This window comes from Protopterus annectens, chromosome 5.part0, assembly GCF_019279795.1.
Source record: "Protopterus annectens isolate FY-2018-M chromosome 5.part0, PAN1.0, whole genome shotgun sequence".
NCBI lineage: Eukaryota > Metazoa > Chordata > Ceratodontiformes > Protopteridae > Protopterus > Protopterus annectens.
Window position 1 is genome coordinate 103,556,036 of NC_056735.1, and position 72,089 is coordinate 103,628,124.

The following is a 72,089-nucleotide window of genomic DNA, read 5'->3' on the forward strand; positions in this document are numbered from 1 at the left end:
AAAATATTGCTACCTCATTCAACACACACTTCACACAAACCATACTGGCACTAGCTAAACAACACAACCCCCCTCCCCTCTTACCCACACCTTCAACTAGTAATCTCCCCACTGCCTTCTCTTTTTCTCCCATTCCTACCTCCAACATAAAAAAACTCTTAACTAAACTTAAGCCCACCAAATTAGCAGCAGACAACCTCCCAAGTGAATACCTACAAATCGCAGCTGATGCTCTGGCCTACCCAGTATCCATCCAGATTAACCGATGTCTGTCAGAAAGTTACGTTCCCACACTGTGAAAAGTATCACATATAATTCCCCTCCACAAAGGCAGACCCTCTACAGAACTAACCAATTACCACCCCATTGCTATTCTCTCTCCACTCTCCAAAATACTAGAAAGATGCATACACTCTCAGGTCTCAGACTACCTCCTTACTAACAACCTCCTTTCCAATACTCAGCATGGTTTCTGACCAAACCATAGCACCACCATTGCCTTACCCTCCTTTACTAACACTATCCTTCAGCATAAAAACAATGGCTATCTCTCCTCTGCTACATTCCTAGACATATTTAAAGCATTTGACATGGTCCCACACAAACAACTCATCTCTGTCCTCAATAACTTATCCTTCTTTCAATCAGTCATCAACTGGTTTCAGAGTTACCTGTCTGACCGCCAGCCATCCATTGTATGGCAGAATGACATATTTCCCCAACTACCTGTCTCTATAGGGGTTCCCCAAGGATCCATCCTTTGACCCCTACTCTTCTCTGTTTACACCAATAATCTAGCCTCTGCCACCAAACATGGCACACTCATCCAATACGCAGATGACTCTACCATCATCTGCTCAGCCTAGTCCCTACCCAAACTGCAAAAAGTCACACAGGAAGCCTTTTCCTCTGTTGAAACTTGGTTATCCAATGCCCAATTAATACTCAACCCAAACAAAACTAAACTGCTCATCTTCCAACCGACCAAACATACTCAAAACAACTCTCACTTTAACAGCACAGCAAAAGACAGCACCACTATATACCCAACTGAACAAAATAGACAATAAACTAAAATTTGACATTCACATATCCATGACCATAACAAAAGTCAAAAAAAACCTAGGAACGTTATACAAAAATAAGCAACTTCTCACCAAAGCAGCAAAGATTTCAGTAGCAAATTCCCACCTTATCTCCACCCTACTTTATGCCTTTCCAATATATACCAACCTAAGGCAATGCAATCTAAACAATCTAGAGACCTGCTACAACAAAATCACCAATTCACCACAGGGGCATCCTACCTTAGTCACCAGTGTCTCTCACTTGCTGAACTGGGTTGGCTTGAACTTCCTCATCTCCTTTAATGGTATCAACTCACACTCGCCCACAAACTAGTAAACCATCCATTAATAGTCCCATCCCTCCAGAATCTACTCCAACCCTATCGCACCACCAGACCACTAAGATTCAGCAACAAGAATCACTTACAGATCACTAAATCCAATAACTCTGCTAGAGAAGCACTATTCTCTTCCGCCATAGCCAAATTATGGAACTCCGTCCCACCCACAATTACATCTGTACCAACATGCACCCACTTCAAAACTTTACTAAAAGTGCACCTAAAAACATGCTGGCTATGCCCTTGCAACTCTCCCTCTAATATCACCCACCCCATCCACCCACTACCTTTCTTTCCACCCCACTAACTACCTTGATTATAGCAAGCTCGGATGCTCATAAGCCTAACTACTTATTATACATCAGGAACGTCTTATTGTAACAGTCGTTAATGTCTGTTATGTACTTCACAGATGATAAAGATTCTAGTTGTCTACTGAGGTACTATGTTCTTTATCTGTAACTATGTAATTGTTAATTGCTATGTAAATCCAATGTAACTGCTGTCTGTTTATTTTAACTGTGGAGCTTTTCTCCCCGGGCCTTCGTTGAAAATGGACCTACATCCAGTCGGACACTCCCAGTCAACAAATGTAAATAAATAAATAAATAAAACTGTAAATGCTTGTGTTTCATGTTTTTCTTAGTTTAAGGGTTTATGAATTTTACTGGTACCTGCAACCTTGTGGGATATGCCTTATGATGGACAAAGTGTCAGAGGTAATTAGTATCATTTAAATAATTAAATATTGCTTTATTTTAATGGTACACAATAAGGTGAGTTCTTATCTTGACAATTTTGCCTAACAAGTAGCAGGACGCTGTAAACAAGGTGAGGGGAAAGCATCGGTGCTGAGGAGTTATCATTTTACTCCATTCTACAAATACTGTGCATGTACACAAAATAATCTTGGTCACATTTTAGTAATGTTGGTAAGATTGCATTTGAATAAACTGGACCCAGACTGAGATAACTAAACTCATATAGAACCAGTGAATATACCTCTGAACTGTAGCTTTACAGTATAAAGTTCATCTGAATGTGGCAGAGCTTGGGTATCACCCAAGGCAGCAGTGCACAGTTAGCCTTTAGGCCAATCACCCTTTGATTAATAATTGATACCAGTGTTGGAATTCAAACCCTATATGTCTGGTTCTGTCCCACATTAACTATTAATAGCACCAGTACAACAATTAATGCTGCAGACCCTTTCCATCACAGTAAGATTCAAACCTTGGGACACATCCTCAAAAATGGCTGTTGGGAAATGTTTCTTTTGACTTCTCTTAAGTCATCTACAAATGACTTGTGTAAGATCAATCCCTTGCTAGTCAGAGAAGGAGTCCCTATTGTATTTGTAAGGACTGATACTGCATTCATCTTTATGCTGAGACTAAATGTGGTGAGATATATATATTAAAACAAAAGTTACAGTATTTCAGAGTATTCCTCCTATCCTGAGGCATAGTTCCTTAGAGCTAGTATATGCAATCAGCAAGAGAGTGATAGGCACAACCCCACACTGGGGTTGTGGGTGTGAAATACTGTACAAAAAAGAGCACATGTTACAGCTAGTGTCATAATTTGCATTACACATGGATTTTCAGTTTATTTTTTGCTTAATTCGTGCTCACTATGTTGGGTCTCAAAGATGTGATAGGGAACCCAGGGGAGTGCCTGGAGGACAAAAAGGGCTGATAACTCATTGTACATGAAGTAAGCATCGACTGATTATGTGCTCTCTTGCCTTAGCCCTTTCACTTTGAATTATACCTCGTGTCAGATAACAGGCCATCCCTGTGATCCATGAATTGGCTTCTTTCCAAAGATGTTATACTGCAGCATGGCTAGGTAGGCTTCAGGCATTTTCTTCTCCTCCTCCTCCTCCTACTTCTCCTCCTCCTACTTCTTCTCCTTCTACTTCTTCTCCTCATCCTCCTACTTCTCCTCCTCCTACTTCTCACCCTCCTACATCTCCTCCTCCTATTTCTCCTCCTCCTCCTCCTACTTCTGCTACTCCTGCTACTTCTCCTACTCCTCCTACTTCTCTTCTCCTCCTACTTCTCCTACTCCTCCTACTTCTTCTCCTCCTCCTCCTACTTCTCCTACTCCTCCTACTTCTCTTCCTCCACCTCCTCCTACTTTTTCACCTCCTCTTACTTATCCTCCTCCTACTTCTTCTCCTCCTACTACTACTTCTCCTCCTCCTACTACTTCTCCTCCTCCTCCTACTTCTTCTCCTCCTCCTCCTACTTCTCCTCCTCATCCTACTTCTTCTCCTCCTCCTCCTACTTCTTCTCCTTTTGCTCCTCCTACTTCTCCTCTTCCTACTGCTCCTCCTACTTCTCCTACTTCTCCTTCTCCTACTACTACTTCTTCTCCTCCTCTTCCTACTTCTCCTCCTCCCACTTCTCCTCCTACTACTACTACTTCTCATCTTCCTACTTCTCCCTCCTAATAGTACTTCTCCTCCTCCTACTTCTACTTCTCCTCCTACTTCTCCTCCTCCTAATTCTTCTCCTCATCCTACTGCTCCTCCTCCTACTACTACTTCTCCTCCTACTACTACTTCTTCTCCTCCTCCTACTTCTCCTCATCCTATTTCTTCTCATCCTCTTCCTACTTCTCCTTCTCCTCCTCCTACTTCTCCTGCTCCTACTACTACTTCTTCTCCTCTCCCTCCTACTATGTCTCCTCCTACTACTACTTCTTCCCCTCCCACTACTACTTCTCCTCCTCCTACTTCTCTTCCTCCTCCTCCTACTTCTTCTGCTCCTCCTACTTCTCCTACTACTACTACTTCTCCTCATCCTCCTACTTCCCCTCCTACTTCTTCTCCTCCTACTACTTCTTTTCCTCCTCCTCCTACTTCTACTCCTCCCACTTCTCCTCCTCCTCTCTCCTCCTCCTACTTCTCTTCCTTCTCCTCCTACTTCTCCTCCCCTCCTTCTTCTTCTACTCCTCTTCCTACTTCTTCTCCTCCTACTACTACTTCTCCTACTACTTCTCCGCCTCCCACTTCTCCTCCTCCTACTTCTCCTCCTCCTACTTCTCCTCCTCCTCCTCCTCCTTGTTCTCCTCCTCCTCCTGCTTCTCCTCCTCCTCCTACTTCTTCTCCTCCTCTTCCTACTTCTCTTCCTACTACTACTACTTCTCCTCCTCCTATTTTTCCTCCTCCTCCTACTTCTTCTCTTCCTCCTCCTACTTCTTCTCCTTTTTCTTCCTCTGCTTTTCCTCATGCTGCTCTGCTCCCATGCTGTGCACACAGTATTGCTGACAATCCTATCTGTTCATCTCATCCACACAGGAACACAGTTTAAATTCATTAAACATGTAATTCAGAAATTTTCATCTGATGAAGATTTAAACTAAGATCCAAAGTGTACAAACAACAGAAAAAAACACAGAGTGTGGAGTCTGGCATGCCTTTCTAGATGCTCTGCATGATGTCACAGCATGCACCACTAGGGGCACAGAGTGTGGAGTCTGGCATGCCTTTCTAGACACTGTGCATGATGTCACTGCATGCACCACTGGGGCTCAGAGTGTGGAGTTTGACATGTCTTTCTAGACACACTGCATGATGTCACTGCATGCACCACTGGGGCACAGAGTGTGGAGTTTGGCATGCCTTACTAGACACACTGCATGATGTCACTGCATGCACCACTGGGGCTCAGAGTGTGGAGTTTGACATGTCTTTCTAGACACACAGCATTATGTCACTGCATGCACCACTGGGACACAGAGTGTGAAATTTGGCATGCCTTACTAGACACACTGCATGATGTCTGCATGCATGCATGCACCAACTGCATGATGTCACTGCATGCACCACTGGGGCACAGAGTGTGGAGTTTGGCATGTCTTTCTAGACACACTGCATGATGTCACTGCATGCACCACTGGGGCACAGAGTGTGGAGTTTGGCATGTCTTTCTAGACACACTGCATGATGTCACTGCATGCACCACTGGGGCACAGAGTGTGGAGTTTGGCATGCCTTACTAGACACACTGCATGATGTCACTGCATGCACCACTGGGGGCACAGAGTGTGGAGTTTGGCATGTCTTTCTAGACATACTGCATGATGTCACTGCATGCACCACTGGGGCACAGAGTGTGGAGTTTGGCATGTCTTTCTAGACAGACTGCATGATGTCACTGCATGCACCACTCGGAGCACAGAGTGTGGAGTTTGGAATGTCTTTCTAGATACACTGCATGATGTCACTGCATGCACCACTGGGGCACAAAGTGTGGAGTTTGGCATGGCTTTCCAGACACTGCATGATGTCACTGCATGCACCACTGGGGCACAGAGTGTGGAGTTTGGCATGTCTTTCTAGACACACTGCATGATGTCACTGCATGCACCACTGGGGCACAGAGTGTGGAGTTTGGCATGTCTTTCTAGACACACTGCATGATGTCACTGCATGCACCACTCGGGACACAGAGTGTGGAGTTTGGCATGTCATTCTAGACACACTGCATGATGTCACTGCATGCATCACTGGGGCACATAGTGTGGAGTTTGGCATGTCTTTCTAGACACTCTGTATGATGTCACTGCATGCACCACTGGGAAGCTGAATTCTTCCAAGCATGTGAGCTGCATAATGCAAAAATCCATGCCAAGACCTCATACTGTTGAAGTTTCATCTGTAAACTACCACTGGCAGATGTATGACTACACAAAGATTTGTGAGAGAGAATCTAGATCAACTAAACAGGTCCATTTTAACCTACATATTTTCTGTAGTTGGTACTCTATATGAAGTTCTTAATCATTACACCAATAATCCTCTCTGCTAAGTAAAACATTAAGATTGCAGTTAATGGAACTGATTAAGGATTACAAAACAATGACAATAAGATGCAGCCTGACTTTTCAAGCAGTTTTTACGTTACTTGTATTGTGCCCTTCTTACAGTTACGGTACATGTTGCACCAAGGTAGAGAAAATTGATTTAAATATGTGATGTATTTTTTCTTTCTTATTTCAGATTGTTGGCACATTTTTAAGCTATATTTTGCTCTGATTAACCTGCAATATGTTGGTGTCATGAAAATGCATATAACCGTGTGTCTTTCCTCTGTGAATGAAGAGGAGATGAAAGGAAAAAATGTATGAAATCTGTATTTGAAATGCAAAGTGCACTTTATATAATTTCTTGAGAATTACTTAATTGTTTGGATATAGTTAAGTCATGCAAAGGATTGAAGTCAGGAAGAAAAGTGACCATAAAATGCAATTGCAAGACTCATCAAAGGAAGCAATTGTTAGTATTTAGATGAGAAACTGGTCTATTATATGTTGGGGTCTGAAGGTGAAATAACTTTTTTTAAAAAAATTGGTGCCATCTGATGTAATCCCACTGTTTTTTATGGAAACAGAAAAGATGAGGTAAGATGCATATATTTGGAACTGAAAGTGAAGTCAGCCATTGTTTTCTGGGAGATTTTGGTGACACATCAGTTAAGGTTTGCTATTTGAATCCTGACTTGTACAATTTTATTAACTTAAAATAGCTTTAGTCGATATAGAGTATTTATGTAGCTCAAATTTCTTCTTTAAACATGCCTCTCTGTGCAACTGACTGTTATTTGTATATTCTTGATGGATTCCTTGTCATCTGCTCATTTAATTTGTATTAGCACAATCTTTATTCCTTAAGTAAAGTTTTTTTATTTATTTATTTCTGAGACCTTCTGGCTAGTATTATTTATTTATGTACTATTATTTCTATCTCTTTAGGGAGTGTTATTTAGCACTGTAGGCTGGCAAACCTGTGCTTTCCACCTTCAGATGTAAAAGGCTTGAACATATTGCCAGTGAGATATTAAATATTATAATTTATATTTGGGTAAATCAAGAGGCGGCCACAGTAGTGCAGTGGTTAGTGTTGCTGTCTCACAGCAAGAGGTTCTCTGGTTTGATCCTCGGCTGTGTGCCTTCTGTGCGGAGTCTGCATGTCCTCCCTGTGGTTGCGTGGGTTTCCGCCGGGTGCTCCGGTTTCCTCCCACATCCCAAAGACATGCCGTGGGTGGACTGGACACACTAAATTGGCCCTAGGCATGAGTGCATGTGTGTGCACCTTCTGTGGAAGGTTGGGCGCTGGGCTGGCAACTCACCACTGTAAAACTCCACTGCCAATCATGAGCAGACGATGATCCACTGTGGCAACCCCAACCGGGAAAAGCCGAAAGAAGAAGATATTTGGGTAAATCAAGAGTGATGCTAGTAACTGTGGGATGTCTAGCCCAATAAATCTAGAGTGGTAGCAGAACTACTACACCAAGAAGAAAGCTGAAGAATTTTACCAGCCTTCACTAGGAAGTGTGCGCATATGTGTGTGTGTGCATGTATGAGAGTATGTAAATAACGATTTGAAAGGCAGTTACCATGAACAAGGGTTAAAGAAAGACACTCTGCTTCATAGAAACAAGGGTGAAAAAGGGACCTGAGGTGCTAGGCTAAAGGCTTAGCTGTGTAAAGGATCAATGTGTGGTTCTAGCCTGGCTGTGGATGTTGGAAGCTCATGCACATAGCAGCAGTGCATCCTTTATGCTCTTGAAGCCAGGTTGCATTTTGGTGAATTGGTTATTGAACCAGATTTGAGTCAACTTTTTTTCCTTTCACCTGTTGTGTACCTATGGTGTGATTTCAGAGATCACCCTTCTGGTGGCCATCAGACCTGTTTTGGGCAGTGTAACAGCTTCAAGGTTCATAGACCCTATCCCTTACATACCTGGGTGGCATAGTTGTTGCCAGTGGTGTAATTCAAGCCTCCATCAATGCCAAACAAGCCATCATGGTGCGTAACAGGTAATGGACCATTTCTTTAATTTTCAAAGTACATTATACTACACAATAATTTTAAGTGATACAGCTGATATCACAGTTAGAGCAGATGGTCTTTTGTATATACCTAAGAAAATATGAGTTTTTACCTGGGCTTTAAAAGTAGAACAATACGCTTTATTCTAAGTCACCAAGGTAGAGTATTCTACAAGATTTGTGCCATATGATAGAATCAGTCAGTTTCATTGATGTAGGGTTAACTGTGGGAACCTTTTGCACACCCCATGTTAGATTGCAGTTCTCTGAATTTCTTTCCATTGTGAAGGGATCTGGTTGTGTAGGGCTTCACATGTTAAGGTTAGAACTTTACAGAGAACTCTGCTGAGTGGATAGCCAATATCACGCTCTCTGTAAGTAATCTCATCAATACACTACCTTCAGTATTCTACACCACAGCAGCTGAGCAGACAGCTTGAGGTACAGCACATTGCAGCAGCCTAGTGTGAATGATATTAAAGTGTGACATACAGCTTTCAGGCCCTCTCTTAGTTATAATTCTTTGTTCCTTAGTACGTTCCTTAAAAGGGAAAAATGTTTGAACCACATCACACACCTACAACCTTAAAGCCAAATTCTGATATAAAATAAAGCCAAAGGTGCACATCACACACACTGGATTTGGTTCAGTGTTACCCAAAGTGACTATTGGACACGTATGAGATGTAGAAGTCCATTGTACTGAAGCTCGCATGAACTCTATGTCTGCAGTAATTAACCTTAGCCATTCAAATACACTGAAGAATTTCCCCCAGATAGTGTTCCTCATTCTCTATGGGGTCCAGTTTAAGAAGAATCATAGGATATAAAGAAACGTTCATCTCTGGAGCTGTGATACTCTAGGCCATACCATGACAACCATACACAAAAATAAATAAATAATGGAGATAGATTGCTTTGCTTAATGTGGTTGGAGATCTCTAGTCAGTCTGTGTCTTAAGATTTAAAGTAATTTTTTTGTTGTTTTAAGTTTCTGGACTACATAAAGCATCTCATTAATAGCCTAAAGCATCAGTCCTATGTGCTAACTGACAAACTAAGATTGCAGTTCACTGAAGGGATTATGGAGTGCAAAACAATGAATATACAGTGTAACTTGACTTTCAAAGCAGTTTTGAACACATTTTTTTCAGAAGACATAAAGGAATTTACAACTGCAATATTGGCAAAGGTGAAATTGAAAGAGCTGATATATGTAACTGACAATGGTGCTGATTAAATGGAGCATTCGAGCCTTGCTAAGATTGCAGAAAGTATAAGTACCAAAGATGTGGAAGATAAATAAGAGGGATGGGGCAGTCAAGCTGGAAAGAAAAGGGTCTATGTGTATGTAATGGGAGGCTGGTGATGGCCATAAAAGAATTAGCTAAGCCATTCGGTTATTAGAGATCAATGCATTAATTCAAGATAGTGTTAGACATGAGCAGGATGGGGGATTAAGAACACATTTGTAACTAGTTGAATATTTATAAAGTAGGCTAGAGAAATATATGGAGGGTATGTTATAAAGCTAAAGGTTTCTTTGTAGATAGTTATTACTAGGGGAATGGAGAGGTGGTCTGATCTATAGGTCATTAAGATCATAAGCATGACAATAATAGATAAAGGTTGCTGTCACTATACAAGAGCAAATAATAGAATGGACAGTATTAACTTTACATAGTGATGGAATGCGACATTCATTTTTAATGAATAATTCAAAAAAATTTACATTGTAGCAAATAAACAATAAAAGTGTCTGGTTATTAAATGACTGTTTTTTTAATCAAACTGCTTGTAGGAGAAGGGGAATGAGGTGGGTTAGTAAGAAATACAAAAGTGCTTGTAAAAGACAGAAATTGTGAGCTGTTAATCTCATTAATCTGACTGAATATGTTTAGTAGATGTCTGATAAAACAGTGTCACCTGGGACAGAAGCATCAGGGACTATAGAAAACATTGGCTAAGATGAAACAGAATATTCCTAAAACTTCAATGAGATAACTGCTTATGTTTGACTGACTTCATAATACTAACATAATCCGTAACTGCAGATATGAAGATATATGAAAATATCATTTGAGTAAGTGCATAATGAACCTGGAAGTTCTGATGTATTTAGCTTGGATTGATGGAGCAGATGAGGTAGGAAATTCCAGCTTAAGTTGTTACTGGTAACAGAATAAGAACTGATAGCTGAAAGAAGATAAATAATAAAGTTAAACAAGCAGCAGTTTAAGTTTAAGTTTAAGTTTTAAGTTTAAGTTAGTATACTTAAGAGTAGTAGCTAGGTACATTGGTACCCCAGGTATTATCCCAAACTTTCACCTTCTCAAAAAAACATTACTATGCTTTGCTAACAGTAGCAATACCTATGATGCTTAGTTACTATAGTTACAGAGGAACAACCTGACTGGCATATACAGATTCATTCATTCAAGCAGATATGAAAACTATTAATCCCATCATGCCACTGCCGAATACATTTTGGCTTACAATTCCAGGACAGTTAATTTAATTGGTCATGTGACAAATTATTTTGTCTCATGACTAATTTAAAACCTCTTAGAAAACATATAGATCAACAACCCATAAAATATAAAAATCTTATAAAAATACATAAAGCATGATCTCACAAAAAATATATAACATCTACACAAATTATCCCTTTAATTTCAATATAGGTTTTATACTGTTTCTTGTGTTCAGCCCTGGAAATTTACTTGCCCTGAAATAATTAATCCAATTGTATTCTGCAATTTTTGTTTTTGTAACCAAGTCACCTCCCCTTATACCATTTTTTATTTTCTGTACTACTCTAAATTTAAAGCTATGGTTAACTCCACACATCCTAATGTGTTTACTTAGTGCATTGCTCTCCACTTTTCTTCTTATTTCAAACAGATGGGACCCTGTTTCTTTTAAATTCTGATCTGTTTTGCCAATGTAAAATGTATCACATATTACACAGTTAGCAATTTAATTTATATTTTCTGTTGTATAAGTAGCAATGGTATTAAAGAAAAAAATATTTTCTCAGTAATGGGGTTTATAAAGGAGGTTTCTGTATTAATATCATTACAGAATGAACAGTTAAGACATAGAACGACACCTTTTGTATTAACCTTTTCACCACTAGAATGTTTATATATTAAATTCTTATAGCACAACTTTTGTTTTAGATTTTTCTCTTTCTTATAGGTGAAGGATGGTTTCTCACCCATTATTTGTCTTATCTCAAAATTAGACACCAATACAGGCCAGTTTTTATTGATCACAGATTTAATCATAGAGGTGGGTCTATTCTACTTGGTAATATACCTAACAGAATTATTTTGTTCCCTTTGCCTAGCTTGCATATTACCAGAAAAATAAGGCTTCCATAAAGCTCCACATTCACTCATAATAATCTGTTTATTATGTTCCACTAATGTCTAAGGACTTTGAACTTCTAGATTCAAAGTCCTTAGCCATATTAATTAATTCAGATGTAAAACGTTTATAATTGGTATTAAGTGTACTAACTCTGATAACCTGATTTATAAGACTTTGAAAAGTGTATCTTGGATGCATACTACTATAATGCAAAAATCTAGATGTAGGTACAATTTTTTATGAATAATATTATCTATTTCTCTTCCATTTTTCAAAAGTGTAATATCAAGAAATCTCTCTTAGCATCAGAGTATTTTAAATAAAAAAATAGAAAATCATTAGTATGTTGTAAACTCTCAACAAAATCTTTCAATTATTTCTCATTGCCTAACCAAATGATAAAGGTATCATCAACAAACCACTTATAGTATGCTAGCCGTTGTTCTTTAAAAGTCCCCAAGGAATAATCATCATACATACATTGCTTTTCCCAATTTGCAAGGACCAGGTTTGCTACCAGAGTGCCCATAGCTACCCCTAATTGTTGATGATAAATTGACTATCAAATATAAATACATTATTCTCTAGAACCACATCTATCATTGAACAAACCAGTTCAACTTTTGTTCCAGAGTATGCACTATGTTCATTTAAAATTTCTCTTATATGTTGCCTTCTTATATCATTTGGTATAACAGTAAACAGACTTAATGTCTAGAGTTACAAACATGCACTTAGTGTCATTATATCTAGTAAACCAATCATAAAATGTCCCAAGGAAGTCATTAGAATTTTTTAAATAGCTCTGAATATATCATAATAAGCAATTCAACTGATTTTGCAAATATCTTGATATTACTGCCATAATCCAACAATTGCCCGAAACTATAGGTCTCATAGGTGACACTTCCTGATTTTTATGTATCTTAGGTAATCCATAAATAATAGGGGTTATGGGATTGCCTGTATATAGGTAATTATAGCTATCTGGGGTTATGGAACACACCATAAGTAAATAAATAAATATGCCCTCACCTTATAAATAATATTGTTACATTGTGCTCTACAGATACTCATAAAAGTACTCATATCAGAAAGTAGATCTTGTATCCACCTAAAATATTGCTCTCTATCCATGATGATTACCTTACCACACTTATCTGCCTGTTTAATAATAATGTTCTCATTAGCACTTAAACGTAATAGGGCTTCTCTTTTCTGATGGGTGACATTATAAAATGTATCATTCTCACCATTAAAATACCTTGTATACATTTCTTCTTTGCACATATCATAAAAAGCTTCCACTATAGGTGTATTGTTTGGAATAAATACACTAGTCCTTCCTAGTGGCTGATATGTACTGTTCACATTTTTATGCAATCATTTCAACTCAACATTATGGACAAATAAATAAATCAGTCAATATATCATTAATAGAACCCCGGGAAGAAGGTACAAATGTTAGCCCCTTATCCAACACCTTTAGCTCATCTATACAAAGATTGTATTCAGATAAATTAAGTACATTAGAGCCTAGCGCATTTACCTGTTCTTGATTTTGCTCCGTGTAATAGGCCCTACTTTCACAGATTGCTGGCATATTTGGGGTCCTATCTATGTTCATGTCATTGATAATGTCCTTTTTTCCTGATGAATCTTCTCTCTGGTCTTGCTTCTTCATCGCTGCCTCTTCTGTATTTGTATCAGAAGCTGTAGCTGGACTTTTGTAGGCAATAAAAAAGTCTCTTCATGCGCTCCACAAGTAGATGCTCCATTCCCATCAACAGCAGGTGATTTTGAAGCATTTAAGCTATTCCCAGATGAAAAATCATCAAAGTCACAAACAGCTTCACTACTCAGTATAGGTACATTGTTAGTATCCGGTAAAGATGCTGATTTAGCTGGTTGTGAACACGCCACAAAGGATGACATCATACGCTTTGTCTCCTTTGGTTAATTAATTATTTGTTGGTTCTTGAAGTCATATATATCACAAATTAATTTACGCTTTTTGTATCAATTGATTTATTTTCAAATAGTTTTATTCTCTCCAATATCTTATTGAATTCACTGGACACATTCTGAAATTCAGCTGACTGTATTAGTCTGTCTTAAAAAGCCTCAATCTCGGCTTCAGTTTTTGAAAAGTAGCCATTCACTAGGCACATATAATCAGTGCCTAGCTTTAAATTTAATTCATACCATTGCCTTAGTAATTCTGAATGGCTATTACCATAGGTAGGCATTTTCACAATTCACAGACCTCAAGGAACAATGCCCAATGATAACTAGTCATTGAAACTTAAACTTTATATTGGAGTTTTTTAAACTGTAAAACTTTTGACTCCAGGCTACATATCATCTGCAAAAGTTCTATATGTTCTTTATTAGAAGAAGGATTCTCTCTACAGTCTATACTGTTATCAGTACACATATTCGGCAATGGGTTATCATTGACCAAAAGAAAACTCTGTAGGGAAGCAGTCCCAAAGACGTTACTCCTATTCTTATTGGTGGAACAGCCGGGCTGTACATCCATAAGGCTGGCTAAACCAGACATGATGCCAGGAACAGAAAAGGAATCCAAACAAAAAGACTTTCCAGGCAGCAAACTGAGTTCCAGATGCTAAATAAAATTCACAAATAAAAAGAAAAGGCAGGAACTCAGCCATCTGTATGTTTTATTAAAGTAAAAAGTCACAATAAAAAGTGCAAAGCCTTCGAATCACACCAACTCTTTTGCAGTGCTATACCAGAATTTCCAGGGCTGAATACAATAAATAGAAAAAAAACCTATGCTAAAATGAAATAGAAAATTTGTGTAGATGTTATATATTTTTGTGAGATCATCTTTTATGCATTTTTAGAAGATTTTTATGTTTTGTGGGTTGTTGAGCTAATATTTTGTAAGAGGTTTTAAATTGGTCATGTGACTAACAAATTGCTTGCTGTTAGTACAAATGTTGAATGGTATGAATGTCTGGTATAGCATTGAAAAAGAGTTGGTGTGACTCAAAAGCTTTGCATTTTTTATTGTGACTTTTTTACTTCAGCAAAACATACAAACGGTTGAGTTCCTGCCTTTTCTTCTTATATGAATGATATAGTACATACCTATGTTGGCTATTATAGTACAGTCCTATGGTGGATCTTAATACCTATGCTGAATGATATAGTATATACATATCATGGATGAATATACATACTTTACTGAATTATAGAAGTACATACCTCTGCTGGATCATTTAAGTACATACTTATACTAGAGGATATAATACATATTTATGCTGGATGGTATAAATGTGTATTTATTCTGGATTATATAAATATATAGTTATGATAAATGATATAAGTAGACACCAATGCTGGAAGTTGTAAGTATATATGTTTGGTAGATGACATAAGTACATAGCTATGGTGAATCCTATAAGAACATACCCATGTTGAATGACATAAGTACATACTTTGCTGAATGATATAAGTGCATAACTATGGGGGATGTTATGAGTACATACTTACACTGGAGGGTATAATACGTATTTATGCTGGATGATATAGTACATAACTTTAATTGTAGGTGATAAATAGGTGTTCAGGTAAGGCAAGACAAAGGTGACATTTGTTGTAAGAATGTTTAATTAGGTAACAGAGGAGCGGAAGTTGAGGGAATAATAGGAGTGCAAGGACTATGTCCAGCTCAGTATGCAGTGTGAGTCCACTTATGAGTGAGTGGACTGAAGAGTGATACAGTTCAATGTTTTAATAGTTTAAAGTTTATGACTGACGTGAATAGATGAGTGTGGAGAGGCTCTTCTGTTAGACGGCATTACTAAGAAGCAGATTAGGTTGTAAGGGGTTCTTTCTACATAAGTCCCAGTAGCAAGATAAGGGTTCAAATATGACGACTGACTCAAAGTAATTGTTTATGAAGATATACACAGTTATTTCCTGACTTTATAATTATCTAGCTTAATTAATGGAAAATAGAAAACAATTAGGGTTATTGGTTTAAGAAACACAGATAATAACTACAAGCACTATCTTGAAATATTTAATCTTTACTATATATCTTTGAGCCTTGGTCAACAGAACCCTTAAATTATTCACCAGCACTAAAAAACAAGCAACTTATGTTGACAAAGTTATACCAAATAAAGTGCACTTAAGAAGCAATCAGTGAAAAAAAGACAATAAAAACTGACTCGTGATATTTCATAAGGAAAATAACAGATGTCTTATGTAATGTAATCTTGTTAGTCTGAATGATTAACTCAAAAGGAATAATAAATCAGTTTCTGCACCATACCTGTCAGATCACAAAGGCTATTTAGGCATTTGCTTAGTACAGAAAGGTGCAATGAAATAAAAGGTAAGACAACTTGATAAAGGCTAGGATGCTGTTAATTTTGATCATTTGGGCACGGGGTTTTGTACATGACCTTCAAGAAAGTTGTTCCCGTACAATGTCACTGTCAGTAGCCAGAGTGGGTCTGATCCATGATGCACTCAGTTAATAGGAGAGTTTCCATTTGAACTAATGAAACATTTTCAGTTAATCTCATAAAAAGGAAATATTACAGACTGCTCTGTAATGAAGTAAGCTCTTTTTAAAAATGTGCACTTACAGAAGCCTCACAAAAGGTATATGGAAAACCCCATCTGCAGAGATATTTATTTATGTATGTGTTTGTTAATCTATTTATTTATATTTGTTTACTGGAGTAATGCACTGATCGGTACTGACCAATTTCAGGCTCAGCCTAGGTGAACACAAAACATTTCACAAACAAAAATAAAAACAACAACAAAAATACAGAAATCTAAGCAGTAAGACAGTAGTTCAGACTAGTTACAAAGACAAACCTGGGGATTCAATAAACTCTGTGTAGGTTTACCATGAAGCCTGCATGGCGAGCAGCAGTGCTAATTACATACTCATACCACTCACCCTGTTTAAACATAAACACGTGATTGTGTGGATAGCAACAGTGTTGCTGGCCAGGAAACTGTGCAAAGCAACATGGACAGCAGAGACATGTAAACTTGTTTACCTACCGGCAAACTAGGTTAGCGTGTTTGCATGGAATGCCAGAATGGTTACCAGGGTTATTAATACAGCAATGTATATATTTCTATCACATTACCTGACAGTGTATGCAGTGCAGAGTATTGTGGACACCTGTTTCAGGCATACTGAACACAAGGTTGTGTAAGTAATCAGTAAGGGCACATAGACTGCACTATAAATAAACAGTCGGGGAAGTGTGTGTGTGTATTCAATAGGGACACACAGATAACTTGTAGGAATGAACACAGGGAAAGAGGACAGGTGAAATATGTACAGCAAATGAAGGCATGTCAATGAAGATGTCTGTAGCATGAACACTAATTATATATCAACATGATACAGTATGGACTGCACAGTGAATGTATATGTAGAACATACCAGCACTCAGGATGATGCTACAATATAAACAAGAAATGATTGACCTCAACAATCACTTAGCTTTTAGTGTCAATTCAGGGGGATCCAGTATCTCTCAGCCTGGAATGAGATGGTTGACTGGGTACACTGCTTTGACAGAGATTGTCTGCACCTGTGTCCTCTAAGCTGTCGGACATTGGCAGAGGCACTTGCCTCTCCCATAGTGCCTTTTTTAGGCAATGCCAAAGCAAAAGTAATTCCAATGTAAAAAAATACACCGGAGGCAAACTCAAGATTCTGTGGCTTCATGCTAGGAGTCTAAACATGAAGCTGCACTGGGGGAAACTGCCTACCTGCTAGCTGACAGATTTGGCAAAAACTTCACCCCCTCCCCCGGAACCATGGGCCATACCCCAAAGCATACCTGAAAACAGTCATCTGCCAGGTATCTCTAGAGATCCGGTTATATGTGTGCTCTTTAAGGCTAAAAACATGGTCACAGTGGCACCTGATAACATCCCAGGCTGCTTAATAAGCAATCTTTTCACAATGCCCCTCAAGCTCCAACTCAGTGTTGTGAGACCTGGGAACACAGGTAAGTAGCAATCTGAACTTCGACCAAGTTTCCACAGTGGTAAGGAAAGCCTTCTGTGTCGTGCACCTCATAAGTAAGGGCATCAGGGCATCACATCCAAGTCTGAGAATGTTATAATACCAAAGTGCCTGACCCTCAGCAAAACATTAATAGAGTACAATGTCCCCTTTTGCATGTACCTCACCAGACACCTTCAGCAGCTGGAGAGACCACAGGGGTTTCTCAATGAGAAAATACAGGGCTTCCAAACCATGCCATGATGTATGTGGATAGACCGAAAGCACTGTCATTGTAGTCTGTATCATATTGGCTTTTGAGAGCTGACTTGTGCCTGGGGTACATGGCAGGCTCTGAACCTGAACGGATGGAAATGCTGCACATCTGCAAATCTAATGGCAATCTAAACTTCCAATTACATGAAGCAGAGCTCCTCACTAACCCTATTCAAGCACAACCTACACAAATGGATGGGAGGCCACAAATTCACCCCAAGAGTGGCACCCATATCCATCATGGACTGGGGTAGTTAGTACTGACCATAGACTCTGCAAATTCTATCCACCTAATATGGACAATTGGTGCTACTTGTGATGAACATGTCTAGGCTTGTAAAGGCTGTAGAACCGCTATCCTAGTAAATTTGCCACCAGCTTGCCCCACAGAACCCATCACTGCCTTGCTCTAAAACAACTCAAATGGCTAGAACTTCCTAACTTCCTATCCTTAAACCAACTTACACTAACCCACTCTATAGTATACCTACCTGACAAATGTCCAGCCCTACATAACCTAGTACAAATTCACCTCAACAACAGGACCCTGAGATCTTCCAACAAACTACTATTAAAAGTTATAAAATCAAACAACAGCTTTGGAGACTCTCTTTATTCTAATAACATCTCTAAAGCATGGAACTCCATCCCCCAGAATACACTAAACACAACCAACCCAGCACAGTTCGAAAACCTACTGAAGATACATCTAAATGACAACTGGTTATGCACTCGCTTCTCACCAGGCTAAACTCACGTGACATTTTCCTACCATTACCCACCTTCTTGTCACTTTTTCCACTTACTTCACTGATGTATATTTAACATTTGACAAAATATTTATAGGTTATTAAATGTTATTGGACAAATATTAGTGAATAATAATTCCATTCTATAGTATGCTTTCTTTATGATCTGTATAAGTCTTCTCATCTGTAAAATTCTGTGCTGTTATATTGTGTGTTTATTTTTTATGTGGAGCTTTTCTCCCTGGGCCTCTGCTGAAAATACGCAACTAGCTCAGGTTGACTTGCCCAATAAACAAATGTTAAGTAAATAAACGCCTATGAAACTATGACCTTATGTTAACATGGGGCATATTAGTACATCTATTGTAGATGGAGCGTATAATGTAATGGCAGCAATAGCCATGAATACATTAGCTCACATCACAGATTAACCTCTTGTAGCCATAATGTACATCCACACCTCAACATAGTATATGTCAATGACAGCAACACTGACATGTCAAGTGATCATATAGGACACTATTAGTGTGATGGCCAATATCACATGAAATCCTACCCATTATTATAAAATGACAGTCAAAATGCCTTTATGTATATTTATTTATTTGCTTACCAGGAAAGTCCAACTTGGTACAAAGCCAATTTTCAGTAGAGGCCTGGGGAGAAACACTCCAGATGTATGTCTTTGAAACATAGGAGGAAACCAGAGCACCCAGAGGAAACCCACATGAATGCAGGGAGGACATGCAGGCTCCACACAGAAGGCACCCCAGCCAAGAAAAAAAAAACAAGGAACTTCTTGCTGTGAGGTGACAACGCTACTGCTGCAGCACTGCATCATCCTACACACACACACACACACACACACACACACACACACACACACACACACACACACACACACACACACACACACACACACACACACACACACACACACACACACACACACACACACACACACACACACACACACACACGGGTTCATGTCATTTGACTGACAATTAATTTCACTGACAGTTCATTTCACTGACAGTTCATTACATCGACAAGCATTTTAGGTGGGGGGCTTCACCCCCACACCCCCCAATGTGGGGGGCTGTGCCCCCCACACCCCCCTAACTATATATATATCAACTCCAGGGTCGCACAACATTGGGGAAGGGGCAAATGCTTGTTGATGTAATGAACTGTCAGTGAAATGAACTGTCAGTGAAATGAATTGTCAATCAAATGACATGAACCCATATTTGATGTGAGGGCATGCATCATTCCTCTTTAACCCAGCCACTGGGGACGCACAAGCTAGTGCATTTCCTCATGCTGGTCCCAAGCCCAGATAAATGGGGAGGGTTACATCAGAAGGGGCATCTAGTGTAAAACTTTTGCCAAATGACATATGAGGATGACAATACAGATTTCCATACTGTATCAGTCAAGGCCTGGGTTAACAATGACCGCCACTAGTACTGTTAGCCAACAGGGTGTTGGTGGAAATTGGGCTACTGTTGGCCAAAGGAGAAGGAGAAGAAGGGGGGAAGGCATGCCTGAAGGTAGGAAGAGAGGAGGAAGGTTAGGAGTGTGGTAGTGAGGGCAGGAACTTTGAATGTTGGCAGTATGACTGGTATAGGAAGAGAGCTAGCTGATATGATGGAGAGAAGGAAGGTTGATATATTGCGTGTGCAACAGACTAGATGGAAGGGGAGTAAGGACAGGTGTGTCAGAGCTGGGTTCAAATTGTTCTATCATGGTGTGGATGAGAGGAGAAATGGAGTATAGGTTATCCTGAAGCAACAGTATGCCAAGAGTGTTTTGGAGGTGAAAAGAGTGTCAGACAGAGTGATGTTTATGAAGCTGGAAATTGATTGTGTGATGATGAATGTTGTTAGTGCCTATGCTCCACAAGTTGGGTGTGCGATGGATGAGAAAGAAAAAATTTGGAGTGAGTTGGATGAAGTGGTGGTGAGTGCATCCAAATGTGAGAGAGTGGCGATTGGAGGAGATTTCAAAGAGCATGTTGGTGAAGGGAACAGAGGGGATGAGGAAGTGATGGGTAGGTATGGTGTTAAGGAGAGGAATGCAGAAGGTCAGATGGTGGTGGATTTTGTCAAAAGGATGGACATGGCTGTGGTGAATACATAGTTTAAGAAGAGGTAGGAGCATATGGTGACGTACAAGAGTGGAGGAAGATGCACACAGGTGGATTGTATCCTATGTAGGAGGGCCAGTCTGAAGGAGATTGGACACTGTAAAGTGGTGGCAGAGGAAAGTGTAGTTAGGCAACATAGAATGGTGCTCTGTAGGATGACGTTAGTGATCAAGAACAGGAAGAGGTATGTGAGGGGAGTCCCAAAGATCAAATGGTGGAAGTTGAAAAAGGGTGATTGTGAAGTGGAGTTCAGAGAAGAGTTAAGATAAGCACTGGGTGGCAGTGAAGATTTACTGACTAGCTGGGTAACTATAGCAGAGCTGGTAAGGGAGACAGCTAGAAAGGTGCTTGGTGTGACATCTGGATAGAGGATGGAGGACAAGGAGACCTGGTGGTGGAATGAGGAAGTACAGGAGAGTATACATGGAAAGGGGTTGGCAAAAAAGAAGTGGGATTGTCAGAGAGATGAAGAAAGTAGACAAGAGTATAAGGAGATGATATGGCAAACAGAGAGGTGGCAAAGGCTAAGGATAAGGCGTATGGAGAATTGTATGAAAGGTTGGACACTAAGGAAGGAGAAAAGGACCTGTACCGATTGGCTAGACACAGGGACCGAGCTAGGAAAGATGTGCAGCAGGTAAAGGTGATAAAGGATAATGAGGGAAACGCACTCACTAGTGAGGAGAGTGTGTTGAGCAGATGGAAAGAGTACTTTGAGGGGCTGATGAATGAAGAGAATGAGAGGAAGAGAAGGTTGGATGATGTGGGGATAGTGGAAACAGGAAGTGCAACAGATTAGCAAGAAGGAAGTAAGGACAGCTATGAAGAGGATGAAGAATGGAAAGGCTGTTGGTCCAGATGACATACCTGTGGAAGCATGGAGTGTTTAGGACAGATTGCAGTGGAGTTTTTAACCAGATTGTTTAATGAAATCTTGGAAAGTGAGAGGATGCCTGAGGAGTGGAGAAGAAGTGCTTTGGTACCGATTTCTAAGAAAAAGAGTGATGTGCAGAGCTGTAGTAACTGCAGAGGGACACAACTGATTAGTCACAGCATAAAGGTATGGGAAAGAGTAGTGGAAGCTAGGTTAAAAAGGGAGGTGATGATTACTGACAACAGTATGGTTTCATGCTGGGAAAGAGCACTACAGACATGATGTTTGCTCTGAGAGTGTTGCTGGAGAAGTATAGAGTAGGTCAAAAGGAGTTGTATTGTGTCTTTGTAGACTTAGAGAAAGCATATGACAGGGTGCCTAGAGTGGAGCTGTGGCATTGTATGAGGAAGTTGGGAGTAGCAGAGAAGTATTTAAGAGTGGTACAGGATATGTATGAGGGTAGTGTGACAGTGGTGAGATCTGCGGTAGGAGTGATGGATGCATTTAAGGTGGAAGTGGGATTACATCAAGGATCAGTTCTGAGTCCTTTCTTATTTGCACTGGTGATGGACAAGTTGACAAACGAGATCAGACAGGGGTCCCCATGGACTATGATGCTTGCGGATGACATTGTGATCTGTAGTGAGAGTTGGGAATAGGTTGAGGAGACCCAGGAGAGGTAGAGATATGCTCTAGAGAGGAGAGGAATGAAGGTCAGCAGGACTAAGGCAGAATATATGTGTGTGAATGTGAGGGAGGATAGAGGAATGGTGAAAATGCAGGGAGTAGAGCTGGCAAAGGTGGATGAGTTTACATATTTGGGATCAACAGTTCAGAGCAATGGTGAGTGTGGAAGAGAGGTGAAGAAGAGAGTGCAGGCAGGGTGGAGTGGTTGGAAAGAGCATCAGAAGTGATTTGTGACAGGCGGGTTCCAGTAAGAGTGAAAGAGAAGATCCACAAGAGGGTAGTGAGACCAGCTATGTTATATGGGTTGGAGGCACTGGAACTGGTGAAAAGACAGGAGTCAAATAGAGGTGACAGAGCTAAAGATGTTAAGATTTGCATTCAGTGTGATGAGGATGGACAGGATTAGGAATCAGTATATTAGAGGGTCAGCTCAGGTTGGATGGTTTGGAGAAAAAGTCAGAGAGGAGAGATTGTATTGGTTTGAACATGTGCTGAGGAGGGATGCTGGGTATGTTGGGAAAAGTATGCTAAGGCTGGAACTGCCAGGTAAGAGGAAAAGAGGAAGATCTAAGATAAGGTTTATGGATGTGGTGAGAGTGGACATGATGGTGGTTGGTGTAACAGAGCAAGATGCACAGGACAGAAAGAAATGGAATCAGATGACCCACTGTGGTGACCTCTAACAGTAACAGCTGAAAGAGGATGAAGATGAAGCTGATATATTTGTGAACTAGTACTGAGAGACCAAGATTGCAGTACATGGTGGGTAACAGATGGCTGCTGTGTAAATATGTGTTCTTTCGTAAGAAGTGCTTTCCACTTGCTTGTGTTTTAACATGTACTTTCATGGCAGGAAGGCTACATGGTTCATAGGTTCATAGGTAGGTACTAGGCTATCGGCCCTGGGGCCTATATAAGCCTAGCCAAAAAAGTTCCCTGGCTTTTGCCACACAAGAAAGTTATTTTCCTGAACCCCTGTCTAGCAGAGTCACAGAAGTGATCCCAGGGGTGAATTTCCTGGGTCTATACTATGTTCGAAGTTTGAAAACTTCGAACGTTAAATACTCGAATTTAAATGTTCGAAGTTTCAAACATCGAACATATAATAAAAAAAAACAAAAAACAAACTGAACTTACCTGACTAGTGTAGGCAGGGGGGCAAGCTCCCCCTGCACCCCCCTCTCTTTAAATATACCAACTCCGAAACCACACTAAAGTGCGGTAAAGGGAAGATTTCCCTTACTGCACTGCAGAGCAGTCTTGGAGTTGGTATATGTAAAGAGCAGGGAGTTTCCTTTACCGCACTATAGTACAGTCTCAGAGTTGGTATATTTAAAGAGTGGGGGGTGCAGGGGGTACAGGGGTGCTTGCCCCCTTCCCTACAGCCATTAGTTTTGGGTTTGGCCTTTTTTTTTTGTTTACATATGTTCGAAGTTTTATAACTTCGAACATTTAAATTTGATATGTTAATGTTTGAAGTTATAAAACTTCGAACATATGATATAGACCCTAATTTCCTATTTCCCATCCAATTGTCGAGATTTTTTTTAAAGATGGCTAATGAGGAGCTTTGCTTGACATGAATGGGTAGTCTGTTCCAGAGCATGGGAACTCTCTGTTACAGGAATCTATCCTCCAACATATTCTGATTATTGAAAACACACAGATGTGCCATTCCAAGTATCAATAAAGTTCTGTCCTTCTAGTTTAATTCCAATAACACAGCAGATCATACTGTATAAACTTCATTTATTGTTTAAAAACTGACAAACACAAAATAAAAAAATAGATTGAGCACTTTCATCTCCAGCCTGGAGACTTCACCAGAATCACATGTCCTGATAACATTAATTCATTTATATAGTGATTAAGGTAAAGCACCAGACATTGTATTGGTCTTCCAATTAATTCAAACCGGCCATATTAACCCTTCATTATCACATTGTGATAAAAATACTGACACCTACACCACTTGTTTTACATACACATTGACTGACTTTTTCCCCACTACATAAATTAAATACATATCTAATACCTTATGAATAAATTATTCTGAATGTTTTAAATATATAGATTTATAAAAAAATAACCGTAGTAGTATATATATTACACATTGTAAAGACAGTGTTGTTACAACCATCTGTTGACCCCTAAAACCTTTATTTTGCATACACTCTAACTTATAAATAATTTTAAATACATATTCTAAAACCTTGCAAATAAATAAACTTTTAAATATAAAAATGTAAAAAAAATGTATATAATTATTGCACATGTATATTTAAGAATGTATAATTAAGCTATGTATTAATATATTAATGACTTTGATACCAAGCATCAGTCTCAGTGAGGCCCCTTTGTAGAATGTCCACATCATTAATCGATTCTGTTATGACACCGAGTTCGCTGTTGTCTGCGAACTTCATTAGCCAAAGACCTGCTGTATTAGCCTGGACTTCTGAGAAGTAGATGCCAAACAGGAGAGGACCCAGGACTGAGCCCTGTGGTACTCCAGTTGCCACTGTTCTGAAGTTGGATTTGGAGTTGACTACTTTCACTATGTGGGTTCTGTCAGTGAGTCAGTTGGCCACCCATCTTGTGACATAGGGATTTATGCCCAGTCTACTGAGTTTATCTATAATTCCAGAGTGGGGGGTGGTGTCAAAAGCCTTGGCAAGGTCAAGATAGGCTGTGTGCACCACCTTACCCTCGTCTAAGTCTCTGGTGACTGCTTCAAAGAAGTCAATCAGGTTTAGGAGACATGACCTAACTTTTACAAGCCCAAACTGAGTGGAGTCAAGAGTTTGGAGGTTACTTATGTCCTTGGTTATAAGCTCCAAGATGATATGTTCCATGGTCTTGCAGACCAGGCTCGTCAGGCTAATGGGGCAGTAGTTCCCGAGGTCCGTGGTGGCGCCCCTTTGTGGAGTGGATTAACTGTCACTGTGTGCCATTCAGTAGGCACAAAGCCTGAAGTGAGGCGATGACTGAACATGGTACTTAGGTGGAGTGCCAGTTCATTCTGTAGTTCATGCAGAATGCAGCCTGGGATGTTGTCAGGTCCCATGGATGCTGAGTTCTTGGCTTTGGAGAGTTCAGTCTTGACTTGTGCAGCCATGATTACAGGGGCTTATAGGATTCTTCCAGTATAGTGATGGGCCCTTTGGGGGGGTGAGGAGGTGAAGTTTGCACTGAACCTTTCTGCCAGGATGTTGGCAATATCAGTTGGTTCTGTATATCTAGTGCCATTGTGTTGTAGCTCAGAGCAGAGCTGAGTGTCACCATTGAGATTCTTGACATAGCTGTAGAATGCTTTGTTGTTGTCTTTAGAATCAGTGGCAATTTTATTTTTGTAACTAGCTTTGGAGGATTTTATGAGGGATCTCAGCTTCTTACTGAGGCTGAACAAGGGGTTCCTGCAATCAGAGTATTTTACTCTTTTTTGCAACAGCTTCTTCCTTCTGTTGTAGAGTTTGTTTATAGCAGGGGACCACCAGATTGGCTTCCTTTTTTTTTGGAGGATAGCATCTTGGTTCTGTTGGGGAATGGCACGATCCATGCACCCGTGTATGTGCTTATAAAGTGCATTTGTATAGGATTCAGCAGTCATACCTCTATTTTCCATCTGTATGGGTGTTGTGAAGCTTGCCACTTCTGTGTTAAGAAGCATGAAGTTGGCTTTGGAAAAGTTTTTTTACAGTGGTTTGCTTAATGGGGGGTGGGAGAATGATATTTATGTCTAGGGTAATTAGCTTGTGGTCAAATCTGACCAGCAAGGAGTTGACCTCTGGTGTGGAACATCGGTTGCCCATACTGGTAATGACCAGGTCCAAGATATTGCTGCCTCTGGAGGGGTAATGACAAGCTGATCCAAAGTGTTGGAATTTATGAATTCCAGAAAGCATTGAGAAAATGAGTTAGTGCATGAGTAGTTTTCCCAGTTGATGGTGGGTAGTTGAAATCACTCATTATTAGGGTATTGGGCTGTACCTTAATATTATCCAGTATATCAAGAAACATGGAGTGGGCATACTGGGGCATGGCGGGGGGATCTGTAACAAGCTACAATCTGGATTTGCAGTCTTGCCCAATGTTAGTTGCACTTGGATAATTTTGGATGCATTATGTTCATAGGTTCATAGGTAGGTACTAGGCTATCAGCCCAAGGGTCTATGCAAGCCTAGCCAACAAGGTTCCCTGGCTTATGCCACCCCAGAAAGTTATTTTCCTGTACCACTGACAAGCAGAGACACAGAAGTGATCCCCGGGGTGTATTTCCTATTTCCTGGTACCGACATGCAGCTGACAGTAACATTCTCCTTGTTTAGCCTGGTGAGTGGGACATCATTCTCCTTGTTTAGCCTGGTGAGTGGGACATCAGTATGCCTGATATTGATCATGTTGAGCAACTAGCCTGGAGGTATGGATATCCTTAATGAATATGGACACACCTCCTTCTTTAGTGTTTTGGTCCAGGTTAGGTGGCCAACAGGTAACACAGGGGTTATAGCCTGGTAATGCAGGGGTGCTTTATGGAGCCTTGAACCAGATCTCTGTCACTGCACAGATGTTGATGTTCTCCATTCTAAGGAGTGCCTCGAGTGAGTGCATTTTGAGGTTTAGACTTCAAGGATTCAGTAGCATTACCCTCAGATTTTGCTTGCTTATACCTGCTATGGTGGTGAGTCTGTCATTTGAACCTTGCCTAAAAAAGGCACTATAGGGGGGTAATAGCCTTAGCCAGTATTCGTAATCCCAGGGGCAACAGATGCAGGCCATCTTTGGCAAAGCATTGTGGTCTGTTGATCATGTCGTCCCAGGCAGACAGACACTGGATCCCCAATGACACCAGAAGCTTAGCCAATTGTTGAAGTGAATCATTTTGTCCTTATGTTGTGGTATAATTCTGGGCAATGGCAGGATGTTACTCAAGGCTAGGGTCATACCTGCCTGTGCTACATGATCTGAGAGCACCTCTATGTCTCTTTTCCTGTAGTCCAGGGAGGTACAGCTTAGGTAATTCATACCATCATCGACAATGATAGAATCATGTTTGTACTTGGTGTGGAGTGACCTGAGTGCTTGCATTATGTGGTGGATCCTGGTACTGACAGGCAGCTGACAGTAACATTCTCCTTGTTTAGCCTGGTGAGTGGGACATCAGTATGCCTGACTATAGAGTCACCTATGACTAGTGTGTTGGGTACGTTGTGTGATGCTCATGGTCTGGCCCAGCAATCAAGGAGCCTCAATCCTTACCATTAACACCAGTGAGGGGCATCTCATATAGGAGGAAAGAAAAACCAATGCACACAGTAAAGTGCAATTTCCCTTAAGAGCACACAGAGATCACAGTCAGTCTGGGGCTGGTCGCTGTCTTGTTCTCCACATCCCCAATAAGACTCCCCACTGGCACAGCTATAGGGTCCAGAACTCAGCCAGCTGGGCAAGCTAAAATCTCCAGCACCCTCTCTGTCCAACCAGTGCTTCATGTCCCTGCCCAAGTAGCTGACACACACATACTTTGAGATGAGTTTATACAACCACACAGACACTCCTGGGGAAGGCTGGCACAGGTTCTCCAGCTGTGCACCTTTTACTCAGACTATATGGTAGTAATCACTGCCACCACCCAGCTAATATTTATCAGCTACCCAAAGGCCCTTAAAAAAAGTGTCCAATTATTACTGTGCAATATTATTATACAATTGATAAGTGTGACTAAACAGTCAAGGCTTATTAGAGGGACTTGGTATAGGATCATTATAAATATGCAATGTTCTCTTAGAGCTTAACTTATCTTTACATAAAACAGTCACAGTTGAAAGGTTTTAAAATATTTAATAATAAATAATAAAACACAAGACAATACTTCTTACTACACAGTGCTAGTCAAGAGTTCAGAGATCACAGAGAAATACTTAAAATAATTCAGTAGTACAGTTCTGACATCACAGAAAAACACTTAGTCTAATTGTTCTAGTTTGTAGCTATTTCTAAGAGAAAACACAAATCTAAGATAAACTTATAGAGCAAGACAGTGCTGATGAGTTGGATGGTAAAGACAAAAATGCTTTATCCTCTCTGGTTCTCTCTGTTTAAATTGAAATTGCAGTTCTGATTTTCATTACACCATCATTCTTCACACTTTCCAATGGCAGGATGTTACTCAAGGCTAGGGTCATACCTGCCTGTGCTACATGATCTGAGAGCACCTCTATGTCTCTTTTCCTGTAGTCCAGGGAGGTACAGCTTAGGTAATTCATACCATCATCGACAATGACAGAATCATGTTTGTACTTGGTGTGGAGTGACCTGAGTGCTTGCATTATGTGGTGGATCCTGGTACTGACAGGCAGCTGACAGTAACATTCTCCTTGTTTAGCCTGGTGAGTGGGACATCAGTATGCCTGACTATAGAGTCACCTATGACTAGTGTGTTGGGTACGTTGTGTGATGCTCATGGTCTGGCCCAGCAATCAAGGAGCCTCAATCCTTACCATTAACACCAGTGAGGGGCATCTCATATAGGAGGAAAGAAAAACCAATGCACACAGTAAAGTGCAATTTCCCTTAAGAGCCCACAGAGATCACAGTCAGTCTGGGGCTGGTCGCTGTCTTGTTCTCCAGGTCCCCAATAAGACTCCCCACTGGCACAGCTATATGGTCCAGAACTCAGCCAGCTGGGCAAGCTAAAATCTCCAGCACCCTCTCTGTCCAACCAGTGCTTCATGTCCCTGCCCAAGTAGCTGACACACACATACTTTGAGATGAGTTTATACAACCACACAAACACTCCTGGGGAAGGCTGGCACAGGTTCTCCAGCTGTGCACCTTTTACCCAGACTATATGGTAGTAATCACTGCCACCACCCAGCTAATATTTATCAGCTACCCAAAGGCCCTTAAAAAAAGTGTCCAATTATTACTGTGCAATATTATTATACAATTGATAAGTGTGACTAAACAGTCAAGGCTTATTAGAGGGACTTGGTATAGGATCGTTATAAATATGCAATGTTCTCTTAGAGCTTAACTTATCTTTACATAAAACAGTCACAGTTGAAAGGTTTTAAAATATTTAATAATAAATAATAAAACACAAGACAATACTTCTTACTACACAGTGCTAGTCAAGAGTTCAGAGATCACAGAGAAATACTTAAAATAATTCAGTAGTACAGTTCTGACATCACAGAAAAACACTTAGTCTAATTGTTCTAGTTTGTAGCTATTTCTAAGAGAAAACACAAATCTAAGATAAACTTATAGAGCAAGACAGTGCTGATGAGTTGGATGGTAAAGACAAAAATGCTTTATCCTCTCTGGTTCTCTCTGTTTAAATTGAAATTGCAGTTCTGATTTTCATTACACCATCATTCTTCACACTTTCCTGGGGTTCTCAGGCTACAAATTATGTCATTCTTCACACTTCCCTGGGTTTCCAGGCTAACAGAAACTACATTTACATTCTTAACATCTCCTTGTGTTATCTTGCAGCTGGTCAGGAAGCAGAGGAATAAAAATACATTTGCATGTTTAAATCTAGCAATTTAACTCTTGGTTAAAACAATAGAAAGAATGTCTTCATCTAGACCCTTCTGCACCACTGTCTACATCAAAGGGTCACTACATGCTTCTACTTTTAGTCAGTAGAGAGCAATTGTTGTTTCTATTTTTTTTCAGTTCCACATCTAACAGTAGTTTTTTTTCCACTTAAGACAACAAGCCTGTGTCTTACATTTATATTTCATAAATGATAGAATTATCTATAAATTCTATATGGCTAGGTTGGCAGCCTTCACATGCCAATTTCTCGAGAACTCCCAAGCTAAGGTTTTTCAGCACTCTTGAGAAATGCTTGAGAGGGGTGCTCTATGTGAGTGCACCTTACCCTCTATTCCCTGCCTTGAGAGCCCATCTGCATAGCATTTTGCTAACTCCCACTGTGGTTCTGCAGAATTGACATATCATATGCTTCCTGTAAACTCCCAGGACTCCCATCATAGCAATAAAGTAGTACCTTTGGCTGGCTGGCTCTGCATTTCCCTTCCATGCCATGCTGACGCTGTGCGGCCCACACTATGACTAGACATTCCTTTTCTATGCTGCATAGCATTCTTCCTGGGTTGGAGGCTGCCACCTGAGATAAACCACTGCGCTCTTTCTCCTTGAAGAAATTCAAGTACAGCCCCCACCCCATGGTTCAAAGATCTGCACACACCAAATTATTTGCTGTAATCTGACTGGATTCAACACAGGGTCCTCCTCTAAAGTTTTTAAGCTTCTGAATGTCTTCCTCAAGCTGGGGTCCACAGCCTCTCTGGCCTGTTCTTCCCTGTCAGGTCTGTGAGGAAGCAGCCATGGTACCTGCAACTGGGGGATGAACTTTCTGTAGTATCCTGCTGTCCCTAAAAAATGCCCTCACTCTGCTTTTTAGTAACAGGTGCAAGCTTCATGCCTTGAATTTGGCCTCCACTTTCTAAGTGTCTAGTCTTATCTTACCACTCCCCACCCTATGTCCTAGGTAGGGAGTCCTCTGCTATACTCCACCTGGACATTTGCTTGGCTTTAATGGTCAACCTGTCTCTGTAGGGTCTTTAGTTCTTGTGCACCTCCTCTGACATGCTGAAGGGGTGCCCGCCAGGAATGGCTGTAGATGGGCACACAGCCCTAGGTACAAGGGCAAACCCTCCAACTCCTCCTAGGATATATACTCAGCCTCTGAAAGCCTTAGGGCATTCTATCCGAAGGCATCTTTTTGTGGAGTCACACAAGCCAAAACAGAGTCACAGTACAATCTCTCTCTACAATTTCTGGTTATGGGCACCTCACAGTAACCCTTGGTAAGATCAATGGTTGCAATGATACTTAGCCCTGTCCCAGCCTGCCTAGGGCCTCATCTGTCCTAGGCATGGGGTAAGCATTCACCTCTGTGTGACGATTTTAATTTCTGTAGTCACCACAGTGTCTGGTGTGCTGCTATCCTTCTTGGCACCAGCACCAATTGTGAGACCCAGGGACTGCTGGACTTCTTGAATCACCCCTAGCTCCTAACATCTTTCTGTGGCCTCCTCCCTCAGAGTCTGCTCTTGACTCTCTCAGGCACCTCATAAGGGCCAGCCTGGGACAGGCCTTTGTGTCCTGTATCCACCTGGTGCTGCCTGATGGGTGCACACTGTTTTCCCAGTGAACATGTCCCCAAATTCCTGCAACACTGTCAGATTTCTAACCTGTAGGAGATATTTCTGCATGACATACCTCTTTCACTGAGATGTCAGCTCCCAGGGAGCCTCACTGGAGGATATAGTCCCGGATCTTAATCTAGACTTTCCTGTAATCCACTGCAAATGCTCTCAGCACAAGGCTCTCCTTTATCATGGCAGGTTTACCATGTTAACATGGTTAACAGCCCCATTTGCCTTTGCACTTCCACCATGTAATTACCATCACTTACCTTTTCTTACCACCTTAGGGTCCTTCTGCTGGCTGGCAGTTTGTTGTGTCTTGACAGGAAATGAGAACCGCTAATTGCTGCCCAACAGTATACTCTCTAGTCTCGAAAGCATTCCTGTCATACCCCACCTTTTTCTGTTGCTGGGCTTCTGCCATGTTCTCCTCCTGGGCCAAGCCCATGAGTTCCCTTGGAGCCTCTGCCCTGAGGTTTAGGATGTATGCTGTAACAGACTCTTGTGAGACTGCCAATCACCTTTCCTACTCATCTTGAATTAAATCTAGAGGTCCCTCACCCTATGCCTGTACAGCACCTTGGGGCAGTGAAAACCTTGATTCCTGGGGAACTCTCTCTAAGCAAACAACAGACAGCAATATTTGTCCCACTCCCTCTTAAACTGATCTGCAACTGCCCTCAGCCTGGACTTGATTGTAAAGTTTAATCCTCATAACAAGACCCATTGGCCTGGGGATGCAGAAGTAATTCTGCACAGCCTACAGGAATCTAGCCAAAACAAGAGCAGGTCTGATATGAAATTGGCACCTCTGTCAGGTCAGTATTTCTTTTAAGGGAAACCTATCCCTGTTGAAAATCTCTAACAAAGCATTTGGTTAAATCTTCTCTGCCTCAATGGGAGGACAAAAGTCACTGCCTCAGGGTATCGTAGCATAGTCCACTACCACTCAGGGGATACTTTTTCCTGTGGAACATGGGAGTACTCAGAGGACCCACAATATCCATAGCTACCTCTGAAATGGCTCCCTAATCACAGGCAAGACATCAAAGGAGCTCTCACCTTGTCTCCTGCCTTGTCACCTTTTGAACTGCTCTCACAGGTCCTGCAGTATCCTTGTTACATCTCTGGAAATTCCAGGCTAATAGACACGCATAATATGCCTCATTGTGGCTTCCTTGCTCTCATATGACCTGCAGTGGTATGGAACACAGCTATAGTAAGGGCTCAGATCAGGTCCTAGGGTGCACTCACTAACTGCTGTAATTTCTCTCACCTTCTAGAGCCTCCCCTAGTCCACTCTCTGTATAATAACCTTTGTCCCAGTATATGATTCCCTCCTTTTCCTTGAGAATCAGCCTCAGCTACCTGCCTCCCCAGGCCCTGCAATGCAGGGTCTGAGAACCCTGAGCCTGTCTCTAACTCTCTCCTTGTAATCCTTCTCAGCCCCTTCCACAGGTAGTGCCCAGACCCTGAGATGCTGAGGTGGTGCCTCACTGTCAGCCTGGAGTACTACTTACTCTCTCTCCATCTTTGTGGTGTCACCGGTCTAAGGGACCACTGTAGTACCCAAGGCAGTTGTGGTTTCACCTTTAGTCTCATTTGCAGCATAGCTCTACTTCCTGAAGTAACTTAACTCAATTAGTTTGGCTGCAAAGTAAGGCAGTCTGTCTGGGTCCTCTAGGTCACCAGACCCACAGGCTTGTTCTCTAGCCTAACTGTGTGTAACTGCATAAGCACATGGTACTCTGCCTCTATCCAACCTTCCCTCTCAGGACATCTGCAGAATGGTGAAGTTTAATAATCTCTGTTGTCTCAAGACAACCACTTTATTGCATTTTGTCTCTTCCCACCCTTACTGGCTTCCCACCTTTGTTCCCACCTTGCCCTCTGTGACTTGTATGCCATATGGCCCATTGGTTGCATTCAAAAGATGAACTCCTAGCTCCTAATGTGTACATGGAATAGTGGCTTCCTATATCACAGATGTCTCTATTAAGCAGTCTGTGCTGCCCACCATGGCTTCCTTTTAAAGTCTAAGGGGGATAGTACTAGCCCTTCATTTGTGTAGCTGCCCTGCTTGCCAAGTACATGTTTCCTTTCTTCCCATCTCATCTGAAGTAGAACATTGTCTATCACAACCAGATCCCCTTCATGTCCTCAGCAAAGTGCTATGCCTGTTCCTCACCTAAAAAGGTCTGCTAACCCTTCCAAAAGTGGTGACTCTGACATTCACCACCCAATTCCCATGGGAAATACAAGGCTCAGCCCTAGCACCACACTTTCATATATGCTCATGCTCTATGCTCACAAAACATTTTCCTATACTTTTCAGGTGCTAGTTTAAAAAACCTAATAAGCATTTCTTTTTATAGTAGAGACCAAAACATGTAAATGTCAGAGATCTTTAGACAACATAGCTTACAGCTTTACCATGTGTAGCAGAGTCAGGAATCATACTCAGAGCTTCCCCCGGTCATGCATAGGTAAACAGAAAACTGATCTCACTACCTAAAACAGCAAGTGACTAATTGTTCTAGTTTGTAGCTATTTCTAAGAGAAAACACAAATCTAAGATAAACTTATAGAGCAAGACAGTGCTGATGAGTTGGATGGTAAAGACAAAAATGCTTTATCCTCTCTGGTTCTCTCTGTTTAAATTGAAATTGCAGTTCTGATTTTCATTACACCATCATTCTTCACACTTTCCTGGGGTTCTCAGGCTACAAAATATGTCATTCTTCACACTTCCCTGGGTGTCCAGGCTAACAGAAACTACATTTACATTCTTAACATCTCCTTGTGTTATCTTGCAGCTGGTCAGGAAGCAGAGGAATAAAAATACATTTGCATGTTTAAATCTAGCAATTTAACTCTTGGTTAAAACAATAGAAAGAATGTCTTCATCTAGACCCTTCTGCACCACTGTCTACATCAAAGGGTCACCACATGCTTTACTTTAGTCAGTAGAGAGCACTGTTGTTTCATTTTTTCAGTTCCACATCTAACAGCAGTTTTTTTTCCACTTAAGACAACAAGCCTGTGTCTTACATTTATATTTACAAATGATAGAATTATCTATAAAATTCTATATGGCTAGGCTGGCAGCCTTCACATGCCACCCCCCCCCCCCCGGAGAACTCAAGCTAGTTTTTCAAGTGACCCTTGAGAAATGCTGCTTGAGAGGGGTAGCTCTATGTGAGTGTACCTTACCCCATTCCCTGTCTTGAGAGCCCATCTGCATTAGCATTGCTAACCCCACTGTGGTTCTGCACTGACATATCATATGTTTGCAACCCCAGGCTCCATCATAGCAATATGGCATTTTGCTGGCTGGCTCTGTATTTCCTTCCATACAGTTAAGGCTGACGTTTTTGCAGTGCCCACACTATGACTAGACATTCCTTTTCTACAGCTGCATAGCATTCCTTCCTGGGTTGGAGGCTACGACTGAGATAAACCACTGGGTGCTCTTCTCCCTCTGCAGAAATCTGGCTAAGTACAGCCCCCACCCCATGGTTCAAAGCATCCACCTGCACACCAAATTATTTGCTGTAATCTGGACTGACTAACACAGAGGGTCCTCCCAAAGCTTCTTTAAGCTTCTGGAATGTCTTCTCACATGCTGGGGTCCACAGCCTTCTCTGGCCTGTTCTTCCTTGTCAGGTCTGTGAGGGGAGCAGCTATGATACTATAACTGGGGATGAACTTTCTGCAGTATCCTGCTGTCCCTAAAAATGCCCTCACCTGCTTTTTAGTAACAGGTGCAAGCCATGCCTGAATGGCTTCCACTTTGGCAAGTTCTGGCCTTATCTTACCATTCCCCACCCTATGTCCTAGGTAGGAGTCCTCTGCCATACCCACCTGACATTTGCTTGGCTTAATGGTCAACCCTGCCCTCTGTAGTCTGCCCAGCACCTCCCTGACATGCTGAAGGTGCTCTGGCCAGGAATGGCTGTAGATGGCAATATCATCTAGGTAAGCAAGGGCAAACCCTCCAACTCCTCCTAGGATATGATATACCAGCCTCTGGAAAGTCGCTAGGGCATTCTTCATCCTAAAGGCATCTTTGTGAGCTCATACAAGCCAAACAGAGTCACAAAGGCTAACTTCTCTCTAGCACTGGGAGTTAAGGGCACCTGCCAGTAACCCTTGGTAAGATCAATGGTTGTACGATACTTAGCCCTGCCCAGCTGCTCTAGGGCCTCATCTGTCCTAGGCATGGGGTAAGCATCTGCCTCTGTGTGACTATTTAATTTCCTGTAGTCAACACAGTGCCTGGTGCTGCTATCCTTCTTTGGCACCAGCACCACTGTGGAGACCCAGGGACTGTTGGACTCTTGAATCACCCGTAGTTCTAACATCTCCTGTACCTCCTCCCTCAGAGTCTGTTTGACTCTCTCAGGCACTCTATAAGGGGCCAGCCTAATAGGCCTTTAGGGTCCTGTATCCACCTGGTGCTGCCCCAGATGGGTGCACACTGTTTTCCCAGTGAACATGTCCCCAAATTCCTGCAACACTGCTCAGATTTCTCGAACCTGGGTAGGAGATAGCTTCTGGGACATTGCTACCTCTTTCACTGAGGTGTCAGCCCGAGCCTCACTGAGTATATCAGTCCCCAGATCTAACTCAGACTCCTCCTGCAATCCACTGCAAATGCTCAGCACAAGGGCCTCCCTATCATGGTAAGGTTTCATCATGTTAACATGGTACAATTTGTGCCCCTGCCTTCTGCCTTGCACTTCCACCATGTAATTAACATCACTTACCTTTCTTACCACCTTGTAGGGTCCCTCTCAAGCTGCTTGCAGCTTGTTGTGTCTGACAGGAATGAGAACCGTTACCTGCTGCCCAACAGTATACTCTCTAGCTCGAGCATTCCTGTCATACCCCACCTTTTTCTGTTGCTGGGCTTCTGCCATGTTCTCCTGGGCCAAGCCCATGAGTTCCCTGAGCCTTGCCCTGAGGTTTAGGATGTATGCCAGAACAGACTCCTTGTGAGACTCACAATCACCTTCCCACTCATCTTGAATTAAATCTAGAGGTCCCCTCACCCTATGCCCATACAGCAACTCAAAGGGTGAAAAACCTGTGGATTCCTGGGGAACCTCTCTCTAAGCAAACAACAGTTGGGGCAAATATTTGTCCCACTCCCTCTTAAACTGATCTGCAACTGCCCTCAGCCTGGACTTGATTGTAAAGTTTAACCTCATAACAAGACCATTGGTCTGGGGATGGTAGGGGGTGGTCTTCATGTGCTTCAGCCCACAGGAATTCCACAAACAAGAGCAGGTCTGACATGAAATTGGCACCTCTGTCAGTCAGTATTTCTTTTGGGAAACCTACCCTGCTGAAAATATCTAACAAAGCATTTGCCACCTTCTCTGCCTCAATGGAGGACAAAGTCACTGCCTCAGGGTATCGTGTAGCATAGTCCACTACCACTAGGATATACTTTTTCCCTGTGGAACATGGGGTACTCAGAGGACCCACAATATCCATAGCTACCCTCTGAAATGGCTCCTCAATCACAGGCAAAGACATCAAAGGAGCTCTCACCTTGTCTCCTGCCTTGCCTACCTTTTGGAACTGCTCACAGGTCCTGCAGTATCCTGTTACATCTCTGGAAATTCCAGGCCAATAGACATTCTGCATAATATGCCTCATTGTATGTTTTATGCCCATATGACCTGCAAAGGGAATATCATGGGCTATAGCAAGAAGCACCAGACTGTAGGCTCTAGGCACTACCAACTGCTGTACTCTCTCACCTTCTAGCCCTCCCTCAGGGGTCCACTCTCTGTATAATAACCCTTTGTCCCAGTATATAGATTCCCCCTTTCCTTGAGAATCAGGTGCCTCCCTAGCTACCTGCCTCAGGCCTTGCAATGTAGGGTCTGAGAACTGAGCCTGTCTCAACTCTCTCCTTGTAATCCTTCTCAGCTCCCCTTCCACAGGAAGTCTGGCATCCTCTGACAGTGGTGCCTCACTGTCAGCCTGAGTACTACTACTCTCCTCCATCTTTGCAGTCACTCTGTCCAAGGGACCATCAGTACCCACAAGCAGCTGTGGCTCACCTTTAGTCTCACTTCTACAGCATAGCTCACTTCCTGAAGTAACCAACTCACCAGTTCTGGCTGCAAGTATACAGTCTGTCTGGGTCTCCCCCAGGCTACCAGACCCACAGGCTTGTCTCCTAGCCTGACTGTGTGTAACTGCATAAGCACATGGTACTGCCTCATCCAAATCCTTCCCTCTCAGGACATCTGCAGAATGGTAGTTCAATACTCCTGTTGTCTCAAGACGACCTACTATTGGCATTTTGTCTTTCCCACTTACTGGCTCCCTCACCTTTTGTTCCCCACCTTGCCTCTGTGGACACCTGTATGCCACATGGCCCCATTGGTTGCATTCAAAACATTTAACCCTAGCTCCTGGATGTGTACATGGAATAGTGGCTTCCCCTGCTACTGGCAGATTCTGTTGGGGCAGTCTGTGCTGCCCACCATGCGTTTCTTTAGACCCATGAGCAGTACTGGGGGCCCCTTCATTTGTAGGGCTGCCCTGCTTGCCAAGTACATGTCTCCCTTCTTCCCCATCTCATCTGAAGTAGAACATTGTCTATCAGCTAACCAGATCCTCATGTCCTCAGGCAAAGTGCTAAGGGCTTGTTCCCTCACCAAAAGGTCTGCCAACCCTTCAAAAGTGGTGACCTGACATCTACTCACCCACCTATGGAAATAAGTGCTCAGTTCAGCAACATATTCACACACACTTTCATATGCCTTGCGTCTATGCTCACAAAACATTTTCCTATACTTTTCAGGTGTTAGCTTAAAAAACTCTAATAAGCATTTTTTACAGCAGTATAATCAAAACATGCAATGTCAGACATTTTAGACAATACAGCTACAGCTTTACCATGAAGTAAGAGAGTCAGCAATCATACCCAGAGCCTTTGGTCAACACTATACTGTTTGCATACTCTCTCAAACATATGAATGAAACTATCAAAATTATCCTCCACTTTAAACTGTGAAAGAAATTTACTGACCTGTTGTGCTTTTGGAGACCAGTTACTCCCTTCCCCATTACCTCCATGAGTCTGGCGAAGACTCAACATCTCCTTCTCATGTTGCCTCTGTCTCTCCTTTTCCTCGGCTTCTATCTCTAAATGCCTGGCCTCCAACTCAAGTCTCTTTAGCTCCAGATGGATTTTTAAGTCCTCTGCAGAAAGGTTGAGCTGTCCATTCTCTGAGGGTATTATATTTCCACTGCCAGTATGATTGTCCTCCAAGTTGCTGTTTTCTGATGCAGCTGTAAGCAAGGCTGCAACCAGGTCTGTCTTAGTCAGGTTTCCATGCACCAGTCCCCTAGCCTGGCACATCTCCACCAACTGGCTCCTTGTCAGCTTTCCATACTCTTCTGCTGACATGCCGCCTGCTCACCCTGACTAACAAAGCTAGCAAAATAAATAAAACAATTGTGATCTGAACTCTGAGTATTCACTGTGTGGCTGATTTAGAGTACAAAACACCTTCAAAGCTCACTGTACACAAGCTACATGGATTCACTCTACCCACACCACTACAAGCCAATTAGTATTTGCCAACCAATTAATATGTGGTGTGGATATCCCACCACTGCCACCAATTAATATGTGATGCCCATAGTCTGGCCCAGCAATCAAGAAGCCTCAATCCTCACCACTAACATAAGTGAGGGGCATCTCATATAGGAAGAATGGATAACCAATACACACATAATAAATAATAAAAACACAAGACAATACTTCTTACCACACAGTGCTAGTCAAGACTTCAGAGATCACAGAGAAATACTTAAAATAATTCAGTAGTACAGTTCTGACATCACAGAAAAACACTTAGTCTAATCTTTCTAGTTTCTAGCTATTTCTAAGAGAAAACACAAATCTAAGATAAACTTACTTATAGAACAAGACAGTGCTGATGAGTTGGATGGTTAAGACAAATATGCTTAATCCTCTCTGGTTCTCTCGATTTAAAATTGAAATTGCAGTTCTGATTCACATTACATCATTCTTCACACTTCCCTGGGTTCCCAGGCTAACAGAAACTGCATTTACATTCTTAACATCTCCTTTTGTTATCTTGCAGCTGGTCAGGAAGCAGAGCAATAATTCTCTCTGGCTAGGCTGGCAGCCTTCACACATTGTTGTATGGGATGAGGTTTAGTAGCACACTGATTTTGTGTGCTATGTGTCATTTGGGTAGTGTTGGGGGGTGGTGGTTGCTTACTTTTCACCTTTGGAAGTCTCTGTTCTTTGGGCAGATTTTTATTGAGACCCTCCGTGAATGTAGATGTGTGTTTTGTGTTACTATGTTTGGATTCAGGTGGTGTAGGTTTTGATGGACTACGTGTTGAGTGTGGTGCGGTGCAGGTGTTTACCTTCTCCTCTTGACTGTCTAGTACAGTCTTGCCTGGAGAGACATTGGCTTGCAGTTTGGCTATATAAGTGCATCTCTCACAGGTTGTAGTGTTGGATGGTAGGAGGAGAGAGTTGTCAGTGTACATGAGGAAATTGCCACATTGCCCCAAGATACCCAGATTCATCAGGTGGGCAGGGGAAAATAACAGGAGCTGACCCTTAGACATGCCAGGATAGGTGCTTAAAAACTGTTTTCCTCCTAACAAGTGAGGAAAGTTGAGTGCTGCAGTAATTTGTAGATTATTTAGTGCTTGCAACGAGTTTTGAACAAGTGCTCAGCACAAGGAAACAGTTTTGAGTGCTAAAACTAGAAAACTGGCTAGTTCTAAGGCAAACTTAGAAGAGCACACTTTCTGGCACTGGGAATAGTTTAACCCAAGTTAAATGGCACTGTGTGATGCACAAAACTGTGCAAACACTGTTTTTTAAACAGAAAGATGAAAGGGATAGAAATAGCCCATAATGGCCAATAAAACTACAGATTCTGAGCTGAAACCATTCCTCCAGTGACTGATAGGTTGCTCAAAGCTCACCACTCTCACTGATGAACAGAGAAGTTTCCTTTTATCTTAGTAAGGTCTGGGCAAGACAGAAACTACAAAACAGCCCAGAATTCAGCGAAATCTGAAAACCAGACTCTACTGGTTGTAAAAAGGCAGGAAACAAGTAGAGCGATATATATTTTTTTAATTAAAACAGATACAGTAAAACAAACACTTTTAAAGCAGAAAAATGGCTATCGCACTTGAGTGTGTAGCCCTCAACAGTTCAACAGTTGAAAAATACTTAAAATGATCAGTTAAAGTGCAAACAGTATCAGAATAAATAAAAACAGTTGCAAAGTTAATAAAAACACTTGGAATAGTGTGGCTAGTGCAAATAAGCAACAAAAAGCAAAACAGAGGTACTTAACCCACTCAAAGTCTCCCTTTTCTCTCTCTCTGCTGCTATAGAACTCTGCAGGACTCCCAGGCAGGATCTTGCTGAGGTAATACAATTGCAAAGACTGTGTAAACATGTGTTTTTAAACAGAAAGATGAAAGGGGTAGAAATAGACCAAAATGGTGAATAAAACTACAGATTCTGAACTGAAACCACTCCTCCAGTGACAGATAGGCTGCTCAAAGCTCACCACTCTCACTGATGAACAGAGAAGCTTCCTTCTATCTTAGTAAGTTCTGGGCAACACAGAAACTACAAAACAGGCCAAAATTCAGCAAAATCTGAAAACTGGACTCTACTGATTATAGAAAGGTGGGAGACGAGTAGAGAGATAGGTTTTAATTATCTTTTTTTTCAAAAATTAAAACAGACACAGTAAAACAAACACTTTTAAAGCAGAAAAATGGGTATCACACTTGAGTGTGTAGACCTCAACAGTTCAACAGTTGAAAAACACTTAAAAATGATCAAAGTGCAAACAGTATCAGAATTAAAAAAAACAGTTCAAATAAGTTGCAAAGTTAATAAAAAAACACTCGGAATAGTGGGGCTAGTGAAAATAAGCAATAAAAAGCAAAACAGAGGTACTACTGCTGTAGAATTCTGCAGGACACTCAGACAGGATCTTGCTGAAGTAATACAAGTGCAAAAAATGTGCAAACATAGGTTTTTAAACAGAAAGATGAAAGAGACAGAAATAGCCAAAAATGGCCAATAAAACTACAGATTCTGAGCTGAAACCACTCCTCCGGCAACAAAAATGGGCTGATCAAAGCTCACCACTCTATCTGATAAACAGAGAAGTATCCTTCGATCTTAGTAAGGTCTGGGTAACACAGAAACTACAAAACAGCCCAGAATTCAGCAACATCTGAAAACCGGACACTACTGGTTATAGAAAGGAGTAGAGATATAGGAATTTTTGTTTGTTTGTTTGTTTTTTCAAAAATTAAAACAGATAACAGTAAAACAAACACCTTTAAAGTAGAAAAATGGGTGTCACACTTGAGTGTGTAGACCTCAACAGTTCAACAGCTGAAAAACATTTAAAAATTATCAAAGAGCAAACAGTATGAGAATTCAAAAAACAATTCAAATAAGTTGCAAAGTTAATATAAAATGCTCAGAATAGTGCGGCTACTGAAAATATGCAATAAAAAGCAAAACAGGAGTATTTAATCTACTCAAAGTCTCCCTTTTCTTTCTCTGCTGCTGTAGAACTCTGCAGGACACTCAGATAGGATCTTGCTGAGGTAATACAAGCACAAAAACTGAGCAAACATGGGTTTTTAAACAGAAAGATGAAAGGGATAGAAATAGACCAAAATGGCCAATAAAACTACAGATTCTGAGCTGAAACCACTCCTCCAGTGACAGATAGGTTGCTCAAAGCTCACCACTCTCATTGATGAACAGAGATGCTTCCTTCTATCTTAGTAAAGTGTGGGCAACACAGAAACTACAAAACAGCCCAAAATTCAGCAAAATCTGAAAACTGGACTCTTCTGGTTATAGAAAGGTGGGAAAGGAATAGAGAGATAGGATTTTTTTTGTTTATTTATTTATTTTTTTCAAAAATTAAAACAGATACAGTAAAACAAACACTTTTAAAGAGGAGAAATGGTAATCACATTTGAGTGTGTAGCCCTCAACAGTTCAACTGTTGAAAAACACTTAAAAACAATCAGTTAAAGTGCGAACAGTATCCAAATTCAGAAAACAGTTCAAATAAGTTGCAAAGTTAATAGAAACACTCTGAACAGTGTGGCTAGTGAAAATAAGCAATAAAAAGCAAAACAGAGGTACTTGATCCACTCAAAGTCTCCCTTTTCTCTCTCTGCTAATGTAGAACTCTGTAGGACTCCCAGACAGGATCTTGCTGAGGGAATACAAGTGCAAAAAATGTGCAAACATGGATTTTTAAACAGAAAGATGAAAGGGATAGAAATAGCCCAAAATGGCCAATAAAACTACAGATTCTGAGCTGAAACCACTCCTCCAGTGACAGATAGGCTGTTCAAAGCTCACCACTCTCACTGATGAACAGAGAAGCTTCCTTCTATCTTAGCAAGTTCTGGGCAACACAGAAACTACAAAACAGCCCAGAATTCAGCAAAATCTGAAAACTGGACTCTACTGATTATAGAAAGGTGGGAGACGATAGAGAGATAGGAGTTTTTTTTTTTTTCAAAAATTAAAACAGATACAGAAAAACAAACACTTTTAAAGCAGAAAAATGGGTATCATGCTTGAGTGCGTAGCCCTCAACAGTTTAACTGTTGAAAAACACTTAAAAATGATCAGTTAGACCAGTTTTATAAATTTTAACACCCCCACAGGAATGGGGGGAATCAGTTTCAGAACAGATGAGAAAACAGCAAACAATGTCAGCAAATATATAAAATAATTCAGTCAGGCAAAAATTAAGAGAATGCAGAACTCTGAAAAGTGCCAAGAAATATACTTATCAGCGATATATTTCTAAATTGTTTGAGAAGCACTCCAGTCAGAACACAAGGAGATTCTAACAGTGGACAATAAACAAAAGTAATAGATGCTAATGTAACTTTCAAAAGTGCACCACCAAGCAGCTGGTTTGCACAATGGATGTCAAACTGCTTGCACATGTGGAACGCAAATATGTACTGCTTTCCCTGTTTGAGCATAGTTAAGAAGCGAGCAAATGTGAGCCTCATTACCAAAATTAGGAGAGTTCTGAGTACTGAATGTAAAGAACACACCTGCTGCTTAGCTGACTCTGTGGCAGCAGAAGTAAATAAATTGACACATTTATTTTGGAGCCAAGATGATACAGGGTTCAAATTCCAGGTGTATCTAATAGTTTTAAATATGTATTGATAATGCAAATAAATAATTATTTACTCTACATTCACTGTGTGTTACCTTAGTGCAGTGTGTTTAAGTTACATTGTGTGGAGGTAACAGTACCAGTGATGAGCTGTTCCCCTTTGCTTGGCATTGGTGCATAATGCCAAACTCCACACAAACATAGAGGCCAAAAATTGAGGGGCTCTATTGTTTTTTTTTTAACTTACATGTGTTGCATGTGATTCTATTTTTTGACCAGATTAAAGGTGTTAACATGATGTAGATAGGAAAGTGTTGAAATGGATGCAAGCAGGGTAAGAACAAAGGGAAATAAATACAGGAATATGCAGGGGGGTAAGAAACTGAATTGTCACCTCAACAAAGAGGTAGTGCACAAACCCGAACAATGATGCCAACAGTATTTGCACAAAGTTAAGTGGAGAGCAAGAGTGCCAGAGAGGAAAGCAGTTTTGAAAGTGGTTGGTTAACCTGACAGTTGGTATTAGTTTGAGGGTTGTTTGCTGCTGGAACTATTAGGTGATTTAAATGTGCAGAAATGTACTAGGAGCATAAATGTCATGACCTGACACATTTTTGGTTTGTCATTATCCAGTGCTAAAATTGATTTTTACAGTGTGGGATTCAAACCTATGCATAAGAGACAAAACATTTTCTTCCACAGTGGTGATTTTCCATCCTTGTCACAGAAGAAGTCCTTTTCAGACATATTCATGAATTACATATAACTACACAAGACAGACTAAGGGGTTAACTATGTATATGTGTGACCTGACAAGGTCCTGGTTTATACATTCATGTGTGTATGAGTCTTACTGAAGTCGGAAGGCCATCCAAGGCCAGATAGCACAAATATAATTGCAGCAACATAGTAGTCATACATATTCATATGAACTCTTCTGCTATACATACTTATTGTTATTGTTATTTATAATGATGTTTAACATTTTTATGTGACATTTAATATAAAGTGAAATGGAACAACAATAAATATATTTGTAATTTCCTGTATTAGAACCCAGGACCATCTGTATTGCAGTCCTACCCTTACACCTGCCACCACAGAAACAGATAAATAACAGATATTTCCCTACTCATTATTAACTTCTGTGTTAATTGCTGTGCACATCCACTTAGTGTGTTTGAGCAATGCCCAGCAAATGTGACAGAATGTATCTGTTTTGAAATTGTTGACTGTCTGCTTCTTGTCTGCAGGTGTTCTAGACCTGCAGGTGTTGAAGAAGGTTGCTAACCACTGTGCAATGCTGCTTAGTGTGGTTGTGCTATGAAAACAAAAAATGCAACAATGCATCCTTTTTGAAATTGAGAATGCCTACATCCTGTCTGCAGGTGTTCTGTCTTCACTGTGTGAGGGCACAATGGTAAGGGCTGCACAAACAGGTCAGGCAAAACAAGGCAATGTTATAAAACCAACCCCCCCCCCGGTCAGTTCGTGCAGAAATGGGCATGGCCAGAGTGATTGACATGCTTAGTGGCTGCAATGTACCATTCAAATGATACATGATTGACATTCCATGCAGATTTGCCAGTGACATCATGGTTACAACACTCCATTTGCATGCAAATTAATACTGCAGTTAGCTTCTGCTTTGTGTAACACTAGATATGCAGAATTACAGTTTGAAAAAGTTACCAGCATACAATATAGTATATAAAGACATTGCTGAAAAAAAGTTAAACATGGGACAAAGTACAGCAAAGTGAATTAAACAAATACAAAAAGCAGTTAATGAAAATGACAAATTGACTTACAGAAGTGTTAGCTTGAAGAGTGAAGTAGAGCGAGAAAGCGAATTAACTGCTCAGTTTGTTTGGTGAAAATATTACAAAACCACAGGCAAATATATAAAAGTGAAGAGGGGCAAGAACATGTAAAGACACAGTTATAAAACATGTTACAGACACTAAGCAGCAACATCTGACAAGTAATTAATCTAAATTATTGCACATATTTGACAAAACTTCAGTTTAGTTTGAGTAACCAAATGTTTGCCAGAGGAGCAGTAGTACTTTGGGAAAACAACCCCGAGCCACAACTACCTTTCAACATTTATGCAACAAAATATATATCACAGACACAGTCAAACTTGCCAGTGCAATACAATGAAAGTAGCAACTTCAGCATTTACAATTTACAAGATGTCAACAAAATTACTTGCAAGTTATAATTTTATATGCCAATGTAGTTCAATACAAAAACTGATCAGTGGCTTTTCTTTCAGGCAACAAAATCTCAGAATTAAAATAGATAAGTGGGACTTAGGGGACCCCAGTCTACATCCTACAAAGCCGCTTCCTGAAAACTAGACCCATCTCACTACCACACTTGTAATTCCTTGTGCATTGTCACAAAAAAGTACAGTATAAGTCACCTTGTACAGTAAAGTACTAACATGGGATTACTACTGGACATCCTACTAGTCTGAACTTGGAATATGTATTGTGTGGTTTTCCTGCATGTCATTGAGGATTGCAGTTACTTAATTGTAGGCATTCATGTTTCAGACTTTATGTCCTTCAGAAAATTCACATTGATGCAAAACTTGTTATTCTGGAAACTTTCTAAATTTATACGAACAATATTTGAAAATTGCCTTTGATTTTTGGGCATTTTTCTTCCATTGCTTTTGGCTTTGTCCCTGTCTCGTCTGCTATGCGGTATTTCTTATAACCAGCCATAACAGACTCTACTGAAAAAGAAAAACATAAATTCATTGTTTACAAACATATAAACTAATTGCTCTAGAATTTAAGGTCATTTTAACAAAACTAGATAGAAGGTGCTGTTTTCTGTATTCTCTGCTGCTATGGGAATCTATAACTGTTTATTTTATTCTTCAGGATGCTCTATATTCATTAAAGTAACTACTCCAGTGGAATTTAGGGTCATTGTACATTACATTTATTACAAGTCACTGGAATCAGATTACAGACTACTAGGGGAAAAAAAACAGAAACATAAATTCTGCTAGTCAGTATAAACAGTGATGTACTAAAATGTTTCTCCTTTGTATCTTTTCCACATGCCAGCAATACCAGATGAATATTCACACAGACAAACTAAGCATCTTCATGTTTATTCAAGTATCAACAAAAAAATTGCCATGTGCAGGCTGTTGTGGGGGGGGGGTGTTTGGGTGGGCCTTGCCACTGTGCATCTAGGGGGGGCTACTGTTGTAAAACAATGCCCAAAGCTAAACTTGCTATAGTCTTGTGAGTAGTGTTTATTAGGTTTACTCCTTAAAATACAAAGGTGGGACTTGAATCATGATCTACAGATACTCTATGCTGTGTGGATCAATGTATTTAGCAGATGTACTACACACACAGGTAATTCACAGGTGCAGCTGATGTATTGTTTGTCATAGAAGTATATTACATGGCATATATTATATTTCTCTCTTTCCCCTGTTTGAGCTAAGCCACACATTGTGCACTATTAAAAAATAATAAAATATATGAAATAAACAACATTACAAAATAAATGTTAATACACATGAAAGATTTTACACAAACCTGAATTTGAACTCCCACACCAATGAACCTTCAAACACAGTAAGGGTCTCTTACCCCTCTTTGGCATAGAAACAGATTTGCAGTAGGAAATTAAAATCATTGTACATACAGGCAAGTCCAAAATCATCTGCAGTATTAACAAGGCATATGGCACTTGCATACTTCTGAGTTGTTTGTACATGTATTAATTTGAAAATTTCTCTGTGTGGAAGATCTAATACTGTACATGTATTAATTTTGAAACTTCTCTGTGAGGAAGATCTAATATTCCTTAGAGTTCCTAATAACAGGTGGTAGAAATACTTTCTTTAAAATCTTTCCAAAGTATAAATCCACTAATAAAAGTAGGGTAGCACAAGCTAGTTCAAGTCAAATCTTCTTTATTAGAAATACACAAACAAGCGATCTAAATAATAGATGAAAAAACAGAATAAAGTATAGAAATCCACCATTCCATTTATATACCTGTTTAAAATCATGTTTAAAAGCATGGGAGTGGTTTACTAGGGTAGCTCTGCTGTAAAAGACAATTAGCATGTTTACTAGCTAAATACCCCTTCCCACATACACCAGTGTGATATTGGACACAGTGCTAATCTTCTAATAAAGAAGATTTGACTTGAACTAGCTTGTGCTTCCCTACTTTCATTAGTGGATTTATACTTTGGAAAGTTTTTAAAGAAAGTATTTCTATCACCTGTTATTAGGTAGGATATTTACAATGTGGCTTTTTATTAGGTGTCTGAACTCTATGAGACTCTAAGGAATCTTAAATCTTCCACACAGAGAAGTTTCCTCGTTATTTTTGTTGGATCCAGTATATTGACATACTGGGTTTGTGAGACTTCAAGGGACACCACAGAGACTGTTTGTTACATGTATTAATTTATGACTACTGTTTGCAGAAATGCAGCTCTGTCTTATCTCTGCATGGTGTTCAATCTTCTCTTAACTGAGCAGTAATCTGAGACATGCAAGCTGTAAGGCATTTTCTGTCATTCTCCTACAATGTGTGAAAATATGACATGGCAATAATATGCAAATTTCAACAAATGCAGATGATGCTGGATGTTACTGAACAGAAACTGTGTCATGTGTGCTGCTTACTTACATTTAAAACCTTAATACAAGTACTTCTACACTTTGTAAGTCTAACCTAGCCGACACACCCACTGGAGTTAAGGGAGTCTGAATTGCTGTTGTGTTTTCCTTCTCCTTACCAGTAATAAGTCACAGTTGCAATCCATTAGCAACAAACACTGAGGGAGTGCCTGCACTATGTTTACATCTGTTACACAGAGCCAAGAATTTGGGGTTCAGTAATTCTAATGAGTTCCCACCTCATTTTCATCTTCATTGCACTCACAGCCCTGAACCTACACTATAAATGGTAACCATGAAGCTAGGAAACCAGAAGGTGAGGAGACTTGTTTATGTGAATAACACAGCAGAAGATTGTTATTACTTTTTATATATCTGCACAGAAGACTATTGATCTTGTAAGGTATGATTGCATTTTTCAGTTATATACTAGATATGCTCACAAGGCACTAGGGGAAATATATATATATATATATATATATATATATATATATATATATATATATATATATATATATATATATATGTCATCACCTTTGGCAAAAACAAAGTGCCCACAAATTACCACATAGGTGGTAATCCATTAAGTATGGAAGAAGTAATTAGGGAACTGGGGACCCAAGTTGATAGCAATCTCTCATTTGACAACCACATGGCCAAAGTGGTTAGAAAAACATTTTATATAGCCAACATAATCATGAAGGGATTCACATCTAGATCAGGGGAGGTCATCGTGCCTCTTTACTCATCCCTCATCAGGCCCATAATTGAGTACAATGCCCCTTTTGGGATGTACCTTACCAGACACCTGCAGCAACTGGAAAGACCCCAAAAGTACCTCACCAAGAGGATCAAAGGGCTCAAACAGATGCCATATGCTGCCCGGTTAAAGAAACTCCAGCTCTACTCAGTGGCATACTGCCTGCTCAGAGGCGATCTGTGCCTGACGTATAAAGCCATGTCCAACCCGGAATTAATGGACATGCTGCACCTCAGAAAATCCAAATCCCATCCAGCTACACGCTCGAGAGACTTGAACCTCAGCACTGAAATAAATAGGACATGCTGGAGGGACAGATTCATAACCCAGAGGCTCCCTTCACTCTGGAATAAAATCCCAGTCTAGGTTAGGCAGAGTCCCTCACTGACTCTCTTCAAGAGGAATCTTGATGAGTGGATGGGCGATAGTAGGTTTACCCCGGGTATCACTTCTGTGTCACTGTTAGACAGAGGCACAGTATACTAACCTCGAAAAAGGGCATAGCAAAATTAATTTAAAATGGGTGGCGAAAGCCAAACACTCTGGTTAGGCTTATAAATGCCCTAGGGCAGATAGCCTAGTATGAACCTATGAACCGATATATATATATATATATATATATATATATATATATATATATATATATATATATATACACAGACACACACGCACACACACACACACACACACACACACACACACACACACACACACACACACACACACACACACACACACACACACACACACACACACACACACACACACACACACACACACAAACATTAGCAAATGCTACTTTTATCTGTATGCACTTCTTAGAAGTTTACTGATGGCATAGGCATTTTCAGGGCATTTTACTTTTTCAGATGCACACCCTTATCAACTTTCATCACAAGTGTTAATGTTACAATTGTTTCTCTTTACACTCTTCTATTGTTATTTTAGTGAAATGTAAATGTTCTATATTGTCAATGACACAGGGGTGTTAGCCTTCTAGGATGGCCCATACACACCTCTAGGGGTATGCTGGGTACAGGTAGAGGTGACTGGCAATTGCACAAAAATGACTGTTCTGTGGTAAATCTGTACATTTCCGAGACAATTTGTTTGCAATCACTTATAACAATTCATCGGTTTATAGGTTCATAGGATGATACTAGGCTATTAACCCTGAGGCCCTTATAAGCCTAGCCAAGAATTTTGCCCATGTTCCCACAAAGTCAGCACTTGTTTCCCCTGTCCAGGAGAGATGCAAGTAGGATCCCAGGGAGTGTATTTTCTGTTTCCCATCCAGTCATCCAGGTTCCTCTTAAAGAGGGCTTGTGAGGTACTCTGCTTGACATGGATAGCAAGTCTATTCCACAGATGGGGGAGTCTTTAGGACACAAATCTATCCTGCCAACAAGTTCTATTAATGTCACAGACCAGGTTGAAGCCTTGTGTGTGGGTTGTGCGAGTGGAGCTTGACTTACTGATATGTAACAACTCCATCAAGGCTGGGTCTGAGATGACCTTGTATGCCAGACACAGGTCACCACTGAGCAGTCTGTATGAGAATGAATAGAGAGACAGGGCTTTTAGCCTATCTGTACAGGATACATGTCTGAGACCCTGGATTTTCCTGGTCAGGAACCTCTGTGGTGTCTCCAGCTACTGCATGTTTTTGTCAAGGTACTTGCCAAAGGGGGCATTGTATTAGATAATAGGTCTCATAAGGGAGGAGTACAGGGATGTTATGACCTCCGTGTTCCTAGTGGGCCATGTAGAAAGCCTTCCATACAATGGAGGCAACATGGTGGTCAAAAGTCAGTTTACTGTCAACCTGGGCGCTCAAGTCCTTCAAAACTGATTGCATGCTTAGCACATTGCTATTAATGTGATAATTAGTGAGGGTACCATTTTCCACAAAGGGATAATGATGCATTTCTTGGCATTCAGTTTGAGGCCATGCTTCTGGTACCAGTCATTAGTTTGGGTAAGGCCCTCTGGGAGGATGTTCACATCACTAGGGGAATTTAATACAACACCCAGCCTGCAGTCATGTGCAAAGTCGGTCAGCCACAGACCACTGGTTTTGGCTTGTACCTTAGAAAAGTATATCCCAAACAGTAGAGGCCCCAAGACCAATCCTTGGGGTACACCGCTCATTACAGGTATACTACTAGAGGAGACTTACCCTATTTTGACCGAGTAGGTTCTATCTGTGAGCCAGTTAGCTACCCATCTGGTAACATACTGGTTGATGCCTAGCTGGGAAAGTTTATCTATTTTGCCCGAGTGGGGAATAGTCTTGAAGGCTTTGGTGAGGTCAAGGTAGGCAGTGTGCACCATCTTCCTCTCGGCCATGGCTTTGGTGACTGTCTTAAAGAGGTCGACCAAGTTTAACAGGCATGATCTCCCTTTGATAAAACCAAACTGTGTGGGGTCAAGTGCTTGGAGGTTGCCAATGTCCTTGTTTATAAGGTCCATGATAATGCATTCAATGGCCTTGCAGATCAAGCTAGTTAGGCTGATAGGCCTATAATTGTCTGGGTCAGTAGATGCTTCATCTTTGTATAGAGGGATGACAGTGCCTATTCTCCATTCAGCTGGGATGAAGCTGGTTCTCAGGCTTTTATTGAATAGGGTGCCTAATGGTGCTGAGATCTCATGCCTAAGTTTGTGTAGGATGCAGCCAGGGATGTTGTCGGGCCCCATGAAGGCTGTATTTTGTGCCTGTAAGAGGGCATTAAAGACCTGCTCCCTGATAATGAGGGGGGGGCAGGTGCTAGGGATGTCCTGGTTTACTGATGGTGGGGACAGGGTGGTGATGTTTTCACTGAACCTGTCTGCAAGCAGGTTGGCTATCTCTATGGTGTTTGTGTATGTGGTGTTCTTGACCACCAGTTCAGAGCAGATTTGGCTGCTATCTTTGAGATTGTGGATGTATGTGAACAGGGTGTTGTGATCATCCTTAGTGGATGTGGCCAATTTGGACTTGAAGGTAGCCTTAAAGAATTTTACCAGTGACCTCATTTGCTTGTTCAGACAAAGCAGCGATTGCTTCCAACTTGGCACTCGCTCCTTCTTGGTCCTGGGCAACATTTTTTTCCTTTTATTATAGAGTTTGTTTATTGCTTCTGCCCACCAGACAGGTTTATTCTTCCTCGAGGAAGATGATTTGGTCCTGTCAAGTATTGCGGAGTCCATGCAGTTATGCAGGTGCTCATATAGTTTTTTGGTGTAGGTTTGGACATTAGTGCTAGTTCCAGCTGAAGAGATAGTGGCTGTAAAACTGCTTATAACTGCTCTCAGGAGATTGTAGTCAACTTTGTAAAAGTTTAATTGCTTGACCCTGGCAGGGGGGGGGGGGTTCAGGGGAGATGGTGACTTTGAAAGTTATCACTTTATGGTTGGATCTTACTAAGGAAGGTGGCACTGTAGGGGTGCTACAGTGTCTACTCATGTTGTTTAGTATCATGTCCAGGATATTTTCATATCTCCTGGGGGCATTCACCAGCTGATCCAATGCATTGGCATCGACAAAGTTGAGGAATTTCTGGGCATTCATGTTTGGGCTAGACTAGGTCTTCCACTCTATGATTGGGTAGTTAAGGTTGCCCAGGATCAGGGTAGAGGGTTGAATCTTGATGGATTCAAGTACATCCAGATAGGTGAAGTGGGCATCCTGAGTCATAGTTAGGGGTCTGTAGCTAGCTATGTTCTGAGTTCACTGATGTTTTACTCCTTTGTTTAGTACAGAACTGTCCTTTGTCTGTTGTTTTAGGGGTGGGGGAACCAAGTTCCATTTCTAAATTGCCACAACCAAAATGTTTTTACAGAAGTTTGCTGTGCTATTGTTACTCCTTGTTTTTGGATACAAACTTGGTTTGTGTGTGACTGTGATATGTTAAAACCACATAACCCTTTTTATCTTTGAATAACTGTAAACATTTTTTGTTTCACCAGTGGGTAATATTGAAAAACTAATAATATGTGTTATATCTAAGCAGGACTTTTATTTATGTAATATTTATGTGTAGTATCCTTCTTTTGTGTTTTATGTCACCTAGGACTTTGGCACCCAAGCACCCCAATCCCCACAAACCCCTTACAGTGACACCAAAAATGATGTCATTATCCAAGCATTTCAGCAACACTGTGCCTTTCTGCTTGAGAGAGGACATGGGAATATGTCTGGAAGAATGCAGATTTGGAACCAGATTGTAAACGATGTGAATGCTGTTGGTGGGTGCAGCAGAACATATGATCAGGTGTGTCACAGAGCCATGAAATGATCTCACTGGCCTGGAAGAGAGCAGCTACAGTGGCCTATCAACAGCTGGCTGCTGGGGAGTCCTGCTACAGAGCCACCCCTAAAGCCAAATGAAAAGTTCATGTCCACTGTCAGGGATCCACAGAGCTCAATCGAATGTGCACAACAGCCCCATGTGATTGATGTTGATGCTGCTGTTTCAGGGTGGCCAAGTATGTCCCAAGAGGATCTTTCAGGAAGGCTTACCTATGTCAGTTTCTAAATATTTCTTGTATAGTAAAATACTGAAAACAATACTTAAGTTCATTTAATACATTTTTGGGAGGGAGAGTAGTTATAGACTGATACAGTTAGCATTACACATGGGCTTGGGGTGAATATGTCATCCAAGTTTCAGTTAAATGTATTGTTAATGGACATATAAAGACCAAAACCAAAAAGCAAAGAAGGCAAATAGAATCCAAGAACACTGGCAAGGCAGAAGTGAGCCAAATAACCCTTTATTGTTGTTTGTTGTAAGCGCTTTCGGTAAGGAAAATCTTCCCCACCTTCCTCAGACAAAAAATGTTACAACCATAAAACAATAGAGTGCTGTTAAATACTTAATTGGTTGTGACCTCATAACTGTTCACCAAAAACTTAAAAGGCTAACACCATTCTTTTCTAAAACATTATCTTAATACGAAATAAGCTTGTATTATAAAATCAATTAGATAATAATGTATATAACTATATATATATATATATATATATATATATATATATATATTTAAAACCTATTCATAAATATACACAACTAATAGCCAGAAAATTTACACACAGCAAGCAAGCAAAAATAATAATGTATATAAATACAATAAACAAATGATCTGTATAAAAACAGACTAAATATACAATGACAAACAGGTTGAACACTCACCTTATATTAAAGGTACTGAATATTATAACTCCTCAACTTGAAATTCAGTATTATTTTATATTAGATATTAAACCAATAGTACTGAACTTAATAACATATAAAAAAATATAACTTGTAAAATAGGAATTATATACAATAAATGTAATAAAATATATATAGTGCTGTAAAATAAAATGTAACATAACAAGTGGACAGCTGTTCAAGTTTATAAATGTGGATATATATTTTTATATATGTTTTTTGTGTGTTTTTTGTGTATTTATCTCTCAAAGTACTTGGATGTAAAAAACATTAAACGTCTAACACCCTAAATCTCAACTATATAATGAAAATAAATGTGAATAATTTAATCTATTTAGTGCCATTAGTTTCAAAAAACACTTAATGGACACTATCTCATTCAAACCAGGAGCCAAATATGCAGCAGTACGAATCTGCCAAAAAAACTCTTGTTGTTCAAGCTTTAACTGCCATGGACCCCCCTCTCACCTGTGGTTGCACTTGTTGCAAAACTGCAAAAGCAAAATCATGATCTACGTTACCATGAACATGTTTAGTTAATGCATTGTTCAAGTCATTCTTTTGAATAGCGTATAGATGTTCATATATCCTTTTCTTGAGTGGTCTATCGGTCTTACCTATGTAAAAAGCTGGACACTTCTTACATAGTGCCGTATAGACCACACCCTTAGAATTGCAATTAAAGGAACCTCGTATGTCAAAACTTCTACCAGCCATAAAAATTGTAGGAGTGACCAAAATATATTTACAATAGTGACAAGTGCCACACTTTTTCATTCCCATTTTGTTATTAATGTTAGTTTTGATGTTGGTCATTTCTAATAGTTGTTTTAAATTTTGTCCTCGCCTATACGTGATGGTAGGTTTATCCCCCAATAGTTTTAACAATACGCTGTCCTCTGTAATAATTTTCCAATTTTTAAACACAATATTATTGATAATCTGGGCGTCTATGCTAAAAGTAAACAGAAAATTAGTATTATTTATCATACTATCATTTTTATGAATCTTAGTGCCCATGTTCCCACCTCTAAGTAGTGGTTCAAAGTGCCCTGATTCCCTTTTCGTGTAGAACTCTTGTTTTAGGTCTTCCACAAAATCTAAGGGATACCCTCTTGTGATAAACATGGATTGAATATTTTCACATTCAGTTAAAAAATATTTTCCACTTGACAAGAAAAAACGGAAAAATCTGAATGTTAATGATGATGAATTGGCATTTATTCAATTACTCAGGCAATGTCAGATTAGAGTCATGGCACCTGATAAAGGTGGAGGGCTTGTTTTCATGGATAATTTTGAGTACGAAAATAAAATACTCGAATATCTTGATACAGGCCCTTATATATCTGCAAGTTTAAATGAGGTTAATATTGCCAACAAGAGGATTAAAGAAACATTGGATGATTTGTTTCTTGAACGAGTAATTGATTCCGATTTACTTCAGTATCTTACAATGACAGCCCCTAGAGTCCCTGCTTTGTTTGGGACCCCTAAAATTCACAAGGATGTAGCAGACCCTCCCTTTAGACCAATTGTCGACGGTAGAGGGTCTGTTACATATGCTTGTGCTAAAGTGGTAGATAACATACTTAAACCTTTATTGAAACAAGAAGAACAAATATGCAGGGACTCTTGGAGCTTTCTCGAAAATGTAAGCCATATAGCTTTTGATCCAGCTCATGTATTTTTAGTGGTGGATATTAAAGACCTGTATATGGTCATTCCACATAGTGTAGGTGTGCAATGGACAATTGATTTCATGTTTCGTAAAGGTGTTTCGACTGAACAGATGCGCTTAGTCGAAATATTATTGGACATCATTCTTTGTAATAATTTTTTAATTTTCAAGAACAACTATTTTCTTCAAACCTCTGGAATTGCTATGGGCTCACCTTGTGTTTGCACTTTTGCAAATAGTGTGCTAGCATACTGGGAACATGAATTTTTGTTTCAAAATCAGTTTTTCCAGAGAAATGTCACTTGGTACACTAGGTACCAAGATGATATGTTCTTTTTGTGGAAAGGGTCTGTAGAAATGATTCCAACTTTCATTGAGAATATGTCAAATATGACAGATTTCTTGGAATTTACTTATGTTACCAACATAGATGAAATTTCATTTCTTGACGTGAAAATAAGCAAAGATTATGACTTACAACAGTTCAAGTCAACTATTTTTAGAAAATCTACATTTTCCAATAATTATCTACACTTTCAGAGTTCCCACCCTATACATCAAAAACGAAGTGTAGTTAAGGGACAATTTGTCCGAGCGGCCCGCATGGTGTCGAATTTATCAGATTTTTTAACTGAATGTGAAAATATTCAATCCATGTTTATCACAAGAGGGTATCCCTTAGATTTTGTGGAAGACCTAAAACAAGAGGTCTACACCAAAAGGGAATCAGGGCACTTTGAACCACTACTTAGAGGTGGGAACATGGGCACTAAGATTCATAAAAATGATAGTATGATAAATAATACTAATTTTCTGTTTAATTTTAGCATAGACGCCCAGATTATCAATAATATTGTGTTTAAAAATTGGAAAATTATTACAGAGGACAGTGTATTGTTAAAACTATTGGGGGGTAAACCTACCATCACGTATAGGCGAGGACAAAATTTAAAACAACTATTAGAAATGACCAACATCAAAACTAACATTAATAACAAAATGGGAATGAAAAAGTGTGGCACTTGTCACTATTGTAAATATATTTTGGTCACTCCTACAATTTTTATGGCTGGTAGAAGTTTTGACATACGAGGTTCCTTTAATTGCAATTCTAAGGGTGTGGTCTATACGGCACTATGTAAGGTGTCCAGCTTTTTACATAGGTAAGACCGATAGACCACTCAAGAAAAGGATATATGAACATCTATACGCTATTCAAAAGAATGACTTGAACAATGCATTAACTAAACATGTTCATGGTAACGTAGATCATGATTTTGCTTTTGCAGTTTTGCAACAAGTGCAACCACAGGTGAGAGGGGGGTCCATGGCAGTTAAAGCTTGAACAACAAGAGTTTTTTTGGCAGATTCGTACTGCTGTATATTTGGCTCCTGGTTTGAATGAGATAGTGTCCATTAAGTGTTTTTTGAAACTAATGGCGCTAAATAGATGAAATTATTCACATTTATTTTCATTATATAGTTGAGATTTAGGGTGTTAGACGTTTAATGTTTTTTACATCCAAGTACTTTGAGAGATAAATACACAAAAAACACACAAAAACATATATAAAAATATATATCCACATTTATAAACTTGAACAGCTGTCCACTTGTTATGTTACATTTTATTTTACAGCACTATATATATTGTATTACATTTATTGTATATAATTCCTATTTTACAAGTTATATTTTTTATATGTTATTAAGTTCAGTACTATTGGTTTAATATCTAATATAAAATAATACTGAATTTCAAGTTGAGGAGTTATAATATTCAGCACCTTTAATATAAGGTGAGTGTTCAACCTGTTTGTCATTGTATATTTAGTCTGTTTTTATACAGATCATTTGTTTATTGTATTTATATACATTATTATTTTTGCTTGCTTGCTGTGTGTACATTTTCTGGCTATTAGGGGTGTATATTTATGAATAGGTTTTAAATATATATATATATATATATATATATATATATATATATATATATAGTTATACACATTATTATCTAATTGATTTTATAATACAAGCTTATTTCGTATTAAGATAATGTTTTAGAAAAGAATGGTGTTAGCCTTTTAAGTTTTTGGTGAACAATTATGAGGTCACAACCAATTAAGTATTTAACAGCACTCTACTGTTTTATGGTTGTAACATTTTTTGTCTGAGGAAGGTGGAGAAGGTTTTCCTTACCGAAAGCACTTACAACAAACAACAATAAAGGGTTATTTGGCTCACTTCTGCCTTGCCAGTGTTCTTGGATTCTATTTGCCTTCTTTGCTTTTTGGTTCCAGTTTGTCGGTGTTTTGCATATAAAGACCAAAACCCTGTGTTATTGTTATTGTGCTGACGGTATCCTTCCATTTTGCTTAACGTCTTCCAGGAACATCCTCCCTAGCAAGTGTTGAGTCATCTGCACCTGGTATGGCAAACGTTTTTATTTCAGTACTGATGAGCATTTGACAGAAATATTCATTTATGTGTATGTGTGAGGTGGGTGTCAGGACTGTGTGTGTACCGTTGTACCATCTGTGATAGTGGCACCAGTGTTAGTTTGTTGGCATATATTGCACTGTAGTAGTGTAGTTATTAATCCCTTTCCTATGTTTGTTGCTTAATATCACAGGTGATCCTGACAGTGGAAGTGTAGGACTCTTACCACCTGATGTCAGAGTATCAGTAGACTCAGATGATGATGATGGCCAAACACAGGCACAGTCAAGGAGTACGAATGTTACATCTGACACTGAAGTTGACATTCAGCCGTACCCTGTATTTCCATCAGACACAGCCAGTAGGCCTACACAAACCCACTCCAGTGAGCCATCAGATATTGGACATATGGAGGGTGAGGGAGTTGATCAGGGAAGTGTGGTTACTGTGGCTTCAGTGCCTGTTGACTCTAGCCGTAGCTGAAATGTGGGTGAGGTGCCACACAGGAGGGTTGTTCAGGTCACTCAAATGAGGCCTGCTGTCCATCATCCACCTGATCCAGGTGTGTCCTTCCAATAGGGCCTCCAAGAAAATGTTTAGGTTTGTAGATGTGGCACAGGTTGACATGTGTGACTGCGTCCACCATGTTGCTGATTCAATGGATTGGATGAATTACACATTGGAATGGGCGGTGTCTGTGATGGAACATCTGCTGGGAGGGGGTTGGCATCAATGTGGGCAAAGGTCAGCCACATTATCTGATATTAGCCGACATGGTCATGCCTGATCATGCTCCCATAGTGGCACTACTTCTACTGCTCCATCAGTGGTTGAGGTGCCCACATCCAGATGTGGTTGGCCATGGGGTCATAGTCCTGGGTGTACTCGTGAGGAGAGCTCATCCAGCAGACACCAATCACATTCAGGTAGCAGCACTGCATCTGACTGTGGGTGGACATGCCAGTGCAAGTCCTGGCAGAGCTAGTTCTCTGAGTCGGGCACAACTACGATGAGCTGTCACCTCTACCATGCACAGCTCACATTTGTCTGACATACCAGGACATAAAGCTAGCACAGTGCTTGGCTGTGTTCTTACAGACACTCACACACATAACAGTTAAATGGGTCAGTCATGAGGCTTAAAGCTCATTGTTTCTCAGTGGACATTTTATACTTTATCCAAATGCTTGCCTGTTTCTCTTACATACTCACATGCACTCACTATCTTTTGTGTCAGCCTAGGCCTCCTCATCCTCTCCAACACCCTGTGCAGATGATGACAACTGTGTCATATCTTTGTTTACTATCTTATGGATTCAAGGATACAGAAGTATTTTGTCTGATGCTCAGTGTGCATAGTTGAATTAGTGCTTAGTATATCTGTAGACAAGAAATAATTCGGAGTAAACCGCTTCTCAACCAAAATGAGTGTAAATAAAAGGATAAATAAGGTAGCGGAGAAGCAGAACACAGCAGGAGACAGTCAAAAATCCTTATAAGATATTCCACGATGCAGAATACAAATATAGCAGTCCTCAAAAGATGGTTAAAAGCTTTTATTGACACAAGAGTGAGCGCTTTCACCTATAACAGGCTTCTTCAGACTCAAGACAAATTATATAAAATAGCAATGGTATATATATCATAAAATTGGCGGTAAAACCTAACTAGCTATCCAATCGATTAACTAACTATCTAAGTGTGTTCAATTACAATAATGAACAGATTAACAAAGTCAATAAAAACTATTAAAAACTCTCTCTTATGAAATATATAAATTATATACATATATTGTATTATAATCAACTAAAAAGAACAATGGTAGTGGCAAAACAACTACACAAATTGTCAGTGTATTCAGAAGGATATATGGAAATAACATATAATATATAATATATAAAATGTTGATGTAGCACATCACAAATAAAACAATAGTGTATGAATTGTGTGTACTTAGTTAAACGTGTAAATCATTTGTAAATCATTTGTAAACTTTTAATCTCCTCATTTTCAAGAATGGTCTCACAGATAACTTCATATTTAGGCCAGGGGGAATATCTGACCTGAATCTCATGATCCAGAAATTCTCTCTCCCCTCTGTGTGCGTCCTAATATCACCTCCCCTGCTGTTAACTTGAATAACCTCTAGAATCCTGAAATTAAATACATGTGAGGGACCACACTCAAGTACATGTCTGGCTAAAGCATTAGTTTTATGTTCAGACCTAATACTGTAAAGATGTTCTCTTATACGATCCCTGAAAGTCCTGTTAGTCTTGCCTACATAGAAAGACTGACAGGCAGAACAGCAGGCAAGATAAACTATATGAGTTGACATACAATTCCCAGATACTTTTAAAAAGTATGAATGACTGGTGACTGGATGTATGAAAATGGGATCGGGATTAATAAAATTGCAGAAGTTGCAATGTCCACAACTGTATGTACCACTGAGTGATATAGTTGATGATGAAACAGTCGGTGCCCTGTCACATAACAATCTTTTAAGATTTTTCTTGTTTTTAAAAGTGAAAGTAGGTGTATCACCAAGAATATCTCTAATGTGGGGGTCTACCATGAGTACATTCCAGTGATCTCTAACCACTTCTTGAATGCCATGGACATCAGTGGTATAAAAAATGGAAAAGGACGTCTTCCTCAGTACTGTCTGTTTAGTTGATATTGTTGGATCAGTATTAACATTAATATATTGCTCAGAAAAATATGGAGCAGCACTATCCAATCTAAGGTCTGGTATAGCTACAATGCTATGATTAATGTCTTGTGTGGTGTAACCTCGTTGTAATAGTCTATGTTGCAAGGTTGTCATATCCCGTTGGAACCCAGAGTCAGTAGGATTATATCTGGAAGCCCTGGTAGCCTGCCCTTTGATAATGTTACGAAAAACATAGGGGGGATGCATGCTTAAGCGGTGTAATAAAGTATTCATGTGGCAGGGTTTCCTGTATACTCCTGTGTTGATCATCCCTCCAGGTAATTTCTCAACAAAAACATCTAAAAAGGGAATCCTGGTGGTTGATGTTTCATAGCTGAAGCTCAAATATGTAGTAGATGTATTAATAGTGTGGATAAAATCCAACAGATCATGATGATCGCCTTTCCATAAAAGGAATAAATCATCCACAAAATGCCTATAGAATGAAACATTTTCAACAAAGGCTGGTAGGCAAAACATATGTTCATGTTCCCACTCAGCCATGAACAGGTTGGCGTAGCTATTGGCACAAGAAGTGCCCATAGCTACGCCATCCTTCTGTAAAAAACATCTCCCTTCAAAGTAAAATATGTTATTGTGGAGTACAAGATGTAACAATGTAGACAATAAACTAATAGTGAAGTCACTATAAGTAGACTCACGTGTTATATAGCATCTAAACATATCTATACCGACTTGATTGGGTATGACAGTAAATAAGGATTTAACATCCATAGTTACTAAGATGCAATCAGTGTCCATGTGTTGTTCCTTCAAGTGTTGGTAAAGATCTAGCAAGAACTGTCGTGTGTCCTTGAGAATATATATATTCTTGTCAACAACAGGTCTAAGATTATTCTCTATAAAAATGGATATCGATTCTGTTACCCATCCCCTGCCTGCCACTATCGGTCTCAGGGGTGGATCCGATATGTTCTTATGTATCTTAGGAAGACCGTGAATCAATGGAATGGTGGGGTTAGGTACGTCTAAAAATAAAAAGAGATCATTATCTATCAATTTGCTATGAAGTAGATTCAAAAGTTCTAAGTGTACTCTATGTGAGTAAAAAAGAACTAAATCTGTGCTTATAGGCTGATAGAAGCGTTCATCACTCAGCATACTGAACATTTTATTTACATAGTGATCAGTATTCAAAACAACTATACCGCCTCCTTTGTCAGCTGGCCTTATACATATATTCCTATCTGCACATAATTCTTTCAAAGCAATATTTTCTTGAAATGTGAGATTGTATCTGGTATGTGCCTTAGAAAAACCACTATCCCTCAGTTTATACAAATCATCCTCTACTAATTTAGAGAATGCTGCTAACAGTGGATGGAGTGGAGGTGTAAACGTGCTAGGTCGATGAAAACTAACAGATGTAGGTGAATCATTACTATTACCAAAAAATATCCTGAGAGATAAATTCCTAATAAAAAGTTTAAAATCCCTAATGGTTTCTTCAAATACACTGCGTGTAGTGGGTATGAAAGATAGACCTTTTAACAATACTGATTTCTCATGTGGTGTTAATGCATGAGAAGAAAGATTAAAAATTAAGTTTTCCCTTTCCCTTTTGTTTCCCACATTCTCTTTATATTCCTGTTCGGGGGATATTCGACTGACAGTTTCCTTTTCTGTCTCCCTCTGCTCTGGGAGCATACCATCCCTTCCTTCCGTTCTTCTCTGATATGAAAAGGATGTTGTAGACTAAAGGGTACAGTATTATTGTGAGGTGTGCTGGAAGCAGATTGTTTAGTGACCCGTGAAACTCCTGTATCTGAAAGCTTTACTTTATTTCTAACTACCGGTTCAGAGCTTACAATATTGCCATTATCTGGTTCATGTGAGACAATAATTACATCAGATGTACAGTTGGTGGTACTTCTATTATCACATGCACTGTTATTAACACTGACTCCATGGTTAGTGGAGTCAGAAACTAAAGCAACATTTTCAAGACAATCAAAGTCTAATAAATTAGAAGGAATGACCTTCAGTGAATGGGAGGTCCCTTGTTGTCCCATGCTGTTATCTATTTGATGCAAAGCACCAGAATCCACAGTATTCAAATTCTGTGAAAGGCTTGAATTAATTCCAACAGTACTGTTGGCAACAGTCAAACGGTCTTATGTAACTACAGGTCCAACTGTCCTAGGCCAAGTAAAGATATTACCTAAACGAAAGTCGGTAATATCTCGTTGCAGTTTGTTCCTTTTCTGTGTGAGAAGTTTCCTCTCATATACACAAACATTATCTAACAAGCCAGTGAATCGAGCATCTAATATAGTATGAGGATACTTGTTATACAAGGTCAGAGGACTTTGAGTTTTAAAAATGCCGACGACAGGCACCACATACCCTGAGCTGCTGTATCGTTGGCAGCAGCTCAACATTGAGGTGAGTTTGCAGTATATGCACTTACTGAATGATTTTTTTACGCCTCTAGAAGATGAACTAAGGGGACAGATTGAAGAGAGACAGAGAGCCTTGTATAACAAGTATCCTCATACTATATTAGATGCTTGATTCACTGGCTTGTTAGATAATGTTTGTGTATATGAGAGGAAACTTCTCACACAGAAAAGGAACAAACTGCAACGAGATATTACCGACTTTCGTTTAGGTAATATCTTTACTTGGCCTAGGACAGTTGGACCTGTAGTTACACAAGACCGTTTGACTGTTGCCAACAGTACTGTTGGAATTAATTCAAGCCTTTCACAGAATTTGAATACTGTGGATTCTGGTGCTTTGCATCAAATAGATAACAGCATGGGACAACAAGGGACCTCCCATTCACTGAAGGTCATTCCTTCTTATTTATTAGACTTTGATTGTCTTGAAAATGTTGCTTTAGTTTCTGACTCCACTAACCATGGAGTCAGTGTTAATAACAGTGCATGTGATAATAGAAGTACCACCAACTGTACATCTGATGTAATTATTGTCTCACATGAACCAGATAATGGCAATATTGTAAGCTCTGAACCGGTAGTTAGAAATAAAGTAAAGCTTTCAGATACAGGAGTTTCACGGGTCACTAAACAATCTGCTTCCAGCACACCTCACAATAATACTGTACCCTTTAGTCTACAACATCCTTTTCCTATCAGAGAAGAACGGAAGGAAGGGATGGTACGCTCCCAGAGTAGAGGGAGACAGAAAAGGAAACTGTCAGTCGAATATCCCCCGAACAGGAATATAAAGAGAATGTGGGAAACAAAAGGGAAAGGGAAAACTTAATTTTTAATCTTTCTTCTCATGCATTAACACCACATGAGAAATCAGTATTGTTAAAAGGTCTATCTTTCATACCCACTACACGCAGTGTATTTGAAGAAACCATTAGGGATTTTAAACTTTTTATTAGGAATTTATCTCTTAAGATATTTTTTGGTAATAGTAGTGATTTACCTACACATATTGGTTTTCATCGACCTAGCACTTTTACACCTCCACCTCATCCACTGCTAGCAGCTTTTTCCAAATTAGTAGAGGACGATTTGTACAAATTGAGGGACAGCGGTTCTACAAAGGCACATACCAGGTATAATCTCACATTCAAAGAAAATATTGCCTTGAAAGAATTATGTGCAGACAGAAATATATCTATAAGGCCAGCTGACAAAGGAGGTGCATAGTTGTTTTGAACACTGATGACTATGTAAATAGAATGTTTAGTATGTTGAGTGATGAACGGTTTTATCAGTCAATAAGCACAGATTTAGTTCTTTTTTACTCACACAGAGTACACTTAGAACTTCTGAATCTACTACATAGTAACTTGATAGACAATGACCTCTTTTTATTTTTAGATGTACCTAACCCCACCATTCCATTGATCCACGGTCTTCCTAAGATACATAAGAACATATCGGATCCACCCCTGAGACCGATAGTGGCAGGCAGGGGATGGGTAACAGAACCGGTATCTATTTTTATAGAGAATAATCTTAGACCTGTTGTTGACAAGAATATATATATTCTCAAGGACACACGACAGTTTTTGTTAGATCTTTACCAACACTTGAAGGAACAACACATGGACACTGATTGCATCTTAGTAACTATGGATGTTAAATCCTTATTTACTGTCATACCCAATCAAGTCGGTATAGATATGTTTAGACGCTATATAACACGTGAGTCTACTTATAGTGACTTCACTATTAGTTTATTGTCTACATTGTTACATCTTGTACTCCACAATAACATATTTTACTTTGAAGGGAGATGTTTTTTACAGAAGGATGGCGTAGCTATGGGCACTTCTTGTGCCAATAGCTACGCCAACCTGTTCATGGCTGAGTGGGAACATGAACATATGTTTTGCCTACCAGCCTTTGTTGAAAATGTTTCATTCTATAGGCGTTTTGTGGATGATTTATTCCTTTTATGGAAAGGCGATCATCATGATCTGTTGGATTTTATCCACACTATTAATACATCTACTACATATTTGAGCTTCAGCTATGAAACATCAACCACCAGGATTCCCTTTTTAGATGTTTTTGTTGAGAAATTACCTGGAGGGATGATCAACACAGGAGTATACAGGAAACCCTGCCACATGAATACTTTATTACACCGCTTAAGCATGCATCCCCCCTATGTTTTTCGTAACATTATCAAAGGGCAGGCTACCAGGGCTTCCAGATATAATCCTACTGACTCTGGGTTCCAACGAGATATGACAACCTTGCAACATAGACTATTACAACGAGGTTACATCACACAAGACATTAATCATAGCATTGTAGCTATACCAGACCTTAGATTGGATAGTGCTGCTCCATATTTTTCTGAGCAATATATTAATGTTAATACTGATCCAACAATATCAACTAAACAGACAGTACTGAGGAAGATGTCCATTTCCATTTTTTATACCACTGATGTCCATGGCATTCAAGAAGTGGTTAGAGATCACTGGAATGTACTCATGGTAGACCCCCACATTAGAGATATTCTTGGTGATACACCTACTTTCACTTTTAAAAACAAGAAAAATCTTAAAAGACTGTTATGTGACAGGGCACCGACTGTTTCATCATCAACTATATCACTCAGTGGTACACACAGTTGTGGACATTGCAACTTCTGCAATTTTATTAATACGGATCCCATTTTCATACATCCAGTTACCGGTCATTCATACTTCTTAAAAGTATCTGGGAATTGTATGTCAACACATATAGTTTATCTTGCCTGCTGTTCTACCTGTCAGTCTTTTTATGTAGGCAAGACTAACAGGACTTTTAGGGATCATATAAGAGAACATCTTTACAGTATTAGGTCTGAACATAAAACTAATGCCTTAGCCAGACATGTACTAGAGTGTGGTCCCTCACATATATTTAATTTCAGGATTCTAGAGATCATTCAAGTTAACAGCAGGGGAGGTGATATTAGAACGCACACAGAGGGGAGAGAGAATTTCTGGATCATGAGATTCAGGTCAGATATTCCCCCTGGCCTAAATATGAAGTTATCTGTGAGACCATTCTTGAAAATGAGGAGATTAAAAGTTTACAAATGATTTACAAATGATTTACACGTTTAACTAAGTACACACAATTCATACACTATTGTTTTATTTGTGATGTGCTACATCAACATTTTATATATTATATATTATATGTTATTTCCATATATCCTTCTGAATACACTGACAATTTGTGTAGTTGTTTTGCCACTACCATTGTTCTTTTTAGTTGATTATAATACAATATATGTATATAATTTATATATTTCATAAGAGAGAGTTTTTAATAGTTTTTATTGACTTTGTTAATCTGTTCATTATTGTAATTGAACACACTTAGATAGTTAGTTAATCGATTGGATAGCTAGTTAGGTTTTACCGCCAATTTTATGATATATATACCATTGCTATTTTATATAATTTGTCTTGAGTCTGAAGAAGCCTGTTATAGGTGAAAGTGCTCACTCTTGTGTCAATAAAAGCTTTTAACCATCTTTTGAGGACTGCTATATTTGTATTCTGCATCGTGGAATATCTTATAAGGATTTTTGACTGTCTCCTGCTGTGTTCTGCTTCTCCGCTACCTTATTTATCCTTTTACTTAGTATATCTGTGTTTGCGATGCTGTTTTGCTAATTTTACTGCTTTCTTACAGGTTTTTGTAATGTGCACATTTCCCAGACTCTTACAGCAGCAAAGCTTGTTCATGCCATAAATAAAAGTAGGACAAAAGGCTGAACAACAGGGAGACTTTTTAAATATTTTGGTCTTACGAACATAGACAGTTGATAGTATAACAGTTTTTGCATCACTATTTTTAAGATTGTTCTGATGGATATGAAGTCTGAAACTGAAATAGGTGCCATTAATTTCTAACTTCTCCTGTTCATGATTTGCCAGTACAAAAGTATGAGACCAAACTGACGACATTCTGTGACAATCAGTACTTTTGAGAGGTATGATGTCCGAATGTTTGATGCCTGAGGCCTATTACTTGACAGAGGACACATGTATTCACATAAGTCACTGCTGTCACATGTTGAAGTCATTTTTGTAAAAATCAACCACCTTTTACTTACTTACATTACCAAGTAACAGTTTGCAGTGATATGCTATTCATTTGTATTATTACACATTTTTCTTAATACTCCAAGTCAACACTTGCCTTGTAAATCCGGCGGATGATACAGGTTTAGTTCAGGGCTGAGTATGTCTGTTGCTAGGAGTACACAGCTCATACGTGGGGAGGTAAAGGTTGTGAGCATTGCCTGGTTACTGCATGTATGAGTAGGTTGAAGGTTTTAGTCCCTTAAATGGTGCGTGAGTGTGCTATGTTTTGCCTCTTAGCCAATGCAAGGGCATATTGAGCATACCTACATCTGCCTACACCAAGAGCAGCTGCTGGATCCCCCCTGACTCCTCACCTGTGTGTGGCTGTGGTGACCTTGCCAGTAGTGGTGGGATATGTGCCCCTTCCTCTTGTTGATCCTGATGAAGCTGTTTTCTCAGGATGATGTTGTGAAGCATGGCACAGCTGGTGAAGATTTCAGTACACGTAAGTGGATTGTACTGCAGGGCTTTCTCAGCTGTATCTAGGCATTGGGACCATGACTTCAGCAGCCAAAACACATGCTTTATGATGTTTCTTGTTTGAGCATGTGCCTCATTATAGTATTCTTCAGTTGATGTGTGTGCATTTCTGATGGACATCATCAACCACGGTTCCAGTGCATAACCTGCATCCCTCAGTAAATGACCCTGTGGGATATCACCCCTAGTAAATGTCATACAGTTAGGAGTTGTGCCAGATATGTGAGTCATGGTACCTGCCTTGGTTGCCAACACACACATTCAAGAAGCCCTTTCTATTTATGTAGATTCTTCCCTGTTCCCAGGGTGGTGCTTTGATATCTATATGCGTACAGTCTATGGCACCCAGTACTTCAGACTAGTGTGCTACAGGGTAGAACTCCTGCATATTTATGGCCCTGTCCTCAGGTGTATGGGGAAAATATATGCAGTCACTGGCATGTTGAAGCATAAAATTCAGGAATTGATGGAGGATCCTGGATGCTGATGCCTGTAACACTCCCAGCATGTCCCCTGTTGGTCTCTGAAAGGTTCCTATAGTTAATATTCTAAGTGCTATGCATACCTTTTTCTCCACCAGTTTTGGCTCCTGTCAGTTTGCCCTGGGTCTGAGGTGAGGATGACGGAGTTTGTAGAATCCCTGTAGTGTGTCCCTATCCACCCTGTAGCACAATACAACTTCCACCTCATGCAGATTGTGAAATGTTAAATGAGTTCTAAAAACCCTTCTTCTTGGCCTTGGTCTATTAGCAGCAGCAGCACAGATTTCAGCCTATTGCACATACACATGAATTTTAGCAACAGCAGCCCCTAACATTCTTTCTGTGTAGACTCCTCTCCATGGCTATATTCCAATAGGTTTTGGAATTTGCAGGAAAAACCAGCACTAAGTCTACACCGTTGCTTTATAGCTTGTTGAATAGCTCCTCCATGTCGGATTGGTTAACTAGCATACAGTTCAGCTGTTTATGCTGCAATTAGCATACCACAGTGTTTACCATGTTTGCACTAATACAAAATGGTGTACTACCATGTGACCATCAAGGCGTGATGTACACATTGTCTTAGCAGATCATGTAGGTTTTACTGACTCTGACCCAAAGTGTATATAAGTAGAAAAGCAGGCAGCATTGCATAGTCTAGCAGAATGTAATGTACAATCTAGCAGAATGTAATACACAATATATACATTAGGTTCTAAAGTCGGTCAGTCTTCAGTAAATCTGAGAGAGGAGAAGAGACCTTGAAAGGAGACAGGGATAGTGTGTTAGGTGATATTTCCTGTGTTAAAGCAGAAGTATTTGGCTTGGATGAAGATTATAAACTGAATATAATCCATACCATCTCTTAACCATCTGCAAGGAGCCAAATCATTATTATAGAAGGCTGGGTGAGATTATCCACCCAAGGTCATCAGGGCATAAGAATTACACCAGCAAAGCATGTACCAAGTAAAGGTAAGTCTATTGTTCAAGTCTCCACTACAAGCTACAGAAGTCCTTTGTAAAGCTGCAAAACTTTGTTACATTCTTGTACAAAGAAAACTCTTCACTAGTGAGATAGACTGGTTTATACAATTTTGTTGTCCATGCAAAAGAGCAGAGTATATTTATTAGCTATTTCAGAGGTCTCAACTCTCGTCTTTCATGTGATCTTTAATATATATAGCTTACAGTGGTTCATCAATATTATCTTATCCTCCACATGGCCAAGTGGCCTCCAACAGCTCACTAACCTGTGACCTTCTCGGCTCAGTTTGCTCAGTTTGGCAATGAACTCTTAGGGCACATCTTTATTTGTCTGGGTCATGCATGAGATGGAATTAGTTTGTCCAGAGTTCACCTGAGAATATTATTGCTTCCAGCCACCACGACATTGAATTCATCAGGATCTGTCACCGGATGACAGACAAATCCATTGCATCATATAAGTTCAGAAATCTATCAAATTACTGCAATGGGGGTAGTATCAGAGGACATTTTAAAAGAAGTATAATGGAAAATGTATTAGTTGATGGTCAGAACTAGCCACTGGAGACATCACAGGGAAGGGTATTTCTACTCCCTTGTAAGAAAGAAAGAGAACAAACTTAATATCCCATGACATGAAGAATTTCTGGTCTGATGCATAGGCAACCTGTATATCGAAATATCTTAAGATGACCTGGCTATGATGTTACAACTCTGCACTGATGAGGAGCTCAGAGAACTCCTCAAAAAATAGGTAGATAGCAAATTAACAGAATTTTGCGGTTTGTTCCTTTATGTAAGATGTAGTCAGATGACTTTACATTTTCCCATGAGGCCCATCTTAATTTCAGCCCCTTTTCTCATTCAACCCCACTATGATCCTATCTAGGGTAAAATGTCTCACATTATACCCTTCTGGTACTATGGTCTTTAAATGGGGAGCCATCTCTGTCACCTAACCATGTTTTTAAAATGAAAGCTATGTCTACCTGTTGGGTATGATATAAATAAATCCAGTTTTATTGACATAGCATTATGAAATATTGTCCTAAATAGTATCCCATCTCTGGAAATTCTCCCACTTCAACTGCTACCATTTCCAATAGAAAATAACAAATCTGCTATATGTAAAATGCTTCAGAAAACCATTTATTAAATATTGAATAAGTATTTTTATCCTAAGACTTCATCAGAGTAAACATATACATCAAGCAATCAGTTTAAATAAGCATTAGTTACATGACCTAAGTGCATTTAAAATCAATTGAATCTTAAAGTTATTCCTTGAACTCCTAAGCTTTAAAGAACTTTTTGAAATGTAAATGATTATTAACATAAGGGGGCAATGAGGCATTCAAAATAATATGCCATGTGTACTTTTTATGAAGCAACACTTTTTTCCAGTACCCCCTACATATCAAACTCTTCAAAGATAATAGCATAAAATAAAATCTTTTAAAATTAACATAGAAGAGGTTATGTTTGTACAATGTATTCTTTTTTGCTTCCTTTATTGATGTTCGTAAATTCTTGAACTAAGCTGCCATATGATATGACCTACATAGAAATTCTCCCTAGTGGAACATCCTGCCACATACTCAAAACAAAAGTGGATGTGCAATTAAAATAACATAGGTCTCCACGACATTTTTTAGTACTGGAACAATAAAAAGCAGGACTACTAGAAATACATTTACACTGTTTCCAGATATTACAGCTATAGGACCCTTTTATTCTAGCATGTTTTGAATCCTTTTACTTCTCAGACATGCTTTTTATATTTTGTGCTCTTTTGTCAATGAAAACAGGTTTTTCGAAAACAATTCCTTAACTTCAGGGAGGATCATAAGGATTCTCTGGATATTACTAATAATATATATTAAACCCATGGAATCCATTGAATAGGCTATGATAAAAATAATGTCCCTTCTTGAGTCATTAACCTCTTCATTTAAGGATTTAAACTTTCTGTCCCACTCAGAAAGTACTTTTCTGGTAAATGTATTCTTTTGTATCATTTCCAATAGGACCGGGGCTTGTTTTATCAGTCTAACCTTAATCCCATGTAAACATTCAGTTTCTATGAATGGAAAACGCTCCCAGAATTTTCTTCATTTGTATTAAATCTACACCTTCAGCAGGTTCTTCTTAAGCTCCCAAATTTTACAGTTCTCAAATTCTACATCTGATACAGATATTAGGGAAATGGGAACTAGTGCAGCTGGTGAAGAAAGTCAGATGAATACAAATTTGTATCTCCCGTCTTAATATACAAAA